General features: G+C 38.6%; 3 protein-coding genes across 3 annotated transcripts in view; 2 read left to right on the forward strand and 1 right to left on the reverse strand.

Annotated features, from left to right (window-relative positions):
• The window catches only part of cdc40 (cell division cycle 40 homolog (S. cerevisiae)), a 15,988-nt gene extending 12,799 nt beyond the window's left edge, over positions 1–3,189 (forward strand). The window contains exons 14-15 of the mRNA XM_046872844.1: positions 1,980–2,124; positions 2,681–3,189. Of these exons, the coding sequence (XP_046728800.1) occupies positions 1,980–2,124; positions 2,681–2,858 (323 nt within the window). The 3' untranslated portion in view covers positions 2,859–3,189. The remainder of the gene's footprint in view (positions 1–1,979; positions 2,125–2,680) is intronic.
• A 5,162-nt stretch (positions 3,190–8,351) lies between these two features.
• Positions 8,352–27,909, reverse strand: mettl24 (methyltransferase like 24). The gene is made up of 5 exons (XM_046874338.1): positions 27,436–27,909; positions 19,871–19,969; positions 17,231–17,352; positions 15,270–15,495; positions 8,352–9,413 (listed from the first exon to the last, which is right to left on the reverse strand). Exons 1-5 carry the CDS (start codon positions 27,658–27,660, stop codon positions 9,093–9,095), a joined length of 993 nt encoding a protein of 330 aa, XP_046730294.1. The 5' UTR covers positions 27,661–27,909; the 3' UTR covers positions 8,352–9,092.
• A 9,441-nt stretch (positions 27,910–37,350) lies between these two features.
• Positions 37,351–57,297, forward strand: slc22a16 (solute carrier family 22 member 16). The gene is made up of 9 exons (XM_046872530.1): positions 37,351–37,441; positions 39,323–39,796; positions 40,118–40,235; positions 43,292–43,606; positions 45,754–45,988; positions 48,490–48,617; positions 51,472–51,581; positions 52,512–52,611; positions 52,909–57,297. Exons 1-9 carry the CDS (start codon positions 37,392–37,394, stop codon positions 53,083–53,085), a joined length of 1,707 nt encoding a protein of 568 aa, XP_046728486.1. The 5' UTR covers positions 37,351–37,391; the 3' UTR covers positions 53,086–57,297.
• Positions 57,298–60,948: the final 3,651 nt, after the last annotated feature.

The following is a 60,948-nucleotide window of genomic DNA, read 5'->3' on the forward strand; positions in this document are numbered from 1 at the left end:
TCTCGAGTGCACGTCCTCTCCTTTAAATAGCAGCGCTGTATGACTGCGTCGGTGTAAACAGCTTCTGTTCTCGACCTGGTTGGTGTTCGACAGCAGCAGCAGCGACAGACATCACCGCCGCTATAACGGGAACTAGTAGGAAATGAGCCGCGGGTTCTTTTCGCCCCACTTTCTTTCTCCATAAGCACTGTTTTCAGTGCACGTCGAAAGCGTCGTGCCTGAATGCCGAGTGATTCTCAGAGGGGGGGATTGAGAGCTTCCACTTCGAGTTATTTTTATTTATTTATTTTTTTGAATACGAGCGCTCGGTGGAATCACACACTTCAAACGCGCTCTTCTAATTAAAAGCATTCGCTGTTTTGTTTTTTTTCTAGACGTAATAAGATTTTGGATATGCTTTTGCTGGGGATCATTCCTCAGGATTTGCATATAATAATTGGAAAAAGCAAAAATAGCTTGTCTGGGTGTTTTTATTTTTTATTATTTATTTTTTTGATTATTATTAACATTTTGAACATCAAGAGTTTTTGAAACGATTTTAAATGAATTGGTTAAATGATATCTAAAGTTATTTTAATACTTTTATAAAAAAAAAACAAATAAAAATATTTTAAATAAATAAATAAATCAATCAAATGAATGCGCTACATTTTATTATATTGATCGAATTGAATCATCACTTAATGTTAAACTGATTTAAATAAAATTCTATTAAGTTTCTTAGACCTCGTTTGAGTAATACATTCTTGTATTACTCAATACAAATTCCTAAAGCTGTACACCAGGGGTGTCAAACTCAGGGCCTATAAAGTGTATATATAGTATATAAAGATTTGGCCCGCGAGATCATATCAAATGTGTATTAGATCTGGCCCGTTTCCATGTTTCCTCCCCGACACACTGCTCCAACTCCGTGTCCAAGCTGCTCAAACGCTCTCCATGTTCCCCAGCACATATCTGTGTGTGTAACTGTTCTCTTTAACGAAGATGAACAAAACACCACTCAGGAGTCTCACTGATGAACATCTTCACTCAGTCCTCAGCTCAGAGCCTAAACCCAGACATTGATGCACTTGTATCTAAGAAGAGATGTAGGTATCTGACTTCAACCAATCAGAGTAAATCAGAGTGTAGAAACTGAGCTTGAATGAATGTTGTCTTTATGCACTTTTTCTATTACAAGGCATTGAGTGTTAATAGTTGAATGATTTTTTTTAATTGAAGGAAATTATTATTATTATTATTTTTGGTTATTTTGTTGTTGCCCTGTGAAAAAAGTTTTACATTAAAAAGGAATGAGAGAGAGAGAGAGAGAAACGAATACCACACTGATGTGTGTTTTATTTCTAATGTAATTTCTCATGTGTTTATAATATTATACTTTGGTTGTTCCAGATTCAATGTTTATGCAAAACTAAAGTTTGTTTCCATATGAAAAGGTTCAACATTACACATCTGGAGAGACGGAAAACATGCACAATTGCAGTCATTTTTTCAATAAATATTGAGATTGGCCCGTGACGTCGTCCTAGTTTTTAATTTTGGCCGACTGTGAATTTGAGTTTGACGCCCCTGCTGTACACGTAATCCGCAGTGACTGTTAGACTGTGGTATAAACAATATCTGCGCACTACAAATCGTATTTCTGGTACGTGAGCGAGCAGCCACAGTGACACTGCGCTAACTCTAGTTTCCTGTTAATACCCCTGACATTGGAGTGTATGTTTTCAAGTTTAATATTAATAATAATAATGGGGACAAACCCACACCTGTGCTCAAAGTGCAAGGCAGAGACTAAACAAACTTGCGGTTCGCTACTTGATACGTTTTTGAGGGAACTCCAAAACCCTGCACCGAAATATGTGTGCGTCAAAAATACACTTTCACACTGCTAACAAATCAATCTCTCTCTCTCTCTCTCTCTCTCTCTCTCTCTCTCTCTCTCTCCCTCCTCCCTCCCTCCCTCCCTCCCTCCACAGGGAAGTGGCTAGCTTGCCAGTCCATGGATAATCAGATCCTTATCTTCGGCGCTCAGAACCGATTCAGGCTGAACAAGAAGAAGATCTTTAAAGGTCACATGGTGGCTGGATATGCTTGTCAGGTGGACTTTTCTCCAGATATGAGGTAAATGTGCTTCGGGTGGAGCGAGTTTATTTGATTTACACATTCACACACACAGAAAACGCGATCCGGATAAGATTCATATAGGTGTTAAACAAATCCGTCTTCTTTTTTCTGTGTGCTTTTCTTTCTTTCTTTTTGTCTTATGTTTGTGCTTTTCTTTCTTTCTTTTTGTCTTATGTTTGTACTGTCTTTCCTTCTTTTTTCTATGTGCTTTTCTTTTTCTTTTTGTCCTTTCTTTCTTTCTTCCTTTTTTTCTTTTTGTCTTATGTTTGTACTGTCTTTCCTTCTTTTTCCTGTGTTTTTTTTTCTTTCTTTGCAGGGGGGGTGTGTGACTTCACGTCCACATCTGGGTGACACCGAATGTCCATTCATTCATGTCCTTAATATAAATTTGTGTAATTCTTTTAAAAGGCATTCAGTTGAAAACATTTCTCCGTTTTTAAATCCCAGTAACCCAGTTTTCTGTCCCAGTTATTTAATATGGCTTTTATAACAGTGTATTGCACATGTCCTATATACTGACACCTCTATATATAAACTATACTTCTCTCTTTAGTTACGTGGTGTCTGGCGATGCAGATGGAAAGCTGAACATCTGGGACTGGAAGACCACCAAGCTGTACCATCGGATTAAAGCGCACGACAAAGTGTGTATCAGCGCTATCTGGCATCCACACGAGACCTCGAAGGTCATCACCTGCGGCTGGGATGGTCAGATCAAACTCTGGGACTAATTTGGTCACCGGAAAAACACGGAATCTTAATTTTTTTTGCCATTTTGTATTTCGCTGAGGTCGGTATTTCTGGGTTCGTGATTATGGAATATGGAGATGCGTATAGGTTTTTGTACGGACTGGTATCCAGCCCTGATTTTCTAGTTTGTTTTCTATCTTTCCCTCCCATTACAGAGACTCCGGGCACTTGCCCTTTTATGTGCTTGTTATTTCATGGTCGTGTTCCTGCCATGTGGCGCTGTATTCCCAAAATCACGCTTCCGTGAGGACGGCTTTATAGCGCAGCTACTCAGCGTCTCTCTGTGAACATAATAAAACATTTTGTACCTTTTTTTTTTTTTTCCTCCTTATGGTTCACTATACCACTGTTTAGACTCAGATGTTTATGTTTGTGCTCTTTAAGGTTGAGCTGCAATGATGCCAGTTTTATTCCCAGCTCCGAGTTGCTTTGTGTTTGAACCAGTTCAGTCAGTTTGGGACGAGTTTCAACGTTTTAATAAAATTCATAACACCTGCCTATTAATGGGAAACTTTTGAGGAGCTGAATGTAATTCTGTATGTGATTTGGGGACGTGTGTGGTTAAGATGCTACTTTTGGGCCCTTGAGCAAGGATCTTTAACCCTCTGTGCTCCAGGAGCGCTGTACCATCGCAGACCCTGCACCATGACTCCGTGTAAGTCCTGTAAGTCATTCAGAATAGGTTGAATTGATTAAACACACCAGCTGGCAGGTATTTTTTTAAATGATTGAGAAAATATGTTTCAGTAATGGAAATGTCACAAATCAGTATTTAGATTTACATCATTTTCTGAGCCCAAAACCCTGAACATCATTACGTGTACTCAGATTTATGGCAGTGTTTATAAAGATTAATGAGCTGGTGCATTTCAAAATGACACGCACACAAATAACGTTTTTCATTTATACAGCTAATTGAATGCATAAACAGGGTCGATTAATGAAATGCTGCAAATTCTTTAACCATCACAGGCCTTAAGGTTCACACAGAACAGGACCTCAGTTTATTTTTGTCTTTGTGGCTTTTGGTCTTATGACTGCACCAGTCAGCAAAACAACCTGGAGCTTAATATACTCAAAACAGTGGAGATGATTGTAGATCTCAGGAGAAACCAACCTGCTCTCCCCCCACTCGCCATCAAGAACAGCACTGTGGCAGCAGTGGAGTCATTCATGTTCCTGGGAACCACAATCTCTCAGGGCCTGGAGTGGGACAATCACATCAACTCCATTGTTAAAAAGGCCCAACAGAGTATGTAGTTCCTTCGTCAGCTGAGGAAGTTGAACCTACCACAGAAGCTGCTCACACGGTTCTATTCAGCTATCATTGAGTCTGTTTAGTGCACTTCGATAACTGTCTGGTTTGAACTCAGCTACACAATCAGACATCAGAAGACTACAGAGGACGGTTTGAACGGCTGAAAGAATTATTGATGTTCCCCTGCCCACACTTTAAGAACTGTATATATCCAGAGTGAGAAAAATAACCCTGAAAATCACCCTGGATCCCTCACCTACAAGCCATATGCTTTTTGAATTTTTGCCTTCTGGCCAATGATACAGAGCACCAAGACAGCCAGGCACAGAACAAGTTTCTTCCCCCAGGCAATCTACCTCATGAACACTTAACCGCTATGCCCATTGTTTTTGCTCATTCTTTTTTATTTTCTTTTTTACATCAGAAAATGTGCAACTGGAAGCTTCTGTCACTAAAACAAATTCCTTGTCAGAATCAGAATCAAAATCAGAGTTTATTGACCAAGTGTGTTGGCACACTCAAGAAATTTGGTTCCAGCTGTTGGTCACTCTCAAAAGTACAGACATAAATACAGTAAACATTTAGCTTGGACTATACAAGACAATACAGACAATGTGATACAATATGGACAGTACAAGTATTACATAGGACACAATATACAGATTATATGACCAGATCAGTAATGTACATAAAGTGTGAGAGTGCATGGTAGTGCAAAAATTGTGCATCAGGTACAGAGTAATGATAGTTTACTTTAGAACTTTGTACAATATACAGCAGCGAAAGTGTGTAACATATACACTATTTAGCACTACAGTGCAAACATACTTGCCAATGAATCTATTTCTGTTTTTGATTCTGACTTGTTTAGATATTTTCATCATCTAATCCAAAACCATTGTTCCACATATTCCTCCATTATTCCTAGCATAGGAATTAATACAGTTTTAAACATTCCCTTATATTTAAAGGGAGTAATGTCTGAGGCATATATTAAGGATATTAAGCCTTGTTTTGAAATGGCAGTTTTTGGAGTACCTGAGCAAGGTACTTGATGTCCAAGAAATGTCAAGACGCTTGTGCCATTGCATGTCTTTTGGTTCGGAGACGAATAGTACTTGATTGGACATCAAGCAAACCACTCTTAGTTTCACTCTGGCTTTGAGATCCGATGTTGTCTTTAAAATTGAAGAAAATCCAACTCCAATGATCATACATGCATGGCCATCATCCAAGAAGGATGCTTCTTTTGAAGCTGGATCACAAAAAAGCCCTCAAACGGTTTGCAAAGACGACCTGTCCAAGAGCATTAATTATTGGAACCATGTCCTGTGGTCTGATGAGACTAAGATAAAATTGTTTGGCTCAGATTGTGTCCAGCATGTGTGGCAACGCCCTGGTGAGGAGAACCAAGAAAAGTGCTGCTGGTACTGGGGAGCTGCGGTTCATTGAGGGAAACATGGATTCCAACATGTACGGTGACGTTCTGAAACCAAACATGATGATCTCACTTCATAAACTGTTTTCCAACGTGAAAACAAACCCAAACACACCACCAAGATGACAACTGCCTGGCTGAGGAAGCTGAAGATGATGAAAAGGCCAAGTATATCTCCTGCCCTGAACCAAACCTCTACACTACAACCGCAACTGTGCACCTACATCATCTGGAGCAGTTCAGAATCAATATTTGTCTAATAACATGACAAAAATTTGAATAAAATACAATCTACTCACCAGAGATGCAGACTTATAATGTGCACCGCTCCTCAAAAGCTGTAATCCAGAGGTACCGCTCGTATTCACTGGTCTGGAAGTGGAGAACAAACCCTTTCCCGGGCTGAGACATGCTAGCTAGCTTCGTGGTTGGCCGACTTATTTTTAAGTATGTCTGAGACCAAATCAAAAAAAGTTAAAAAGTAAAAAAGCCAGCAGTACTGATTGTGAAGGTCCTGGGCAGATTAGATTGACATGGCAGCACATAGAGGCTGAAATCTGATTGGACAAAAAATCTAACATCCACATACACATACTGGAAGCAGTGCAGCCAAAAGAAACGCTACGAAATGAAGAGAATAAACTGTTGGGAATAAATTAGTACAATTTCATGGAACAAATATAAGAAATTAGGTTGTAAATGTAGGTCAGTGCTTCTGATAGTGTTTAGGCCAGCAGAGAAGGCTTTGCTGGCGCTGACCACCCACCACTGTGCAGTTCTAACCAGAAGTGCATAAGTGGCGTATTTACAATAAAAGCAAAAACAAAAAGATATGCTATATAGATTAATATAAAGTATAACTGTGCAAGAACAGTGCAGAGGATAATTATAGTTATTACCACCTCCGAGTGGTTTGGAAGTGCCTTACAATAGTGTACTAAAATACTACTTCCTGTTGCTCTATGATACACCAAAGTTTGATGACAAATTTCAGAGCCAAACATTTATCTGCCAGAGCCTTTAGCACAGGGTAAATACAACCTTGGGCTTGGCATCTGGTGCTAGCTACACTTGCTAGTATCTATGCAACACTAACAAACTAAAACACCAAGACCCTTTGAGGAAACATGCTATTGGTCCTGCAATTAAGGTGCCAGGAAACAATATTGAACCACCACCAGCTGCTGTCTATTTTTTTATTTTACAAAAATAACACTATGGATTCTGATTACTATGGATTCTGAGTACCTCAGCATCACTTTCTGTAGATTCCTGTTCCGTATTCTGTCTTCAGTGACTTGCAGCTGAAGTATCATTGGACTAGCAAATCTGATGAGCTGCTGGTGATTCTACCAAATCATTTTACTGGCTTTAAATGAGACATTGAATTTTTCTTGTGATGAGTCTTACGTTAATAGAAAGCTTGACTCTGCAACCACTTATGAGAATGTTATCTTTCTTAGTGTTCCTTGTGACATTTTCCTGCACCATGGCAAGCAGCTCACTCTGTGGGAAAGAAACTACTTTTAAATGCCTTAGGCAACTAATATTTTCTGCTTCAACTAGCTGTCAGTCCTACTCTTGACACCAAGATAGTGAACAGATCCAGGTCTATTCATACTGAGCTTTTTATTCAACAAAGAGAAACAATTATGCCAGACTTCATAAAATGATGAGCTAGCACATCGCAATAAGAGCTACACTCCTAACACACACACACACACATGCTACTGAGGAAAGCAGCACTGTGAAATAATACAGTAAACACGAAATAGTTAAACAAAAGTCTTTATTATTTAATCTTTTTTAGAGCTTTCCACACAAATCATTTACACAAGCATTCGATATTTACATTTAAAAAAATAATGACAAAGATGCGATTCGTCTCTGGATGCATAGCCAATGACACGATACATTATGCGATGCAGTTTGATCCGATTTCGATTTGATTCAACACAATGCGATTCAAAGCAATATGATGCAATGTCAAAAATATGATGCTCTGCAATTCACTATGGTGCAGATTGTTCGCTTTTATTTCTTTGGTTCATACCGACAGCAAATCACAAATAAACTTAACGCACTTTTGTATGTCGGTCTAAACAAGGCCCTCTGCTAAATGCCACAAATGTAAAAGTAAACTTAACTAAAACCAGTCGTCCTTTTTCTGTTCTGTCTACAGGAAGATGCAGCTCTACCTCTGCCATGTTAATCTCTATTCTATATGACTCTCAGGACACGAAGTGTTGTGAACACACTTGAGAAAATTTTAAGGAGGAGAAATCAATCTACGTATAAAATTTTGGTCACAAATTATTGGTGGATTATTATCTAAATTATTAATAATCTAATAATCTAAATCTATAATCTATAATCAAATTATCTAATTATATAAATTATTAATAATCACTGGGAGTGACGACGATGGACAGGATTAGAAATGAGTTTATTAGAGGGACAGTGCATGTAGGACGTTTTGGAGACAAGGTGAGGGAGGTGAGATTGAGATGGTTTGGACATGTACAGAGGAGGGACATGGGGTATATCAGTAGGAGAATGCTGAGGATGGAGACACCAGGAAGGAGGAAAAGAAGAAGACCAAAGAGGTTTATGGATGTGGTGAGGAAGACATGCAGGTAGTTGGTGTGAAAGAGGCAGATGTAGAGGACCGGGTGGGGGTGATGGGGGATGGGGGATCGGGGGTATGGAGACGGATGATCTGATGTGGCGCTCCCTAAAGGGAGAAGCCAAAAGAAGAAGAAGAAGATTATCTAAATTATTATTTTATTTAAAATAATAAAAGTATAGCGCATCTACTAATAATTATATTTAAATAAATCTTTTTTTTTTTACCAATGCACACGCTTTTTTATATATGTACACACAAATTTGCTAGTTTGCTAACATCTTCCCTCCGGGTCTCCATCCTACATAAGTTCTTTTATCAAAATGATGAATTTGGACTCACCAAACTTTCTTCCAATCATTTACTGTCCAATTCTTGTGCGCTTTTTACATTGTTTTTTTGCAGGAACATTGATGATTCAAAAACCCTAGAAGACCAGGTGTTTCCAAACTTTTAACAGGTATATGTGATAAAATAATCATATTAAAGTCCATTTCAGTTTTAGATTACAAGACACAAAATGTAGAATATTTCAACATACTGTGGAAAAGTATAGCATGTCTGAATTGAGCATTTTGAGCAGCGTCTTAAAAAGATTTTTAAAAAGATTTTAAAGGTTTTGGCTAAACTAGTTTACAAACATAACTGAAGCATCAAATTCCCTCAGTTGTGCTGATAAATTACAGAGACTCATCCTGAACATTGCAGGAATTCCTATCAAAATCATATCAAATGAATTCCATGTTGTTGTTGCCTGCCTCTTGAATTTATCATTCATTCATACTTTCTTTTACTTTACTTCATTACTTGAATTTGTATTGGTCTTGCAATAAGGGAAATATTTTCCCCTGCAGATCTCATCTTAATAGTCAATCTCCAAATCAGGACAAGTCTCACAGTGCTGAGTAGCACCTGTTGACCCAGCCCAGTATGTAAGTGCTGCTTGCGTTGTGTAGGTTCTTCTGAAGGAAGAGCTGTGGCTTCATTGGGTCCCTGTAACTGTGGTACAGGCGGAAGTGTGTATTCTCCAGCTCCTTTAGCAGACTGAACCAGTAGCGCACTACAGAGGGCTCGTCACCGCTCACTTCGAACCCGGCCCAGTGCAGGTGAACCTCGAGGAGCAAGAGACCCACAGAGTGTAACACATTTTCCAGTATCAGGTTCTCTAAGATTTTCCATTCAGCACTCTCCATGTCCACTTTCAGCACTTCTAGCTGTGAAAATGATTGAAAGACCAGGAGAGAGAGAGAGAGAGAGAGAGAGAGAGAGAGAGAGAGAGATAAGAATCTGCTAGTAAATAAACCAACAAACTCAATAATAAGTTTAAGAGTGCCAATGAATCAAACATCTGAATGGGGAAAATCTGAGTGACTTTGACTTTGGCCTGTTTGTGGTTGCCAGATAGACGGGTTTGAGTATTTTAGAAATGGCTGATGATACCACATTGAAGTGGTCAGCTACGATGAGGGATTTCCAATTGGAAGGTTGTGAGTTCAAGTCCCAACACTACCAAGCTGCTGCTCCTGGTGAGCTACCATGAGCAAGGCCCTTAACCCTAATTTGCTCAGTTACATAAATGTTAAGGCAATCTGGATAAGGATATCTGCCAAAAACAAATATTTGGTGGTAGCTTGGAGGTGGTTAATGCATTAAACTTTGGATCAGCAAGTCTCTCAACCCTATAGCTGCTCAGTTGTATAAATGAGAATAAAATCTAGGTTGATCTGGATATCTGCCAAATTCCATTAATGTAAATAAACTGTACCCGTATTCATACTGAAATTTTTCCGTACAGGGCTTCCGGGTTCGGTACACATGTATACCAAATGCAATCCTTTTTGCGTGCGGAACATAGTTACTATCAGAGATTCCTTGGGAATGTATTAAGTGGAGGACCGCAAGTTTGTTTAGTCTCTGCCTCACACTTTGCATGCATTTTTTAAAAAATATTACTAAACTTGAAACCATACACAACAATGCTGGTGGTATATAAAAGAAAGAAAAGAAAGAAACTAGAGTTAGCGCAGTGTCACTGTGGCTACTCACTCTGTACCGGAAATAAGACTTAGGCTAAAGAATTCAAAGGGTTAACGCTAGCGCTATGGATATACCATTTTTAAAATTGTTACAAACATAGTTATATACAGGATACAACTTTCAGTAAAAATGTAGAGTTTAACAAAGTAAAAAAATCCTGAATCTCGTTAGCACTTCCTGGTTGGTGGCTATCGTTAGCGCTATGTATTCTTTAGCGTTTTATGTCCAAGATTGACGAATGTTTGCATCATGTCATTTTTTTTGCTTGGTTTGAGACTTGGGGCATCAGGAAAACAAATGTTTAGTGATAAAAAAATTTCAGTGAAGTAAAATATTTTAAAATCGGACTAAAGAAAGGACGTCATGAATAAATGTGTGTTGCGTGGAAGATTTGGCTTTTTATTTATTTATATTTTTATTAAAAACGGTTAAACAGACATGCGTGCTGAATGAATAGCGCATTAATAAAACTAGTGCAGTTAAAATGAATTATATTTTTATATATATATAAAGTAAAGTATATAATAATAATAAAATAACGAAATGTAATGATGTACTGAGATCCTTCTCACATGCAACACTTTACACAATAATTGAGCGAAAAGAAAACGCCCATTGAGCAGCCATTCTGCAGGTGGAAAGGAGGCAGCAGTAACTCTTTACAACTGTGGTGAGCGAAAAACGCATTTCATGACACACAACACACAAAGCATACACTGAAGCAGATAAGCTACAACCTTTGACCTTCAAATCCTGCTACATTTTCACATAAATGCCTAAAGTACACTGCACAGTGCATCCAACTTTTGTAATGTTCTGGGACCGGCTTGTGGTCACATTTGAAATGAGGCACATTAGACACGTATTTGTAAAATTACTGACCTCCAAAAAATTCTGTCATCAAAAAATAATCTCATTAATGTTTTGTGGTGGTATTTTGAAAGCATTTGTTTCATATTCTCAAGTTACTAATCAACATACACACACATGTGTGTGTGTGTGTGTGTGTGTGTGTGTGTGTCTGGGAATTCCTGATTGAATCACTGAACTCATCACCCTGCAGCACCCTGGTTCTCCAGTCATTCATCACTAGATCATTGCATCTGCCTGTGTGGCTCTCTCTCTCTCTCTCTCTCTCTCTCTCTCTCTGTCTCTCTGTCTCTCTCTCTCTCTCTCTCTCTCTCTCTCTCTCTCTCTCTCTCTCTCTCTCTCTCTCTCTCTCTCTCTCTCTCTCTCTCTCTCTCTCTCTCTCTCTCTCTCTCTCTCTCTCTCTCTCTCTCTCTCTCTTTAAGTCTGTTGGTTAACCCATTTTTCTTTTCTGCATAAACCCACAAGTTTTGTCTTGAAAATATAAAATAAATATATTGTTTATTTACTAATGTTTTCTTTCATTTCTTTGTCTGCATGCACAAAAATACATATGAAGGAGAGACTACATATAAAAGGCTATTTAAAATTAATATACTGTATATACATACATATATATATATATATATACAGTACAGACCAAAAGTTTGGACACACCTTCTCATTCAAAGAGTTTTCTTTATTTTCATGACTATGAAAATTGTAGAGTCACACTGAAGGCATCAAGGGCTATTTGACCAAGAAGGAGAGTGATGGGGTGCTGCGCCAGATGACCTGGCCTCCACAGTCACCGGACCTGAACCCAATCGAGATGGTTTAGGGGTGAGCTGGACCGCAGAGTGAAGGCAAAAGGGCCAACAAGTGCCAAGCATCTCTCGGGGAACTCCTTCAAGACTGTTGGAAGACCATTTCAGGTGACTACCTCTTGAAGCTCATCAAGAGAATGCCAAGAGTGTGCAAAGCAGTAATCAAAGCAAAAGGTGGCTACTTTGAAGAACCTAGAATGTGACATTTTTCAGTTGTTTCACACTTTTTTGTTATGTATATAATTCCATATATAATTCCACATGTGTTCATTCATAGTTTTGATGCCTTCAGTGTGAATCTACAATTTTCATAGTCATGAAAATAAAGAAAACTCTTTGAATGAGAAGGTGTGTCCAAACTTTTGGTCTGTACTGTATGTATATATATATACATACAGTATATATATACACACACCCACACCAACCTGGCAGAACTTTAAAATGATAACATTATGACTGGTGAAGTGAAGAACACTGATGATCTTCATCATGGCACCAGTTAGTGGGTGGATTTATTATTAGGCAGCAAGTAAACATTTTGTCCTCAAAGTTGACGTGTAAGAAGCAGGAAAAATGGGCAAACATAAGGATTGGAGTGAGACAAATTGTGAAGTAGACGACTGGGTCAGAGCATCTCTAGAACTGAGGCTCTTGTGGTCAGAATCTATCAAAAGTGGTCCAAGGAAGAAACAGTGGTGAACCGGCGATGGGGTCATGGGCTCATTGATGCATGTTGGGAGGAAAGGCAAGCTCCTGTAGCTCTATTGCTAAAGAAGTTATTGCAGGTTCTAATAGAAAGGTGTTAAAATACACAGTCCATCGCAGCCACAGACCAGTCAATATTGGGCAGGTGGTCATAAAGTTATGCCTGATTGATGTGTATGTATGTATATATATATATATATATATATATATATATATATATATATATATATATATATACTAGACAGATCTGAGGCATACAGAACAAACAGAACAAACACTGTAATTACTGGAACATCACTTAGCCTGAGAAGCATTTTTTTATTTCCTTTTTAAAATTTTTTTATTAGAATAAGCTAATAAGCTTCCCAGCATTCATCTGCATGCATTCCTCATCCTTCACCTGCCCGAGAACGATCAATCAATCATCCCAGCTTACGAGACACCGACTCGGTAACGCTCCACACCGATGCATATCCTGCAGGCTCTTTAGTTCGAGTAGTTGAATTTAATTTGCGGGGATTACACTCCTCCTCCTAATGCAGTGAGGAACAGATGCAGAGGGACGAGGCTGAGTGATATATGAAAGCGTTCGAAAAAAATGCCATTTAAAGATACGGTGAGTAAATCACTGCAGGAGGTATCATTTTGATAAAAGCGAGCGCAACATCTTTCTTTGTGTCAAGAACAGTTTGGGAAAGATGCACACTGATCATTCCCTGGGGTCACAGCCAGAAAATAGGTTGAGATGTTACAGTATATCCTGTTTCTGGTTCAAACGCTGATACGGGAAGAGAACCGTGTTTTGGTATTGCATCATTTAATATGTGTTTCAGCAGAGTTCACACACTATATGGACTTTTCCAAGCCATACTGTTTACTGTTCCTCCCCAAACTGCTACTATGAGGTTTAAATCAAATTCAATTTAATTCAATTCAATTCATTTTTATTTCTGTCGCGCTTTTAACAATGAACATTGTCTCAGAGCAGCTTTACACAGATAATGTGGTGATAAAAATGAATATGTTCTTTATAAGTGTGAGTTTGTCCCTGATAAGTGAACCGCTGGCGACTGTGGTGAAGGAAAAACTCCCTGAGACGGCATAAAGAGGAACCTTGAGAGGAACCAGACTCAAGAGGGAAACCCATCCTCATCTGGGTTGCACCGAATGTCCATTTATTGCAGATATACGATGTTGCAGGGTGCTAAATAACATTATTTATTTATACACTTCTTTAGTGTACGCTGACTAAATGCAGCCACTAAATCAGTGTCACGTAACTGCTTTTAATTCACTCCTTTGATTCACTGAAATGAATAAAGGCATTAAGAAAAGGAGCAAAGGATAAGTTGAGCAAGCTGAGCACTCATCCGTTTCGCTTTCAGCTTTCAGCGCATCTGCTTTGCTTTCACTGTTATATAATAAATCTAAATCATAATGTGAATAAAAAATGCAGTCCTTGATATAAGCAACGCCTGCTTCTAAAGTGCTCTGAAATGTTCTCATTTTCAGTGTTTACTTTGCAACATGCAATCATAACTCAACAAAGAATTCTTTATGAATACTCACAATATAAATATAAAATTAGGGTTCCACCTTTATTAGCTTTTTTTATTTCAAATCAGATGCCTGCCAGAGCACATAGTTATTGGTTTTAAAGTTTTCCATACAACCCAGTAACGAAATCATGTATAACGCTGCAACATCTTGCAAATGAGGGTGACATTTAAAAAACTTGCAACATATAATAATTTTGCTGTGCCTCTATATTAAATTTGTGAGAAGGTTTTGTATAGAAATAGACTCATGTATATACACTATATTTTCAAAAGTATTGGGTCACCTGACCTTTCCTATATCCCGATTCATGGTTCTTTTCCAAACTGTTACCACAAATCTGGAGACATACAATTCTACAGGACGTCTTTAGATGGCGCTATAATAAAATTTTGCCTTCAATGAACTTGGAAACCCAAAACCTGTTCCAGCATGGCGATGCACAAAGTGAGCTCCTTGAAGATCTGGTTTACATGCTTTGGAGAGGAAGATCTTGCTGCTATAGAGCTCTGATCTCATCCCTACTAAACATCTTTGGGATGAATGTGAATTCTGACTGCACCCCAGGTCTCCTCACCTACATCAGTACCTGCTTTTCATATCACCCTTGTGGCTGATGAACACAAATATCCATAAGCACACTCCAAAATCTAGTGGAACATCTTCCCAGAAGAGTGGAGGGAATTTCCCGTTAAGATTAATAAAGTACTCGAAACATATATCTAAGAAATACATGCATATCATAGAAATTGATTTGTGCATCATAGTTACTCATCAGATATTCTGCAATTACATATTACTTTTGTAAATGGAAAAATATTTTTTTGTTGCAGTTCCCATTTTGTCCACTAGGGAGTAATAACTGTATGGTACAAGAAATAGGAGAAAGAGCCCTGCCCCATGATTACACCAAAGTTGACAAATTAACAGTATTTAATCTGATCATAATTGCAAATGAAAAAAAAAAATAGTCACTCAAAGTGATTTTAGTGGAATTGAAAATCTTCAGAGTAATAAATAAGTTCTAAAATGGACGTAATGATAAATGACTTCACCATGATATTCTGTCTATATTGTCGCCCCTGTGTTCTCTATTACCTGTCTATGGCCGTAATGGTTGAGGACAGCAGAAAGCTTCATGGTGCTGCTGTGCTGCCTCAGTGAAGTGATAGCAGGGTTCGGATCCCTCCAGTCGATGGAGAGCCGGTGAAGCCACATGTGTGAGTCTTGCAGATGAGCCTCTTTGATACTGGGGTCAAAACAGTGAACCTCACACCCTGCCTTGGCTAACACTCTCTCCAACTGCTTGTCTTCTCCTCCCAACCTGCAATGAGAGAGAGAGAGAGAAGTAGAGAATAAATGATGTCTATAATGTTTTCTTAAGTGTAATTGTAAAAAACATATTACATAACCTAAAGAAAACCTAAGGATCCTAAGGAAAAAAACGTGACTGAAAGTACTAGAATACGTCTTTCAAATTCAAGACAATGTCATAGCCATTTGTGGTTGCGACCCAAGTGAGTGAAATTGGGTTTGAGATGGGAGGGATTGGACTCCTTACTCGTGAGCTCATGACATGCTGAAGAGCACAGAAACCATCTCATGCCATATTACAATGCAGGTGTAATGTGGCACCAGTTGGCATTGGACATTTGAATTTAAAGAGGGTGGGGGGGGTCTAATGTTATTTAATACATTACTGAGTTATTTACACTGTTAAAGAGTTAAAGAGTTTCATGCTCATCATGGCCAAAGTCAAAAAAGTATTTGGACGTAGGGGAGAGTATTTCTGCTGCAAATGTGGCCATTCTTGACGTCATGAAGGGCGGAATTCCTTGTATGGGCAATTTTTGGGCACCCATCACCATGCTTCATTTGGTTAAGAAAGATGTCAGCAGCGATACACAGGACTTCGAGAAAAATGTCTCCAAAGAAGTGTGTTTTGGGATGCTGTTGCTCTTGATGTTTAGTTTTAGACTCGGGATCCGATTCGGGATCAATACGTAGGGTTGGATCAGATTGTTAGCCATAGTTTATTTAAGTCTTTGTTCCTGATTTATTTACAGTGATGTTGCAGCTCACAGACGATAAAAAAAAATGTGCACAACTTTAGCCCCGCCCACAGCACACCTCCAGGAACTCGGCTATTTTCGGAGAAAAGTTGTATCTTTCTTTTATAACTCGTATCAAACTAAAGACTATTTAGAGATCTGAAGGACGCACTACTACTCTGTAGGTACTCAAGATTAACATGGTGTGTTTTTCAGTTCACCAGAGTTCCCCAGCAGCAAAATTGCAACACAAAAAGTTCAAAGCCACTGAACTCGCACACAAGAGCAGAACGTTGCCCTAAAAGCTTTCTTGGCTGCATTTTAAAGAAGCAGAGAAGACCAAGTGATTCACCTTGGTAGATAAGAAAAGTAAGATAACAACACAATTAAGCAACAGGGAAACAATGTGAGGACACGCAGCTGAGCTTTGGCAAAAACACGACCGAACGCCATCCAACCTGCTCCACCTTCACGTCAAGAAGTTTGCGAGTCGTTTGAATGCAGAACAGTGCTGAAGGGTAACTTTGTTTGCCTGTGCAGATAAGATCTGGATGTGTACTTGCCCTGAGATGCTTTCAGTATGAATTAAACATTGAGTGCAACGATTAAAAGAAATTAATTTCCTCTTTGCTGTTTTACGAGCTGTCTCAGTGTGACTTCAGTGGAATGTCTTGCATTCCAAACTGAAAATGTAGTGATCAGCGCCAAAGTCATTAAATGTCATTCAAATACAACTACAAAAATGTATCATTTTTCTGGTGTGTACTTCATGAAAAAGCTGATCACTGAATTTTCTGCAAACCTACTTTGGGACAGTGTCAGCATTCTGACACATTTATGTATCGTAACCTGACCAACTACTGAAATTTCGGACAGCTTTTATCTTCGAGGAGGAGAAAAGTAAACAAGGCAATATATAAAATTCCAGTAACATCGCTTCTTACTTGAAAAAGTGCCAGTGTTCATTTGATTTGACCGTGTGTGAGAGAAAATGAGAATGAAACTCACCCAAGTGAGTAGACTCGACAGTGTTTAGTGTTGATGCTCTGGGCCAAGTTGAATCTGTTATCCAAACATAGCGCCCATGATCCGTGAGCTGGCAAACTGTTGGCAGGATTTTTACAGGACACCTGTACATCACAATGTGCACACACACACACGCACACACACACACACACACACACACACACACACACACACACACACACACACACACACACACATATATTCAAAGATTCACATTCACACTTAAGTGCATTTTTTAAAAACCTCAATCCTTTGTAGCGAGTTGGAGGAAACCAGCGAATCCTGAGGAAACACACACAGGGCATGTCCTACCAAGCTAAGGAATAAACCATGACTTCCTCATGCACTACTGCACTATCCAAAAAGAGGCATTTAAACTCATCCAACTGCCCAGGATGTATGTCTTTATTTTGGTACTAATTTGTGTTTAATTCAATTCAATTCATGTATCTTTTAACAATGGACAAAAAACAGTTTTGCAGAAATAAAGAGGTTATAAAGTTGCATAAAGTTTATTGTCTATAAGTGTGTTTCTCACATTTGTAAGTTTGTCCCTAATGCGTGAACCAGTGCCGATTGCGGTGAGGAAAAGCTCCCTGAGATGGCATGAGGAAGAAACCGTGAGACTTAAAAATGAACCCGTCCTCATCTGAGTGTCACCGAATGTCCATTCATTACAGTTCCATCGTTGTTCAGGTTTAATGAATCATGCAGAAACTGTGATCCTGAGCCATTGTAGTAGACTGTTGATATTAATTACAGTCCAAATCCATATTCAAAGTTCTTGAGGTGCTCGTGCACATAAGTCCAGCTATTTAAGTGCATGAAAACAATTCATTCTATTCATTTGCACGATCTGTTTCGCTTTGTTTGACGATTATTGAATTATGCTACACGTTAAAGCAGGTATAAGATGTTGCCGTAGAGAAAGGAGAGGTTTTGAGCCGATACTGGATTCTGAGAAGAGAAAGAGATAAGAGTGTTCATTTATCACCTGCAGCTGCAGTGCACAACATTCACTGCCAAGTTATTTTAGCCAACAGTGAGCGTTTGCGAGAGAGGGAGTGGGAAGGTGAAAGAGAGAAAGAGAGAGAGAGAGAGAGAGAGAGAGAGAGAGAGGGTGAGGGAATGGGTAGAGGTGAGGTAGTCAGCAATTTATAGGCATGTCATGACTCTTTATAGGCCTGTCATGACACTGTGGTAGCTATTCTGTTAATACCTTTAGGGGGTGGTAGAGAGCATGTTTCTATATCATAATAAACGCTAAATTGCCCCGAATGGGAGCGAAATCTTACAGTTTTGATGTTATTAGAAAATATTTTCCTTTACGTTAATTAGCTTCATCAATAATGATGTCAATGGAGGGTCCCTACAAGTCTGATTGTACATTCATGCCTCAATCCCATTATAATAAATTACACTTAATATCATTTTACAACCGGGATTTTTACAACCGAAATAAGATTAGCCTGAGATTCGAACGTAAGGTCATGTCCAGGATGCTGGGTGACAATGAGGCCATCAGCTTTTTCTACACTACATCGAGCTCTAATCACACATCAGAGAGGTTTATTACTCCTGCCGAATTAACGCATTACATCTCCCTCATGTTCATTTAGTTTTATTGACAGTGCCACGACTCCTTTGCTACGTCCCCGACCCGCTGCCTCTGGTGATTTTGAACACCTGCTGATTGTTTCACAGCTCATTTTTAGGACAGTTTACACACCTCTATCTCTTGATTATTGCCTCTGGGTTTCACAATTCCTTTTTCCTCTGCCTTTCACAGTCTAGAATGTCGCCTACCTCATGCTAATTAATGTTTTAATGAAAAAATGTAAGAAATTGGGAAAAGAATTACATTCGTTTTGAGAGCTTGGCCTGTTCAAGTTAGAATAACATGAATGCTTTTAGCAACAATAAGCATTGTTATTGTTTGTATTTGAAATTTAGTAGAATTATATTGTGAACCTCAGTAAGGCAGTGGTTCAGTCGGGTTTTTAGAGCTACCTCGCTTTTTAAACTTGGTATGTGTGCTGTGAGCAGTGCTGATAGGTTTTGTGCTAAATCTTCAATTATTGCAGATAAACACTGAAAAATCATCTGAGAAAATCTGCATTGAAGAAAGGTGCTTTATACTTGTCACGTGTACTTTTTAGCACAGTTTAGCAATGTTAGCATGCTGGGTAAGAGTGCAAGGTCAGCTATGGTACAGCGCCCCTGGAGCACAGAAATCTAAGGGCCTTGCTTGAACGTGCACCCAATATGTGGTAGCTTGGCGATACCAGGGCTTGAACCCCTGACCTTCCAATCAGAAAACTCAGAGACCTACAAATTGAGTGAACTACAAATTCCCCTGTATTTGTTTATATATATTTAGTACATGATCTGTTAAATCTGAAACTTATAATTCTATTCAGTTCTATAATAACGACCTGCACGTTCAAGTCCCTTCAGAATTTTCTGCCTCACTTCCACTTCTCTCATTAATGCCACCTTTGCCACCTCAATTGAATCCTTGAAATCAATTGTCCCACTATTTCAATGTTCACAAGTTGGGAAAGATTCGAAAAAAGGATGTTTTTATGCCAATATTTTTATAATAAAAGAAGGTGTGTTTACCTGTGGTGTAGTGATATACTTGATAAATCTGAATGCCTCATCCTCCAGGCTGTGACTCTCACTGGCCCATGGCTCCAGCACTATCTTCCACCTGAGAGACTGCAAACACACACTAGGAAGATTAGAAGAAAGCCAGTGAAATAGACATGTTATGGTCAAGAAGGGTGGTGTTTCAATAACACAGATCCAGCAGACTGACCTCTTTCTGTTATATTCAACAGTAACTTTCTTTGCAATCTGTTTAGTAGCATGTGAGATCAGACCAGACGAGGCTTTGCTCCCTGTTGTTTTGGACATGCTCTGATCCATAAAAATTAATAATTGTCAAAGTCAGAAGATCCTTATGCAAACTTAATGTTCTCTTACTATCTTATATCCCACCTCTTGATGGGAACCATTGTTATAAGATCTTCCACTTCTTCTTCCGGGTGCTCTGGTTAGGGGTCACCACAAAGGCTCATCCATCTCCATTCCACCCTGTTCTACATCTGCCTCTTTCAACCACCTGCATGTCTTTTCCCCTTTTACCACATCCATGAACCTCCTCCTTGACCTTCCTCTTTTCCTCCTGCCTGGCAGCTCCATCCTCAGCATTCTCCTACTGATATACCCCATGTCCAAACCACATTTCTAATCTTGTCATCACTCCCAATGAAAATCTCAGCATTTTTAACTCCGCCTCCTGTCTTTTAGTCAATGCCACTGTCTATAAAACATACAACATCGCAGGTCTCACCACAGTCCTATAAACCTGGTCTTTCACTCTTCCAGATACTCTTCTATCCCAAATCACTCCTGCTCTCACTCTTCTCCACCCTGCCTGCACTCTTTCTTCTAACAAACTCTCCATTATAAAGGGGTACAAAGATTTACAAACAATATGATTAATCATTGTTTATTGATCTTCTGCTTGCATATGAATGTGATTATGTTTATAAATAAAATGCTGTTATATTATATTTATAGATGATGTAATGATTATGATCTTACTTTAATATTACATACATAAAACAAGCAGAATATAAGTTTTATGACAGATTTTACATATATATTTTGGAAATGTTTGTCAATTTGATTATTCGATCATTTTAATATATTTGTTTCATTATAAAAATAAAGTATTTAGAAATTTGTAGGTAAAAGATCATGCAGATGCACTGGGATACATCATCAGTGATGCATCCTGGGGTCATTGGGTGTTTCAGGTCTTTCAACATCAGACCCCAGCCTATGTCCCAGGAGCAATTGCCCACAAATCCTCTGCAGTCCACCTCACAACAAGTTTCCAGCACTGCCTCCTCCACATTTTCATCTAGCTCTTGCTACTTTGGGACACTTCTTCTCATTGGCCTCATCCCTGCACTCTTCCCAAAGCACAGTGATCTCCAATAAGATCAGTGTCAGCCTCAAAGGTGGTGAGTAAAAACTTCCTGAGATGATATGTGCAAGAAATCTTGACAGAATCCAGACTCAAGAAAGAACCCATCCTCATCTGTGTGTCAAGGAATATCTATTCATTATAGTTCCATCATTGTTAAGATTAAATGTGAAACTGTTCATGGCAACCGCAGCCACAAAACACTGTAACAAACAGTGTTTATATAAATTACAACCCAAATCCATCTTCATGGTTCTTGAGTTTAATCTTTACACCCTTAAATATTAACTAGGCATACAAAACGCTGAAGCCAGTCTGTGCAGGTCCTTGTGTGTGGTTTTTGGTGTGTGTGTGTGTGTGTGTGTGTATATATATATATTTATATATATTATTTTCCACTTCTGATCGTTGCACAGATAAAGATCACGAACAGATCAAACCCTTTCTCCTGTTCATCTTGCCCATGCTTGCCCCTGCTGCCTTTCTTTCTGAAGGCACGATTACAGCATTAAGCTCATGAACAAAATGATCGCTGTTGCATTCGTGCCATAATCCATCATCTCAATGTTGTGTGCCAGGGAGAAAATCAAGGAAATCTGGCAGTGCTTTAGCCAAAGGAACTGAGTGAACTGAGATGTATTATCCCCTTAAATTCTGCACTATTATATATAACAACACTTCATGATTAATATAATGAAATGAAAAAAGCATCATTATTAATACCACAGATAAAGTTATAAGAAAAATATAGAAATTTTTTTGACAGAACTACATGCATATTAAACGGGGAATAGGTTTTTTTCCTCATGCCGTACGAACAACCGTGAGGATGACTTTTAATAATATTAAGAGATTTATTTCTTATAAACCGAAGTGTAAAATCCTCAAAAGCTCAGCATCTCACTCTCAGCAGCACAGTAACAGAATTAACATGGGCTGATGTTTTAATAAAATAGTAAATCTGACATACATTTAGAACTAATTTATTCTCCTAAGCTATACTTCATGTACATTTGGAGATGATTTGGCATGCACGATTTTACATGGATCACATTTATAATGATTTAACAGCAGTGAGTTTCAGTATAAAGCTGTCTGTAGTGTAGTAGGTTGACTAGTGAAGATGCGTGTAGTAGGAATTGAGTGTTTGCACAAGTGGTTTTAATTCAGGTCTAAACGTTACAAGATCTACAGTTTCAGTGGACATCCAGAAGCAATTTGCCCACCAGATCTTCCTGGAGAAGTGTTCATAAATAGCTTAGCCAAGACGGGGTCAAGATCAGTGGTGTCTAAGTATGAGAGTAGGTGAGACCAAGATAAGAAAGCTGCTTTAAACTTGTCACATGTACAATATAGTACACTGAAGCTCTTTCTCTACAGAGTGATGTCAGAGCACAAGGTGAACTATGTTACAGCACCACTAGAGCACAGAGGCTTGAGGGCCTTGCGTAAGGGCCCCAAGAGTAACAGCTTGGCAATACCAAGGCTTGAAAACCCCTTACCTGTACCCCAGAGCATTAACAACTGACTAACACCTCCACATAAACAGCACTGTATATGCCAGAGTCGATGTCAAGACTGAGATCAGACTCTTAGATCTGTTACTGTCAGTTATTATATGTGTAATGAGAGAATTACAGTAAGACGGTAATTACAAATCTTTATAACAGCATGCCAAATGTGTGATCTCATGAGCGTTCTCAAATCCTGTACCACCAGTCATGTGTAGTGGGAGAGTCTTCATGATTATAAAAGTTCTTAATACTAACCCAATAATGGCTAATAAAGACATTTGCAACATGATTAGCAAGAAGAAGAATTCTTTTAAAATACCTATTTCGAAAACCTGAAACAATCCGTTTTTTCAGAGAATCAAACCAGAACGTTTGACACGATATGGGATTCTTTAATAATGTATGTCGGGAAGAATGTACTCTTTTGCATGAACACTTTTTAAAATGTAAACTTTTGCACTGAAACATTTACAACGTCTTTGCACTTTGTGCCACGTCTACATACACTGAGATTTCTTGCCCTGTTGTTCTTATTGTACTGGGCCTTTTTTTTACTTTGCACAAAAAGTTTAAACAAGTTTTCACACGTGCACATTATGCACTCCTGTGTTGTCTCGTGTAACTCTGGGTTGTCTGGAGCACCTTGACCCTGGGGAATGTTGTTCTATGACACTTTGTACTGCATTAGCGATATAGTATTTGTTTGGAATGACAATAAACTTGATCTTCAGGTTGGATGTTGAGGTGGAATTGAGTCAAAAAATGGCCTTTTTAAAATTGTTTTGAAAAAAAATTTATTCACTCTTTCAGTTTCTGTTTCTCCACCAATCAGAGATCTATATAAGAGATTTAAGTCAGACTCATGTTTAAATGCTATGAGTGAATTTTTACCTCAGGTGATGAGACAGACTGAAGACTTATTTCACCTTAATGTCTCAAATGTCTCAAATTTGATCAGGGGTGTCACTTTTCCCATGCTTTCCCACATAGGTTCATAGCATTATGCTAATATATTTAAATAAAGAGTCCCAGCTGTCTCGGAGATGATGCTCTGTAACCGGATGTATGTCGCTGTGTGTTTGTATGTGATATTTAATGTTTGTTTGGCTTTTCCACTGACAGATAGCCTTTATCTTTGTGTATCTTAGTGGATATTTATTCCAGCTTCGTGTCTGACAACAAAGTAAAGTAAAGTGAAAAAATACACTCGCTCTTTCACACACACTCTGTCCTATGGCATGCCATTGATATTGAGTTTGTGGCACCTTTGAATTAACAAGATCAGTTCAGTGAAGGTAAGGTCAGGGTTCTGTGCAGGACACTCGAGTTCTTCTCCTCCATCTTTAAAAGTCATATCTTTAAGAAGCTCACTTTGTGGACAGGGATATTGGTTCTCTTTCTGCCTGAAATTCCAGTGATTCTCGGCCAATTGTTTGCTTCCAGCAATATTTCAATGAATTTAAAAAACTTTAGGATGTGATTTTTAGGGCGTCCACATACTTTTGACATACTCTGCATTCGTTCTCATAAAGTCTTTCATTAAGAGGAAGTGAACATGTAGTTAAAAAAAATACCAGCAATGATATTGTGGGTCTGTAAGTGGTCAAAGTCACGCACTTATAATGACGGTACTTTGTGCTACACACACACACACACACACACACACACACACCGCACACACAAGGTCATTCTCTCAGCCGGCGGAATGTAACCCATGAATACAGTCTTATCTTTGTGTTACTCCACCCGTTTAGCTCTTTTTTGTTTATAGTCTGCATATTTTATATTGGAATTGAACAGTGTTTGTGAGAAACTAATTACACACTATTTTACGCTGTTACACTATTGTGTGTGTCTATGTGTACGAGTGTGTGTGTGGTCCAGCTGGATAATGTCAGCATTCAACATTCAAGATTCAGGAGTTTATTCTGATATGTTCAGCAAACATTCCTTCAAGTAGCCTACGATATACATCAGGGAAATATATATAAATATATATATATAAAAAAAAAACATAAATGACAAATTTACAAGTAAATCTTGGATGTAGAATCATCTCAACTCTGTAACATTTCTGCTTATACATTTGTGTTTATATTTCAGCTTAAATGAACATTATAAGGTTGATTAATATACAGTATATTATTATATATTGTATATAATGATGTGTTTTATATGTATTTTATATATAAAACACCATCATTATATACAATATAATTATAATTAGGGGAAATTAAGTAATAGGGGAATTAATAAAGATGTTAATAGAGATGAAAAAAAGATGATAAAAAGTGGAAGGGAAATAAATAAAGATGATTTTTACATTAAAAGAATGAGTTCAGCTAGCATTAGCATTCTCACTCGGCTCAGTTTAAATTCAGTTCTAACGTTGAACTCAGTAATAAAAACTAATTGTGAGTGTCTCTGGTGTTATTTTTCTTTGTATTACAAAACTCAGAAGGTTTGGGTTCTGGTTTCGGCTTCATTAGCATTAGAAATCGCATCATAAGCCGCCTAAGCTGCTTAACAACCAAGTCGTAACTTCGTAAACACATAAGAAATTGTTTTGTGAAAATGGTCCCGAGTGCATTCGTTGTCCTGTAATAAGCTCTTATCGTTTTAAGCTGCTGTATTAGCGCTGTATTAGCGCTGTATTAGCAATTTGAGCTACTTGATAGGTCACTTAGCTGCATGAATGTCAGTTATTGACACAATAAAGGTAAGTTTCACTGAATACGAGTCTGACAAATAATGTAAATGTATTCAGGCTCAAATTTTTCACTTATAATTAATGGCTCTATTTTGCAAATTTTTTTTAAAAAACATTGTGTTTCTTGGTATATACAGTAAAGAATGATCTGTTCATCCTGGGCCAATTTTATTCATATTTAGTTTCTCTCTGAACTAAAACTTTACAGAAAGGCAAGTGTATCTTGAGCGCAATTGGCTAAATACATATATATATATATATATATATATATATATATATATATATATATATATATATATATATATATATATATATATATATATATATATATGGAATGTTCTCTGTGGGTTTTTTGTTGTTGTGTGTATGACTTTTATGTAGTTTAGGACGTTGCTGAATGTCTGGTAAAAATCTGTCTTGAAAGAGCAAATCGTGGTAACAGTATATTCAGTGATATGACAAACTATCTTGTGTTCTGTCAAAAACGAGAGAATTAGAGTCTGTATCCATTGCATTCATTTGTGAGTGGTTAAAAGAATGTATGAGATAAAAGAGCAGAAAAGGGGAATGTGATGTGTGTATGTGAGTGGGTGCGAGAGAGAGAGAGAGAGGGAGAGAGAGAGAGAGAGAGAGAGAGAGAGAGAGAGAGACATGTAACATTGTACACAATTCAAACGCTGTGTTAGGAAAAATATGTCGAAGCTACTCTGTTTTTTTTTCACAGCTGTTGCCAGATCCTCTCAACAAGCAATGAGTAGCGAGCGTCTTTCCTGTGTCACATGACAGGAAAGAGAGCAGAAAAGCTTACTAGGGTGTGTAGCTTCATCTCTGTGGACTGAGTTGATGTTTTTGATGGTTGAAATGCATATACACACTGGGACAGCATTCAAGTATTTAAATCACATCTCATATCACTTACATTAATAATAGTTGCTTGATATCTGACAAAATCCAATTCAGTGATCCAACTGTTTTCTGAACAAATCAAAGTCATTTATATCCAAAGCAGACGTTTCCACTTAGGGTTATATATAAACACAGACCAGGCATAACATTATGATCACTTGCCTAATATTGTGTTGGTCCTATTGTGCTAAAACAGTCCTGACCAGTCAACAATTAACACCATGAACTTCTTCAGCAGTTTGGGCTACAGGAGCTCGTCTGTTGGATCGGACCACACGGACCAGCATTCGCTCCCCACATGCATCAATGAGCCTCGGCCGCCCACGACCCTATCGCCGGTTCACCACTGTTCCTTCCTTGGAGCACTTTTAATAGATACTGACCACTGCAGACCAGGAACATACCACAAGAGCTGCAGTTTTGGAGATGCTCTGACCCAGACGTCTAGACGTCACTATTTGTCTCCTTTTGATGGTTCCTTTTTCAAGGGGAATTGTACATGTACTGTAAACTCAACAAAAATTGTGAATTACTTGTCCTAAAAGTTTTATTTACTACTTTAAATGAATATAATTGCAATAATAAAATAGTTTTTCCAAACATTTTTATGTAATTTATTAGTGCAAAACTGAAATGTTCTTGTATTGTCTGTTTTTGTCTTGTTGTGTCTGTTTTGTCATGTTTAGGTTTTATTTATGTCTATACTTTTGAGAGTCACTAACAGCTGGAACCAAATTCCTTGTGTGTGTGTCAACACACTTGGCCAATAAACCTGATTCTGATGTTACTCCGAACTTTATTTACTAGATATGTTGCATTTTGTTCATCTGCAGTACCACTTTATTGTGTGAATTTCCCCTATTTGGGACACAAGATTTTGTGGGTGGGAGGAAACTGTAAAACCCAGAGGAAACCCACCCACATAAACAATAGAACCTGGAGCTGAGAGGCTTTGATGCTATTCACGTTTCACTGTACAATCAGTTTGTAGCTTTTTAACCTGAAAGTGAAGATAAAAATTAAGCAAATAAGCACAGGAATGCAAACTCACACTCACCTTTCTGTATCTCCTTCCTGTCGGGTAGCACGTGTTCACCGAACTGCTCAATCCTCTGCTTTCCTCTGAAACTGTCTGAGTCTTGATGTGCTTTTGAGGTTCCTTTGTGGGACTAAGTGTCCTCCAGCTCTTCACATAATACCCCTTGAACTCCACATAGACATGAACAGCAAGACACAGAACAGTTAGGAGGACACACACACGTGCCAACACACACCTGTTCATCTTCTATGCTTCTATGTAGTTTGGTCTTTCATGCCACTCAGGCACTCGTTAGTTAGATGGTTTCTCCATGCTTCTCCTTTTCCACCTCAGACTTTTAGATGCAGTGGGATGCTAAATTTTTTTTGGTTTTTGGTCTGGGTAATCGTTCTTCAACCCATTTTCTTTCTTCACAGCCCCAAAGCTCTCTGGTTACACAATGTAAACATCTAAGTCCATGCTGGTGGGTGGGAATGAGCTTGTGAGCTTGTGTGTGCGTATGTAGGTAGATTTAGCACACATTATTTCAGGAACTCCCTCTCTCTTTTTCTCCCTCCCACTCTCTTTCTCCTTCTTCCTCCCTCCCTCTCTCTCTTGCTCAAATCTTGAAAACTCCCCCCTCCCCAGTCAGCTGTCATCTGGTTTGTGTTCTGTATCAGTCGCCTCTGCACTGTTGGCACAATCAGATTTGGAACAGATGGCAGTAGATATTTCCTTTGTCTTCCTCAGTCAGTTCATTAGCCATTTTCTACAACCAAATGCAGCATAAAAAGTTCATAACTTTAAAAAAAGATTAATTATATCATATTATATATAAGACATGGATTCAATTCAAAGTTGTACAGAAGGAATCTAGTGTCTAAGGCTCTTCCTTCAATATAGAACACACCTTTACCTTATAACAGTCATTAAATGAGACAACCATAAAAGAAAGGCTGTTGATCTCATATAGTCTTATCCATCTCTCGAACCCTGGAGTGATATAGGAAAATGCACTGTCAGCTTTTTTTTTTTTCATTTTCACCATATCTACGTGTCATCAGGAAGTGCTTTACTCTGAGCATTGGTAAGAATTCAGAAGAGCATTGAGCACCTCACCCATTCAATTCAGTTCATTTTTATTCGTAGAGCACTTTTAACAATGGACATTGTCCCAAAGCAGCTTTATAGAGACAAAGAGGTTATGAAGTTGGAATGTATAAGTTTAGTGTCTACAACTTTGTCTTTTATATAAGTCGATCCCTCATGGGCAAACCAGTGGCAACTGTGGAAAGAAAAAAACTCCTTGAGATGGCATGAGGAAGAAACCTTGAAAGGAACCAGACTCAAAAGGGAACCTACCTTTATTTTCGTGGCACCGAGTGTCTGTTCATTACAGTTCCATCATTGCTGAGGTGAGCTGTTTAATGATGGATGCTTAAATTCAGAAGTGTTCATGCAAACTTCGGTCCTGAGGTGTTTTAGTAAACTCTTGATGTATTAATTACACCCAAAATCCATCCTCAAAGTTCTTCGAGTTGCTCAGTATCTTACCGAAACTCACCTTATTACAAGCTTACATATCCATCCATCCATCTATCCATCCATCCATCCATCCATCCATCCATCCATCTATCCATCCATCCATCTATCCATCCATTCATCCATCCATCCACCAATCCATCCATCCATCCATCCATCTATCCATCCATCCATCCATCCATCCATCTATCCATCCATCCATTCATCCATCCATCCATCCATTCATCCATCCATCCATCCATCCATCCATCCATCCATCTATCCATCCATCCATCCATCCATCCATCCACCAATCCATTCATCCACCCATTCATCCATCCAATAAAGAAATAATAATTTTCAACAAAAACATCAGTCTGTGTTTTGCTATTAATTCCTTGTACTGACTATGCCAAGTTTTGTGCCCTAACTTTTGTGAGCAGTTGCAGTGATTTATATGCAATGCTTAATGTAAAACTTTCATTCACAGCTCAATGCTGCCCCCTTTTGACTGCTATTTTTATAGACGTTTTGCATGACATCCATCACACAGTAACAGCCCAAAAAACCTCAGAACATTTACTTAGCTGTAATAAACTATTAATCTTCAATCTAAAATACTCTGCGTTCTGCAATAACTATTGACAGGATTCAGATTCAGACTAAATAAACCACCGAAAAATGAAAAAAAAAATTGTAAACAAGATTGATCAAATGAATCAAGTAAATAAAACGTACACTACACTACACTGAACACTTCCACCACTGCCACCATCAAGCTTCACTTTTGCGATGGTTTTGTGGAGGTGATAAACAGTACCTGATTTCCTCCAGACATAATGTTTAGAATTGTGGCCAAACAGTTCAATTTGGGTTTCATTTATTCATCGCTCCTTAATGACGCTTCTTTTTTCTGAGTGTATGAGTGAGGGAACTTCTCAGGGCGATGGTTGTGCACTTCGGGTCCTGAACAGGTTCAGTCACTGTGACATGATATAATATTCGATGCGACCGTGCAAAAAAAGACTCGTGCAGTCCCCAGGCAAGATGGCGCTCTGGGTGCACCGCATGTCTCCTACGCCTGAATCCACCACAGACAAAACAAGTTGTAAACCTGATTGTTGGATTGCTGTGTGTTTGACCGGTTATGTTTTTATTCGCTCATAAATAAAAGGAACGACTGATTTTGTGAAATGTAGTTGAGTAAAAGTTTCCCCAAACGGAAATACAGCAACTTAGGAATCACATTTACTTCGTTACTGTCCACCACTGATCCGATCAGAGAATATTGTTCCACACTCTCATGTGAGAGGTTTCTCTGCCATAAATCCTAGTTCGGTGGAGCCTGCAGTGATTTTGTCCTTCTGGAACTTTGTCCCATCTTCAGGAAGGATCTTTGGAGCTTTAGAGGTGACCAAGAACCCAGATTGACCATTGGGTTCTTGGTCACATCTCTTACTAAGGCAGTTCTCCGTCATTGCTCAGTTCTAGAAAAGGTTCTGGCTGTGCCACACTTCTTTCATTTGAGAATTATGGAGGCCACTGTGTTCTTGAGAATCTTCAGTGCAGTAGCAGTCGGTAGCCTTCCCCAGATCTGTGCCTTGCAACAATCCAGACATGATTGTTGCTCTACAAAAAAAATATATATATATTGTTTTCTCCTTGCTAACATGGAGACCTGGCTAACAGCTCCCTGACTATCACACCTCTCCCTGTTATCAGAGTTTAATATAACACACAAACTCACAAATCTCACGCCCCTGATTTAAAAGTTTCATCCTGAACTCTGGAGGGAGGTGTCTTCAGCTGGAGAACACTGTGCAGTTGGGGATGGTTCCACTTCAACAGCCTAATGATCCATGAAGTTTTTATGCTGGATTTTTCTGCTACAACGACTCAAGACCACATGTTGCACAAACAGTTTGTGCCCAACACTGCACACCTCAACAATTATGAACTCCAGATGAAATTCCCTTTTGATTGTGGTTCCTCCAAAGGTTTCTTCCTCATGCCATCTCAGGAAGTTTTTCCTCGCCATACTCGATTATTAGGGATAGACATTTATAACAATTATACTTAACTAACTTATAGTCATCAAACTTATATATTAAAATAAAGTAAAGCTGCATTGAGACAATGTTCTGAACATTTTCTGAAAGCTTTATAAAAAAATGAATTGAATTGATTCTTCTAATCATGTAGCCTTGTTTCTGCTTTCCTGTTTAGTCTTGCTGACTTTACTCAAATTTCCCTATGAACTGTGTTTTACTCCTTTTTGGATTGTGTATTTTGGATCATGGACTTTGATCTGTTTTAACAAATGTAGTCTCAACCCCCTCCTATGTCCCAATGTGTTGGTTATCTGGATACCTAGAATCACTCTGGTCCCCAGGTGGCACAAAAGTTTACCGTAACACCAGTAGATTACAAATTTAAAGCCAGTGGCAGCTCAGATGCCACATGCCCCGAGAACATGTCCTCGCATTATGCCATAATTTACCTTTCACAGTTTACCTCACAATTCACTCGATACAAACTGACCATATAATCTATTATCATGGTAGCATTACGCATCATATTGTTTTAATATAAGTTATTATATGCATTTGATGCTGTAATGCTATTATTGCATTATGTAATTATATTGGGATTTTTTATTATTATCATAATTTAGGTTTATATACAGTCTACAGGAATGCATGATAATTTATAAGAGCCGTGCAGGAATAAATTCACTGTAGCCTCAGGCTTTCGCTTTTTAAATTCTTTTTCTGTCTGAGCAAAAACATTTAATGATATAATGAACAAAAACAGATGTTAGTATTAAAAAAAAGATGGAGGCCGGCTGCTGGGTTGGGGTCAGGATTCAGGATAGAAAATATGATGGGGTGAGGGCGATAAAATAATGTGTGTGCGGGATGCGGGAGAAAAAAATAAAAAATAAAATAAAATAAAACAAAAAATAAAATAAATATATAAATATATATATATATTGTTTTCTCCTTGCTAACATGGAGACCTGGCTAACAGCTCCCTGACTATCACACCTCTCCCTGTTATCAGAGTTTAATATAACACACAAACTCACAAATCTCACGCCCCTGATTTAAAAGTTTCATCCTGAACTCTGGAGGGAGGTGTCTTCAGCTGGAGAACACTGTGCAGTTGGGGATGGTTCCACTTCAACAGCCTAATGATCCATGAAGTTTTTATGCTGGATTTTTCTGCTACAACGACTCAAGACCACATGTTGCACAAACAGTTTGTGCCCAACACTGCACACCTCAACAATTATGAACTCCAGATGAAATTCCCTTTTGATTGTGGTTCCTCCAAAGGTTTCTTCCTCATGCCATCTCAGGAAGTTTTTCCTCGCCATACTCGATTATTAGGGATAGACATTTATAACAATTATACTTAACTAACTTATAGTCATCAAACTTATATATTAAAATAAAGTAAAGCTGCATTGAGACAATGTTCTGAACATTTTCTGAAAGCTTTATAAAAAAATGAATTGAATTGATTCTTCTAATCATGTAGCCTTGTTTCTGCTTTCCTGTTTAGTCTTGCTGACTTTACTCAAATTTCCCTATGAACTGTGTTTTTACTCCTTTTTTGGATTGTGTATTTTGGATCATGGACTTTGATCTGTTTTAACAAATGTAGTCTCAACCCCCTCCTATGTCCCAATGTGTTGGTTATCTGGATACCTAGAATCACTCTGGTCCCCAGGTGGCACAAAAGTTTACCGTAACACCAGTAGATTACAAATTTAAAGCCAGTGGCAGCTCAGATGCCACATGACCCGAGAACATGTCCTCGCATTATGCCATAATTTACCTTTCACAGTTTACCTCACAATTCACTCGATACAAACTGACCATATAATCTATTATCATGGTAGCATTACGCATCATATTGTTTTAATATAAGTTATTATATGCATTTGATGCTGTAATGCTATTATTGCATTATGTAATTATATTGGGATTTTTTATTATTATCATAATTTAGGTTTATATACAGTCTACAGGAATGCATGATAATTTATAAGAGCCGTGCAGGAATAAATTCACTGTAGCCTCAGGCTTTCGCTTTTTAAATTCTTTTTCTGTCTGAGCAAAAACATTTAATGATATAATGAACAAAAACAGATGTTAGTATTAAAAAAAAGATGGAGGCCGGCTGCTGGGTTGGGGTCAGGATTCAGGATAGAAAATATGATGGGGTGAGGCGATAAAATAATGTGTGCGGGATGCGGAGAAAAAATAAAATAAAATAAAATAAAATAAAAACAAAAAAAATAAAATAAATATATAAATATATATATATACATGGTAAAAAAAAATCTGAAAAAAAAAATAAAAATTGTTACGGTTATATACGGTTAAACTGGTATTTTTACAAAAAGAAATCTACAAAAATTTCCAAAAGTCCAGATATTATCAGTCCGGTATTAAAGTGACAGTTGTGCAATTTATGTAAAATAATTGCACAACGGATGAAACCTCTTAATAACCTCTTTATCTTTGTTAAACTGCTTTAGGATGATGTCCTTTGTTAAATACGTCATACAAATAAAACTGAATTTGTTGGTACTTAAACCTTGAGTCTCCAAGACAGAGGAACTTGTCTGGATGTTGTGTAAATGATAATATGTGCCAGAAAACACTTTTACAAAGTGCTGGCACTTGAGATAATGTCCATAAATGTTAAATAAACAGGTATACGACCATATTATTGACTGTACACTTAGGCAAGGCTAGTTAGCAAAATCAGTCTTGTTTGTCATTGCACACTCCAAATGCATGTGGTTTAAAATTTCAGCACCTCCAGTGTAAAACGTTTTCCTCTGGCCTTGCATTCATCTGCCAAGTTCCCACTCATCAAGGTTTCCTGATAGAGGTGATCAGAGTACACCATGTGTATGTGCAAACAAGGGACCAGAGAAAAAGTGTTGTGGGTGAAACCGGTTCAAAACCCTTTGTTGTCATTATACATTAAGCTTCTGGTTAAGACTTTCTCACTATTCGCTGGGGTGCAATCAAACATCCAAAACCCGACACTAAAGAATTACTGAACAGTGTAGATGTAACATTAGGAACTGCAAAAGTTGATACACATTACAGTAGTGGGTGTAAAGCAGTCTAGCTGTCTGCTATTACTATTAGTAATGGTTGTGGTGCAAATGATAAATTTCAAATGCCCATTAAATCTAACAAAGCAAGGAAATTGGATTGCTGGATAATGTAGTGAAATGTCACATAATGATGTGACATCATGTGGCCCCATCCTTCAGAAAATACTTGCAAACATGTGACACGTCAAAACACTCTTACAGACGCATACAGTTGCACTGCAGGTCTTTCCTTCACCACATCCATAAACCTCCTCCTTGGTCTTCCTCTTTTTCTCCTTCCTGGTGGCCCTATTATCAGCATTATTCTACTGATATACCCCATGTCCCTCCTCTACACATGTCCAAACCATCTCAACCGCACCTTCCTCACTTTGTCTCCAAAATGTCTTACAAGCACTGTCCCTCTCATAAACTCATTTCTGATCCTGTCCATCATCGTCACTCCCAACGAAAATCTCAACATCTTCAGCTCTGCTACCTCCAGCTCCACCTCCTGTCTTTTACTCAATGCCACTGTCTCTAATCCATACAACATCTCAGGTCTCACCACAGTCCTACAAACTTTCCCTTTTTTCCCTTACACTTGCAGATACTCTTCTATCACAAATCACTCCTGCTATCACTCTTCTCCACCCACTCCACCCTGCCTGCACTCTTTTTTTCACTTCTCTAACACACTCTCCATTACTTTGCACTGTTGACCCCAGGTACCTGAACTCCTCCACCTTCTCCACCTCTTCTCCCTGCAACCACACCCCTCCACTGCCCTCCCTCTCATTCACACACATGTACTCTGTCTTACTCCTACTGACTTTTATTCCCCTTCTCTCCAGTGTGTACCTCCACCTCTCCAGGCTCTTCTTCACCTGCTCCCTACTCTCACCACAAATCACAATATCATCCGCAAACATGGTCCACAGACACTCCTGTCTGACCTCGTCCTTCAACCTGTCCTTCACCACTGCAAACAGGAAAGGGCTCAGAGACGATCCTTGATGCAGTCCCACCTCCACCTTGAACCAGTCTGTCATTCCTATTACACACTTCACTGCTGTCACACTGCCCTCATACATGTCCTGCACCACTCTCACTTACATCTCTGGCACACGACTACCTCATACATCACTACAACTCCTCTCTCCACAATGTTGTATGCTTTCACTAGATCTACAAACACACAATGCAACTCCTTCTGACCTTCTCTATATTTCTTAAAGCAATAATGGGTCTGTGGTGCTCTTCCTCGGCATGAAACCATACTTTTGCTCACAGATGGGCACCTCTTCTCTCAGCCTGGCTTCCACTACTCTTTCCAATAACTTCATGGTGTGACTGATCAACTTTATTCCCCTGTAGTTACTGCAGGTCTGCACATCTCCCTTGTTCTTGAAGATCAGTACCAGCACACTCCTTCTCCATTCCTCAGGCATCCTCTCACCTTCCAGAATCTTGAACAACCCGGTTAAAAACTCAACTGCAATCTCTCCTAAACATCTTCATGCTTCTACTGGTATGTCATCTGGTCAAACCAACTTTCCACTTTTCATCCTCTTAATCGCTGCTTTCACTTCATCCTTACTAATCCTATCTACTTCCTGCTTCACCATCTCCACACCATCCAACCTTCTCTCTCTCTCTCTCTCTCTCTCTCTCTCTCTCTCTCTCATTTTGCTAATTTTTAGCTGCTCAAATTACTCTCTTCACCTTCTCAACACACTCTCCTCACTCGTCAACACATTTCCATCTCCATCCTTTATTGCTCTAACTTGCAGTACATCCTTCCCAGCTCAGTCCCCCTGGCCAAGCGGTATAAATCCTTTTCTCCTTCTTTAGTGTCCACCCTCTCATACAGCTCCTCATATTCCTTTTCCTTTGCTTTTACTACATCCCTCTTCACCTGCTGCTGCATCTCCTTCTACTTCTACCTGCTACCTACTTCCCAATTCTGTTTCGCCAACCTATTTCTCCTTATGCTTTCCTGCACTTCCTCATTCCACCACCATGTCTCTTTGTCTTTCTTTCTCTTTCCAGATTTCTCTTGCTTTTGCTTTTTTTTTTGTCGTTCGTAACCAGGGTCTCGAACCGACCTGGTTTAGTGATTCTTTTGTTACAATGTAAGCAGCTGCAGTCTTTTGGGCCAAATCACTCCAAATGTACAGTACATGAATTCATTTCTGACCAGGCCTCATTCACCACAATTTTTATTACAGATTCTTTTACACTATAGTAACATTTAATTAAGTCTTCTTACGTCTTTATAAAATGTATAAATTATTAAGTCAAAGACAGAGACATAAATAAATTTGGTAAATAGAAAAATTATTTGCACTGATTTATCAGTCTAGTATCTATTGTGTTGCTTTAAGAAATGGATCCCTGATTCAACAATTATTCATACACTCCTTACTAATTAAACAGAAGATTCATTAGGCCTTTTTAAAAAAATGTTCTGTCATTATCGATATTGCTTTTACAAGTTGTGTTTCGAATCTATAAAATCCAGAAGGCTGGTAATAATAAATGGACATTATGTGCCACCCAGATGAGGATCGGTTCCCTCCTGAGTCCCTCTCAAGGTTTCTTCTTTACAGCATATAAAAGTTTTTTCTTGCCATAGTCACCACTGGCTCACTCACGAGGGATAAACGTATTAGGAACTTATAAGGCACTAAACTTATACATTACAGTTTCATAAAATATCTATAACGCTGCTTTGGGACAATGTTCATTTTTAAAATTGTTATGTAATAAATGAATCGAATTTAATTGAAATACATGAAGGCATTTTTAAAATCCGACCACTAATTATACTCAATAATGATCTACAATAGTGCATAAGTCTGTACACAATATTAGTTTGTATCACAGAGTTAGAAGCAAAGGAACATTTTTATTGCTAGTCAGGAGCTAATTAACTATAATCTGTTAGTTCAACAATTAAAGAAAAAAACAGAATTAATGAAACACAGGGTAGTGACCCCACGGTTTACAAAAACATTTTGTAAGAGACGCACATGGATTGACCCTGAGGTAAAGGAATCATGAAACCCTCAGCACCCCCTCCACCTACATCCCTGTTCTATAGAAAAATTCCTGATCCCATTACTCTAGATTAGATCATATGAAAAAAGTTAATCATTAATCATAACACACTCACACTCGAGCATGGCAATGTGAGGTGGTGTCCTCTCCAATTTCATTTGGTGACCAGAGTGGAAATTTCCCTGCAGTAACCGCCCCCTCTGAGCTGGGCTGGACTCTGGTAGGCAACATTGACAGACAAGTAGTGACTGCATGGGCACAAGCTCCAAGAACCCCACACAACATCAACATGAAAACCGGTGTGGAGCGCCTGTTTGACGAACTCGGCCACTTTAAAAGGTAGATTTGGTTTGAGTCGTTTGTTTATTTGTCATATATATATATATATATATATATATATATATATATATATATATATATATATATATATATAGTTAGTATTATTGTGTGTGTCATTGTGCATTGTTGTGCAGTGTTGTGACACTCAAAGGAGTCCTTTATTCAGCATGGAAAAAAACAACAAACCTGACACATCCAATGTAGACACATTTGAGCAAATTCAACTCTTATGCTTAAAATGAAGTGTTAGACATTCTAGACATCAGAACATAAATTCAGAAATATAATAAATCCATAGTAAGTAAGCAGTGATCTATATTAAGATATTTTTTAAAAGCATTGTCATCTGATACATGTTGACCATATTTAAGACATGTTAATGTCCAGGATGTGCACTATATATCCTCGAGTTTGTGGACACCTGTCTATCACACCCATATGTGGTTCTTCCACAAAAAACACACAGTCGTTTAGAATGTCTCGGAATACTGCAGCATTAAAACTTCCTTTCACTTGTTCAGACGTGTTTCAGCATTACGGTGTACTAAACAAGCTTCACGAGGACATGGTGATATGAGGCTATTGATGAATCTTGGGTTTGGAAGAACTTCAATGTCCTGCTCTAAACCATGACATCTTTAAACTTAACTGGAACACCCCGATTGCACTTCAGATCTCCTCGGATGAGCTGAATCATCACAAATCCTCACAGCTACACTCCAAACCCTGATGGAAATCCATCCCAGGAGATTATTATTAGTGAAGAGGTAACAAAATCTCTAATGAGATGTTCATCAAGCACATGTGTGTGTGATGGTCAGCTGTCCACCAATGTTATGCAGTGTTCCTCCTAGTGCCAAGTTCAATTGTGCAATCTTACATCCTTTTGAGGAAAAGTTTTAGACTTTAGAATTGTTTCTTATCAGCAAGAGTTCAGAAAATAAACTGTAAACTGGCAATAAATGTGCAATAAAGAACTTTCAGTAGGGCGTTTTGGGTTGATGTTTACTATGGAAAGATGAAAATGCTGTGCTGCTGTGATGAGTGGGCATACATACAGAAATCTCATTCAGACTGTGGTCACATCAACTCATATCAGTATGTGCAGTGCTGCTTCACATTTCCGGGAGTCATGGTTTAATCCTGAGCTCAGGTGTTCCTCCAAGTTCTCCTGTTTCCTTCTGTCAATACCATGTCAGTGGGTGGCCTGACTAAGATTAATTGCCCCTGGTGGATCCTAGCCCACCTCATGCTTAGTGTTTTTGGGAGAGGCACAAGATCCACCAGTACCCTGGTCAAGATAAAGATCTTGCATTGCATTGTACTTAATAAAAGTAAGTAAGAGTTCTACAGTACTATATAGAAAATGTTAAATTCAGTTTGATTGTTTTGAATAAAACACATCTGTGCCACATGAAGAAAACAGTCATATGGGCTACTTGCCCTGAAGTGTGAATGCAGCCTTAGAGTTATTTTTATAGTTGCTTGATGTGGCCTTGAGTGCTGTCATTCAAATGAATTTGCTATTGTGCAAATAGCAGCACTGGAGAGAACCTTGTTCTTACGTCATTGCCATTGCTGTGTCAGGAGGCCATATCTTAGAGGCCATATCTGTAGCATTTTTTAACCTTGCTCCTCCTCCATCCATTTCTGTAGGGTCTATATTTTTACCAGTCATGCTACTGTAAATTTCGCTGGAAATTCCATATTAGTTGTACAGTCATTTTCAGAACGTGTATTGTGTTTATATAAATAACCATATTATCGTTGTTCAAAATATAGTGGATTTTCCAATATCATAAAATGGATTTTCAGTACTTTTTAGGTCCAACTGCATTTTTGTTGAAGTGAGATTACCTGATTTCCTTCCTCTTTCTTTAGGTTTCAGGCCTGTCTCTACTTTGCTGCAGTTTTCCAAGCCATTTCTTGTGGAATTCACTACCTGGCCTCTGTTTTCTTAGTGGACACACCAAAGTTTCTTTGCAATGCTCCATTGAACATCACCAATGTCCTCTACAAGAACCACTCAGCAAACTCACTGGAGGAGATCTGGCCATTTTACACTCCTGGACACGGGCCAGTGGTGGTCCGGACAGTTAACGGAGAGCAGTGGGAACTTGGACCGTGTCGCAAAATGCTGCGCCACTTTACCCAAGACTTTCAGTATGAGTTTGTTGGCAATAAATCTGTGGAGTCATGCAGGGGATATGTGTTTGATCATAGCCAGGTAGAGCAGAGCATTGTCACAGAATGGGACCTGGTGTGTGAGAAGGAATGGCTTGCCAAGATTACACAGCCCACCTTTATGATGGGAGTCTTGATCGGGGCACTGCTGTTTGGAGACATGGCTGATAGGTACGCACAAATATGTCCATTCATATAAACATATATCTGTGGTGTTTCAGGTAATAATTATTAAACAAATACTACATACACTACGTTTTGGGTGATGGCAATACAATTGGTAGCATCGCCACCTGACAGCTCCAGGAACCATGATTCAAACCTCTTGTTACCAACTAGAGTAGGTGCATTGCACCGAGAGTGTGTATGTTTCATCCAGGGTGTATATCCAATATTCCGAGAATACAATGTAATGTTGTCAGCAGGGTCATTATGTGCAGGATATAATACCATAATATAACATAAGTCTCTTCTTTCTTCATCTTTCTCCAGAATCGGCAGACGCCCCATTCTGATGGCTACGAGTGTGTGCCAGTTTGTATTTGGCATCACTGTGGCATTTACAGGAAACTATTACATTTTCATATTGATGCGCTTTCTGCTTGCTATGGTAAGATTCTTACAGTGCTAATCAAAAATGTGGAAATGCTTAGTCTTTTATCGTATATGAGACGTGTTTGGGGGGACACTTGGGCTCATTGTCTTGTTGTACGGTGAAGTCGGTTTTAATTAGCCGCACCGCAGACTGAATTGCATGCTGTCTTCTGAATTGCATGGTAGACATGTTGGTTCAGTATTCCAACCTTCTCTGCTTTAAAACAACCCCAAGCCATTAAGAGTCAAGAGTCCAAAAGCTTTAATGGTCATTTCAACCATATATAGCTGACGCAGTACACAGTGAAGTGCGACAACGTTCCTCCAGAACCCAGAAGCGCTAAGGATTAGTAAGTGTCCTCGCCACATCCTGGTGCAAACAGTGTAAGACAAGACAGTGCAAAAGACAATACAAAACAGTGGATACAGGAGTGCACGTGTAAAAAAGCCTGATGGCTTGAGGAGAAAAACTGTTGCACAGTCTGGTTCTGCTTCGGAACCTCTTTCCTGATGGTAGAAGAGAGTGTGTGAGGGGTGTGTGGGGTCGTCCACAATGTTGTCGGCTTTGCGTATGCAGCGTGTGGTGTAAATGTCCGTGATAGAGTGGAGAGAGACGGCGATGATCTTCTCAGCTGTCCTCACAATCCTCTGTAGGGTCTTGCGATTCGAGACGGTCCCTCTATAGAACATAGTTAGAATGGGGGGAGGGAGATGAGCTTTCCTCAGCCTTCTCAATGAGTAGAGGCTCAGTGCTCAGTGTGGTGGTGCCGGAGATGCGGTTCCCGATCCGGACTGACTGAGGTCCCGCAGTCAGGATGTCCAGGATCCAGCCATTAACCTATTAAGCTTCCACCTTCATGTTTGACTGTGGGGGTGAAGCAGTATGCTAACATCTTCTCTCCTGTACTCCATCATCAAGTTTTTCTAGAGCCAGAAATGTCACATTTGGACTCAATATTGTTAAAAAAAATACGTTTTTGAGTCATCCACTGTTCAGTTTTCTTTTTTTTTGCCTTTTGCCTGATGCACAAAAGAAACACGCATGTCTCAAAAATCACCAAATACTAGACCATGTTTTTCCTTGAAGTGAAAGTACAAACAATATCACTTTAAAGGCCAATATTCAAATCTTTTTCTTATTGGAAAAAAGCCCATTTTCTGTATCCTTATCTAAAATTGAAAAACATGGAAGCGTCTGATAGCAGTCAGTGCAGCCAGAACTGTTAAGACAAAAAACATGCTGTGCTTCACCACAAAACCCCAGGACAAGACCTATAGTAAAACTAGAAGAGCTAGAATAAGTACAGCCTAAATATCCATGAAATTACTGACAAAACATTAAACACGGATTTGGATTGTAATTAACATCAACAGTCTACTAGCATGGTTCAGGGCCTCAGGGTGCATTTAATTGCTTTTCCTGCTCATCTTAAAAATAATGGAACTGTAATGATGGACATTCGGCGTCACCCAGATGAGGATGGGTTCCTTTTTGAGTCTGGTTCTTCTCAAGCTTTCTTCCTTATGCAGTCTCAGCGAGTTTTTCCTCATGCCACATTCAAATCTGGCTCAGTCATTAGGGATAAACTTACAATTATATGGAACTTATACTTTTATAAACACTTTATCTCTATAAAGCTGCTTTGAGACAATGTCCATTGTTAAAAGTGCTCTACAAATAATTTTTTTTTAATTAAATTAAATTGAACAAAGAAGACATGGATGTTTGCTTCCTGTCTATTAGAATTAACAGGTGCAGTAAATGCTACTAGAAGAGCAACACTGCATTAAGGTTCATCTTCATGCTAGATTTCTGAATGCAAACACAAGCGCTCTCATAACAAGTAACCTAACTACCTATATACTGTTATCTACATGTGTAATTGTTGTGTTAACTATGAAACAGCTTTACAGATGTTATCCGAACAGCAGAGGTGTAATGTGTACCTGAAAATCATACTTGAATAATAGTATGCAAAACTGCTAAGTATCTGAAGATCTGATTAAAACAGCGTATTGAATAATGACCATAGGCATAAACCAACAACCTCTTCAACATGCCAGAATGAAAGATTAAATAAATTGGTCAAAAAAATAGTAAAAAGTAGTAAAGCAATCTGTCGAAAAATGATTTTTAATTAACAAATACATTTGTAGTATTATGTCCCAAAGCAGATGAAGAATAATTTGTATTCAATGGACAAATCAAATTAATGTAAATAATTTTAGATAAAGTAAAACCACATTTTGAGAACTGACTGTGATTTGATGCAGCTCTCTGTCTCAAAGAGGACAATATTTTTATTCAACTTTAAAAAATGTATTTGAGTATTATTTTTGACTGAAAATGAGGCCATCAGTGCTAAAAAAATCAGGCAGCAGATGTGTTTAGGGGAGTGTTGAACCTTAACGACGTCCCCAACAGAGGTGCAAAATGTAATTGGTAACATTCATTGTCAATGAAAATATAGTGAAGTAAAAAGTAAATGTATTGCATTATTTGAGTTGAGTAGAAAGTAATTGTTGCTTAAATCTTTGATTCTCAGTAAAACTAGAATGTAGCCAAAAAAATTACTTAAAAACAGTAATGAAGTACATTTGCTCAAATACTTTATATCACTTCTGAACAGCACCTGAATGAACCTGAATATCTATAATGATCTAAACCAATTTTGATTGAGATTCAATTATGTTATCAACCCAATATTCACTTCAGTTTTATGACTGGTTCATTGAGCAACATAAAAATTCCACATTCTGGATTTGTTAAGCCATTTCTTTTGATGATTGTGTGTGAATGCTGTCACTAGGCATGTTCTGTATATGTGCATGCATTGTTCACTTCATTATCTGGATAGTTTTAGTTCTATTTACCTCTACAGAGTCATCATTTTTCTCAAACATCGCTACTATTAAACTCAATATCACTCCAATGGAGTTTTGAACTGAAGTCTACATGCAAACAGTTTCACCAAAATCAAAAAAAGATTGTTTTACTTATGTACTTTATCACATTTAAAGATTTTCCATTGTCATCATCTTTCCCACTCCTATTTCCCCCTCTGTTGGCAGGTGTCAAGCGGATATCTTGTCGTGGTGTTTGTGTACGTTACCGAGTTCACAGGCAGCAAAGTTCGGACGTGGACATCCATGCACGTGCATGCAGCATTCGCGATCGGCGTAATGGTAGTAGCCCTGGTGGGTTACCTCGTCCGAGTCTGGTGGCTTTACCAGATCATCCTAACCCTCAGCACCTCACCTTTTCTGCTGTATTGCTGGACGTTTCCCGAGACACCATTCTTTCTGATGGCCAAAGGACGACACCAGGAAATGCAGGAGCTCCTGAATACCATGGCTCAATGGAACGGAGTGGAGCCCCGACTGAAGGTACTGATACAGCTGCATAATTCCCTTAAACTCTAATTAATATCTGCATATAAACCCCAGACCTCAGTCTGTGTGTGTTTGTGCAATGCCGAGTAGTTGTTTGACATCTTAGTGTTTGTTAAAGCCTCATGCTCCCAGTATAAAATTAACCTAAACTCCTTTGCAGAGTAGATGCATTGTCACATATACATTATACCACACTGACAAATTCTTTCTTCACATATCTCAGCAATGTTAGGAAAGCTGGGGTCAGACCGCAGGTCAGCATTATACAGCACCCTGGAGCACAAAGGGTTAAGGGTATTGCTCAAGGGCCCCAAGTGTGGCAGCTTGGTGATACTGGGGCTCGAACCCCTAAACTTCCGATCAGTAACTCCTCTCTTCACATGGTAACTTAATCAGCTGTGAGATCAGCTGGTAAATTATATGAATATGAGGATGTTGCCTCACTGGATCACTCAAAGCTAAAAGTGATAACAGTGAGGTAAACCTCTTGAAGTAGAGCCAGCACTATCACTTTACCACAGACTGGTGGCAGTATTCAGTGCCCTCTGAGTCTGACAGATGTTTTTTCACTTGTTTACTAGATAGCGTGAATGTTTTTATTCTGACATCTAGGGTTCCTGTTTATGGACTTACTTACTAAAATGATCGATTTTAGATATATATTATTTATTATAATTATTATATATTATTATCATATACTATATTTTTGATTTGTGATAAAAGAGTATCTGCAAGAATGAAAGGGAGAGTTTATAGTACTGTGGTGAGACCTGAGATGTTGTATGGTTTAGAGACAGTGGCATTGAGTAAAAGACAGGAGGTGGAGCTGGAGGTAGCAGAGCTGAAGATGTTGAGATGTTTGTTGGGAGTGACGACGATGGACAGGATTAGAAATGAGTTTATTAGAGGGACAGCGCATGTAGGATGTTTTGGAGACAAGGTGAGGGAGGCGAGATTGAGATGGTTTGGACATGTGCAGAGGAGGGACATGGGGTATATCAGTAGAAGAATGAGGACTGAGGATGGAGCCACCAGGAAGGAGGAAAAGAGGAAGACCAAGGAGGAGGTTTATGGATGTGGTGAGGGAAGACATGCAGGGAGTTGGTGTGAAAGAGGCAGATGTAGAGGACAGGGTGGGGTATGGAGACGGATGATCCGCTGTGGCGCCCCCTAATGGAAGAAGCCAAGAGAAGAAGAGGAAGATTATATACTATATTTTTATTATTTAGAAAGTGACCAATAATTTGTGACCTATATTTGATACGTAGATCGATTTCTCCTCACTAAACTGTCTCTCGACTACGTTGTCTCATCACCGCAGCTGCTACGTGAATGACGTATAACAACACTACGGAGAAGGAGGCGTGTCAATACAAAGACAACACAAGACAGTGGGGGACAAATTCACAAAACACAAAATAGCACTGACCAGTAAACCTACTGTGTTGAGAAGCCTGATGGCTTGAGGAGAAAAACCTTTGCACAGTCTGGATGTGACGGCCCGAATGCTTGAAGAGTGAAGAGTGTTTGGCTTTGTAAATACAGCATGTGGTGTAAATGTCCGTGATAGAGGAGAGAGAGACTCCACTGATCTTCTCGGCCGTATTCACAATCCTCTGTAGGGTCTTGTGATCTGAGACGGTACAGTTCCCAAAACCAGGCAGTGATGCTGCTGCTCAGGATGATCTTGATGGTCTCTCTGTAGAACATAATTAGGATGGGGGAGGGAGATGAGCTTTCCTCAGCCTTCTCAGGAAGTAGAAGGTGCTGCGGGGGAGATCCTTTGATGCTCAGTGGCGATTGGCCCATCTGTGCTCTCCTAAAGTCAATAACCATCTGTTTAGTTGCATCGTATCGTTGGCTCAGTTATGCCGCATCCTTAGTTATTAATGTGCACACCCCTAATACATTTACATATACAATGAATACACTGTTATATGCCGAAATAAATGTCCAGTAAGTATATAGAACATACAGAGTGGAGCAAAACTGCAGGATGATTAAAGCATCAGTGAGCTATCAGTGTCCTAGCAATGTAGAGTAGAGTTCAGTAGGGTGATGGTGGATTGGAAAATGGCCCTGAACCTGCTGGTGCATATGTTCCTGTATTTCCTTCATGATGCATTCTCCCTGTGTTGCAGGTGTTAGAGCTAATAGAGGAAAATGCACTTTTGAAGGACAGGCAGCAAAATGACAGCAAGCTGACGGAACCAGAGAAGAAGCTGAGCATCCTGAACATGTTTGGTAGCTGGAAGATGGCAGGACGCAGCGCCACATGTTGGGCAATCTGGTTCATCGGCTCGCTGGGTTACTATGTGTTCAGTCTGGGCTCTGTCAACCTGGGAGGAAACCAGTACATCAACCTCTTCGTGGCTGGTAATTTGTGTGTGTGTCTGTGTGTGTGTGTGTGTGCGTGTGGCATATAGGAATGTACTTACTCGTATATGCATTTTACAGTAGGATTTTATATATTTTTATTTATATACTAAAATGAATTTATTCGAACATTTATTTTTATATAAAGGAAATACAATTCATGTGAGTTAGAAAACAACAAGAGCAAAGGGAGAGACACAGATTTTATATTTTAAGCTTCTCAAACTAACATTTGTGTGATTGTTCAATAAAATGAACAATATATTTCTTTCCCAAACGCAACACAAAGTTAGAGAGACACGACTGTTTCGGAGGTCTTTGAATGCGGTTGCATGAAATTTTCCCTTCACTTGAACTAGGAGACCCAAATCTGTTCCAGCATTATAATACCCCTGAATGAATATGAATATGTTCTTTATAAGTTTAAGTTTGTCCCTGATGGCATAAGGAAAAAACCTTGAGAGGAACCAGACTCAAGAGGGAACCCATCCTCATCTGGGTTCCCCCGAATGTCTATTCATTACAGATAAACGATGTTGCGGGGTACAGTGATGATGATCAGAGCAAACTGTAGTCCTGAGTCAGTGTAGCAGACTGTTGACATTAACTACAGTCCAAATCCATCCTCAAAGCTCCTGTTCTTACTTCAGAATTTCATTGAACCACCCAAGGCGTTGATGAGAAACCGTCCCCAGCTGCACAGAGTGGCCCCCAGTCGAAGAGAACACTATCCAGAGGCAGACCTGAACAAAGTGGGAAGATCTGCAGAGGGATGAGGGGCAGGAACAGTGGTCACTAGAACCTCAGGAGCATGATTAACTCAGCTGAGAGAGAGAGAGAGAGAGAGAGAGAGAGAGAGAGAGAGAGAGAGAGAGAGTTGGGGACTCCGGCAAGACTCGCTATGGCAGCATACCTACAAGGGAGAACCAGAAGTTAATGAGGGCTCATGACCAACATGAGCGATCTCTGGGATAAGAGACGACCCACCACACCACCGTCAACAAACATGGTGTGAGAGTGAGGGGACGACAGCATACAAATATCCCAGTTCACCAAACACTCCATATCCATGATCCCTCCAGATCCCCTCCTTTACCTAAGAAAAATCTCCTGATAAAAGACTTGAACACTGAGACTGTGTCTGAGTCCCGAACACTGATTGGAAGGCTATGCTTGACATGACAAGATATGCTTTACATAGTTTGGAGTGGAAGATCTCCTGCTATAGAGCTCTGACCTCAACCCTATTGAACACCTTTGGGATGAATTCAAACACTGACTGCTGACTCCTCACTTCCTCACATTCATCAGCACCTGACATTACTAACACCCTTGTAAGTGAATGAGCACAAATCTCCACAAGCACCCTCCAACATCTTTTGGAACATCTTCCCAGAAGAGTGAATGTTATTATAAGTGCAAATGGGGACTAAATATGGAATGGGATGTTTAAAAGGCATATAGGAACCTTATGCTCAGGTCTCCACAAACTTTAGTCCTTTCAGTGTATCTCAATTCTCAAAATGACAAAGTTTCATTCATTTTTTGCAACTCGCAGGTAGAATGTATTATAAATGCATCCATAATCAAATGTTAGTGTTTCTATAGTAACAGCTAATTCCCAGGGGTTTGTGTTTGACAGACGCTGCATAAGACTAATAAAAAATGAATGTTTGCGCTTTTAATTACTGAGTCACTGCACAGAGCACTTTACACTTTCCAGTTTCTGGGTAACATGACAAGCTGTGCTTCTCTACAGGGAAGGAAAGTTAGTATAGGTTCTATAAATAATGTACTGGGTCCGTGATTCAACGACTGTGATTTATTTATTATAGATACGTATCAGCTGACGCCGGAGATTGAAATTGATACACATTGTTTTTCTCCCATAGGCTGAATAACTTCATAGTCCCTAAAAGTGAACAATCTAAGAACCTTGAGAATCCCTGCATTCAAATCAGTAACAAAGTACATGTATTCTAGTTGCTCAACTGTCTTAGGTCTTCCTTGTCTCGTCTTCCTCTTTATGATGCGCCAAATGTTTTCTATGGGTAAAAGATCTGGACTGCAGGCTGGCCATTTCAGTACCCGGATCCTTCTTCTACACAACTATGATGTTGTAATTGATGCAGTATGTAGTCTGGCATTGTCATGTTGGAAAATGCAACAACTTCCTCCAGCTGTTCCTTATATGTACATTCAACTTTTCCGGCCTCTTATTGCTACCTGTCCCAACTTTTTTGGAATGTGTAACTCTCATGAAATCCAAAATGAGCCAATATTTGGAATAACATTTCAAAATGTCTCCCTTTCAACATTTGATATGTTATCTATATTCTATTGTGAATAAAATATACGTTTATGAGATTCGTAAATTATTGCATTGCTTTTTTATTCACAATTTGTACAGTGTCCCAACTTTTTTGGAATCGGGTTTATAGCTCTACATGGATTGTGTACTTTGTTCACCATTGATTAAAACTGACACTGGTGTTTGGCAGGTGCTGTTGAACTGCCATCCTATTTAATTGGCTGCTATGCAATGGACCGGGTCGGGAGGAAGATGACATGTGCTCCATCGCTGATGCTGAGTGGAGTTGCCTGTATGCTCATCATTGCAGTGCCTCAGGTACAGATATTTCAATTACTAAAAACAGAGTAGAGGAAATAATGGTTTAAGAGTTTTGGATAGTTGTGTGAAACATAGGTGAATGAACAACTCAAGTTTCATTTACCTGTACACGTATGAGTTGTACCACACAATCATCAGGTGAGGGTTATGAAAAGTCTCTTTTTGTTATTGTTCACAAACAAAATCATCAAAATGTTTAGTTGTGTTGTCAGTATGATGCTGCACAGTTACAGTATTGCTTGATATTAACTATGGTTTGAATCACATTGACTAAAAATGCACAAAATTTGACTACCTTCTGTTTGGCATCTATAAATTTCTGCAGCACAAATTCATTTATTTGATTGAATATTTGATTAATATCGATTGCAAGAGACCAGACAGGATTCACACTTTTACTGTACTGTAAATGTTTGTTTGTTTCTTTAGTTGTTCATCCATTTTTAGAATTTATAATCCTGAGTTTTGCTCTGTCTGTATTCACTCTCCAATTGAAGGTTCACAAGATTCACCTTTGACCTGTTTTAGAGAACTAGTTGATTATTGGTTGATCTGATGTCGTACACTCGCCTTCATTAGTGACATTCAAGAAATTCATCAATTCAACACATTTACAAAATAAAAAGTTTAATAGAAATTTACACTTGACAGAATCTGACAACTGGTTTAACCATTTTGCATTCAATGACATAAATGAACTGATGCTGAGATGTTTTGTGGGTTAAAACTATTCAGGTGAAACCAGTATAATATATTTTGATCAACATAAACATAAACAACTGATCATGTAGGAAACAGCAGACACTTGTACACAATCGATTTAATTAATGTACAAAAGCATTCGCAGTTTGATCAAAGCAACAATAAATGTTTTTATGATGTGCACACTTTTATACTCTTAGTTGAACAAATGAAGTTTGTTATTTATTATACTGAAGTAAATTATTACTGAAGGTAATTATAGCAAATTTTGCCTCAACAGTAGCTGGTTGTTCTTGGGCGGACAGGCAGGCAGGCAGATTAGATAGCTAGATAGCTAGCTAGCTAGCTAGCTAGATAGATAGATACATACATACATACATACATACATACATACCGTATTTTTCGGACTATAAGCCGCTACTTTTTTCCCACGTTTTGAACCCCGAGGCTTAAACAATGAAGCGGCTAATTTATGGATTTTTCCTGGGTTTTTCCCGGTTTCACAAACTTCAACCTAAAAAACTGAACCCCATAACATTAGACCAACGAAAAAACGCACCTCACCTGTGTTCTGAGCTGCACGGCTTTAGGAGAAAAAACTTCCACCGGTGGTGATTTTTAAACGCATGACGATGCAAAAAGAAATAGTTGTGAAAGGAAGGAGGAAGACAGTGAACAATGACTTTCTTGGTCTGCTACTGTTTAGATACAAGCCGTGGTAGCGCGTTGAGTCTGGGTTAAGGGAGAGCTCGCTAACTCCAGTTGCAACAGAAATCATATAAGCACAGACAGGTTTCCAAAACTCGTGCTTTTTTATTTTTCTTGGCAACAGCATTACGGGTTAGTCAAAGAAACTTAGAAATGAGCATCAGAAAATAATAAGGACATATTCCTCGCTCTTGCACACACGCAGTAATAGTGGAAAAATGCGGCGGCAGGCTTTTCCCAAAATACCGCTCTGCTCTTAAAGGAGCCACAACATATTTCACCCGTTACACCGTGTAACAGACACTGTCTTGAGTACATTAGTTTCAGTGTAGACACTTCAGTGTGGGTGCGGCTTATATATGGGTGCGCTTTATAGTCCGGAAATTACAGTACATACATACATAAATACATAGTACAGGTATACAGCAACAAAATAGACTTTAGCATCTACAGAAAGTACAAATAGTAGCAATCGAATTCAGTTTCCAGCTTAAACACTAGCTGTCAGGTGCAAAAAATGACTCAGTAATATTCCATAAGAAGTACAGATCCCTGATCAAGTGAGTGATTGGAGTGTGTGTATTCAGTGTGTGTCAAAAACATGTTCGGTTAAAACACATTTGTCGGCATCTGTATTGTGGATCAATCTTATAAAATGCTATAGATATACTAAAATGATTTCTATTTTTAATTATAGGTACACTAAAATATTACGATAATTATAAATTGAATTAAAATATTTTTAAGCAGTTTTACCATTACCGCTGCTGTATATATGAATTATTAGACCGTTTTCCATAAACACATTTAACCCAGTGCCTAAAACTTTATATAAACTGTGGGCTACTGCATGTCTGCTGCCGAGTCACACTTATAAATAGACGTGTTTTTGGTGGGTGTATGGTAGCGGATTTGTACATTAGGGGGTGGGGACGGTCGAGTTAAATCTAGTGTTGTGGAGTGTCATGTATCCGTGCTGATGAAAATGTGCACTATAGCACAACTGGTTACTACTTTCAGTCATTGTCAGGTTATGAGTTTGAATATTGAGTACTTAAGGCTATTTAACGATCACTTGGTAAAACTATCTGCAAGTGTGCACAGAATCTGTGCTCTGAAATGTCCTCTTTATTTTGGATACATGCAGAAAACGCACACACACAAAGGTGTAAAACGTCCTTATACTGTAAAATTACGACTTACAGGTCCAGGACAAGCTGTTCTTTAATCATTTGGGGTTCTGAAGCCCATATATTTTCCAGCACATATAACAACTGTGCACATCACATGGTCTCTAAACACTTTATTCTACTCAAGGCCGTGGTAGAACTTCAGTCCTGATTCAGGAATACTCTCGCATAAACTGGGAGTCATTCACGAGTTGTTCTTAACCACTGTGCACTGAAATTCATTTTCTTTTCTTTGTTACTTTTGTCTGTAGGACTTTGAGATTTTGGCTGTCATCTTGAGCATGACGGGGAAGTTTGCCATCGCCATCGCATTTGGCCTCATTTACCTGTACACGTGTGAGCTCTATCCAACAATCATCAGGTGAGGAAAGTTCCTTGTATGTCCAAAGGTATTCAGATATTAGCCCTAGTGAATTTAGCAATAAATGGCACATTTCTGGCACACGTTTTATTGAATTGAATATATTTTTATTTGCTTAGCGCTTTTAAAAAGTGGACTATATCTACATCTAACCTCAGAATAAAAGCAGGTTAGCATAGCACAGAACTTCACATATAGGTTGCCACATATCTAACAATTCTTCTGATAGAACATATCTATCAGTTGCCCTCGTCAAATGTAAATGCGATGTAAAAAAGAAAAAACTAGGACGGGGATGACAAAGTCCCCAAGAACATTTTCTCTATAATCTAGACAATATTAAGTTCCAGATGCCCAGGACCAGCATGCGCAATGCCAGTTGAAAACTTGAGCAATGTAGGAATGTTAAAAAGTTAAAGAGAACCCCTGGTCTTGTTGTAAAGCTTCATAAACTCATGAATTGACCTTTCCTGCCATATGTGGTTCTTCTCCAAACTGTTATCACAAAGCTGGAGACACATAATTGTACATTGTGCTCAGTTGAATAATGTGGAAACCCAAACCTTTTGTTTGTCCCTGTGTACAAAGTGAGCTCCATAGTTTACATATTTTGGAGAGGAAGATCTTGAGTGGCCTGCTATAGAGCTCTAAATTCAACCCAACCAAACACCTTTGGGATAGTATCTGACATTACTAACACTCTTGTGGCTGATGAACACAAATATCCACAAACACACTCCAAAATCTAGTGGAACATCTTCCCAGGAGGGTGGAGCGAAATATAAGAGCAAATTTGGACTAAATATGAAATACAATGCTCAATATATACACACACACACACACACACACACACACACACACACACACACACACACACACATATATATTTATGTGATTATAAATACAAAAGGAGTATTTATGTGTCTGCAGGTCACTTGCAGTTGGAAGTGGTAGTATGTCATGTCGTATTGGAAGTGTGGTGGCTCCATTCTGTGTTTACCTTGCAGATGTCTGGACCTACCTGCCTCAGGTAAACACAAGGCTGACCTGTTACCAATTATCATCTATCTATCTATCTATCTATCTATCTATCTATCTATCTATCTATCTATCTATCTATCTATCTATCTATCTATGTATCTATCTATCTATCTATCTATCTGGCTGGCTGTCTGGCTGGCTGTCTGGCTGGCTGGCTGGCTGGCTGGCTGGCTAATATCAAAAATCCTATTTGTTAGAAATAGCAAAATTAAAGACCGAATAAACTGATGTTTTTTGGTTAAAAAACTTTTTACGTCACATTTGTTTCTATTCTTCTGCCATGTAGCTCATCGTGGGTATCCTGTCTTTCATTATTGGAGTTTTGTGCCTCTTCCTGCCAGAGACACTGGGGGAACCACTCACCTCCACATTGGAGGATGCAGAAGCTCTGGGCACAAAGACAAGCAAGAAAACAACAAGCGAGAATGACATACACATGAACCCGGCTGACAACAAAGCCTGAGTCAGAAGAGGCAGAATGAATCTCTACAGCTTGTGATCACTTGCTGCACAATTCTTCATAACTCCATATAGACTTGGGGATTTTTTTTTTAGCAATAGATGACAAAAACGCATCAAAAGCATCAACGGTGGTAACAAAAGTATAAATGGAGGACTTGTTGACTGGAGTGTGAAGCACGTTAATGCTTCATGTTCTGAAGTTTAAACTTCAAGACTGGTCTGTCATGAAGAATCTGATATTTTTGTCATTTTTTATGGGTCCAGGTTCTTTTTTCCGTTCTTCTTTGTCTTCAGTACTAAAAGAAACAGGTGGCCAAGGATGTAAGAAAACTGTAATCTGTAGAGTTCGGTAAGATGATCTGCTGCTCAGTTTTATTTAGTTTTTTTTTACAATTGAACAACGTGTGTTTTTGTTGTATTTATTGTAGGTGCTACAAGAGAAAGTGGGAAGTAACCCCATTGTTTAAGATACAAGTGAAGTGTATAACGTATATTTTATATTAGACTACGCACAACACTGTTCCAGTTTCATACACTGGAGCTGAAAAGTCTACAGTCAACTGACCGTGTGAGAGATGAGTGATATTTTGTAAAGTCATGTATTTATGTGACTAAGACTGTACGTGAAATAGGTTTTTTATTTTGAATGTGTATAGAGTGCAATCAAATAAGCGATTTCTTTCTGCAAACAAACTTAACTTCACTGCCTTGCACATGCCCTGGATGGACCAAAGAGTCTGTGACTGGACTAAGGTGCATAAAGGTTTGCACATCCTTCAGTTTTCATACCAGCCGTTGTTTAAAGAATATCACTGGCATTTTTGTTCAATTTAAACACCATGTAGTATTGATGCACATGTATTTTAGTACTGCTGGCTTTTCCAGGTGTTTCCTCGATACAATGATATAATTACAGGAATTGTAGGATTGTTTATTGTTTGTCTTTTATTATATGGTTATGTAATATGACAACGGTGATACATTTAGCTAGGAAATGCTATACAAGGATGAGAAAACAGGGTTATTTCACTGCTCTTGCTCAGGCCTGCTCACAGCTTTGCTGATAGAGGGAATGTGTGCTTGTCTTTGTGGTATCAATGCAGATGCAATGGCAATAGTAGTAGTGTTAATAGCATGGGGAAGTGGTTGCTCAAGTAGTTAAGGCTCTGGATTACTGATCAGAAGGTCGGGGTTCAAGGCCCAGAATTGCAAAGCTGCTGCTCTTGGGCCCTTGAGTAAGGCCCTAAACCCTCTGTACTCAAAGGGTGCTATATCATGGCTGACCACAGCTTCCTAACATCACTGGGATCAGCCAAGACATAATTGCACTGTACTTATTTTCTTACCTGCTCCAATTTAAATGAGCGTGACTATTGCTTATAATATAACAATTGTACAGGTTGCATGATTTTTTCCCCCTTCAATTGAACTAGGAGACCCAAGCATGTGCACCTGGGCCCCTGTGCCCTATGTGGAAGATCTCGAGTGGCCTGCTATAGAACTCAAACCCTACTCTACACCTTAGCGATGAATTGGAAAGCCACTCTCCTCACTTTACACACATACATAATCTTAAAATCATATATTCTCAATGATAAAAATCAGCACAATTTATTTTTCCATATACTGTTTATGTCTCTGTGGTTGCCAGATATCTTCACTACTGTATCTGGACCACATGTTTAAGTTACTCTGTGACCAGAAAGCTTTGAGCTGTTTTTGGTCCCTTTTTTCTTATTTCAGCGTAATTTGAACATCCAGCATGATCTGTCTAACATTTTAGTGCCAGACTCCATGTTGGCAGCTAACATATGATGACACACAGCATCCAAATATTTGTTTTCTTTCCTTTTAGATATATCTTTTAGTTTTAGTCATTAAAGAGTACTTTGTTGTGATTGGAACACTTTTTATGGAAGTCCTCCAGTATTAGAAGCCACAGCTATTTGTGTGTATACTCAAGATTATGGAATCTTAATTATACACACCAAACTGGAAGCTGTTATACTAGCCAGTTTGAGGACAGAAGTACTCCTTAATGGAATTTAACCACTAAAAAAGCCAACCTTTTTTGGAAACTCGTTTTTTTCCTGGGTCAATAACATCATTGGTATCTGAAATTTCGCCTGTTAAGTACTCCTAGCTTTGTACTGATTCCCCTTGAAATCCCAAGGAAGCCATCTTGCTTTCTGAGCAGTTTTTCATGTCCTTGTGGTAAATAGAGCATTCATTTAATAACCTGCCCAACAACATTTCCACAGCTGTCTCCTGGCTGTCTACCAGAACTGACCTAATTCTCTTCACATACTCAAGGAATCCCTTTCCAAGCCATTTGGGCAACAAAGTAACATTTTCCAAACAGGTCTGAAAGTCTGAATGTGTGGCTGAATGTTGATTTGTAGCTCTCAGGATATTTCTAAAAAATGTAAGATCCCTGCTGCTTGCCTGGTGGATCTTGTAAAATTGCACGAGTTTGATTGGCTGATTGCTGATAGCTGTGCGACAGAATAGCAAAACTATACAAATGGCTACTGAGCACAACAAATCATGAAAACGTCCTGACAGCTTGATCGCACCATTTACAAATCAGGTTTAAGCTGTTATTAGCTCTTCATTTGGGAAAACAGCATGTGGTTACTACCCTGAGGTTAAACAATGGTTTAAACAATCAAGATACAATGTTAAATGCTAAAATGAACCACATCAAAGCTTTAAAACTATACATCTAAAATCTTGAGGATTCATAATCTAAGCACTTACATCCATTGTCTTTAGAATTATAAAAGGTGGACTGGAAGCAATAAAAGTGTTGAAGGATACTAATTTCCAGACTAAATGCCAGAGGTAATGACGAAAGCCATCATATCAGAATTCACATATGCATAGGAGAGAATGCGGATCAAGTCTTGTCTCTAATAGGTCAATAGTCGGGGGCAAATTTTTTATGGCAAGTATTCTCTTGCTTGGTTGGAATGAAATCTTGGAGCCGCACAAGCCCATTTTGGATAAGACTGAAGACCCATGATTGTTGGTGCACCATTCGGCAGAACAAATGTCCTGATTGCTAAGCACCTGTCTGAGTCAGTAGTACTGACAAGAACATGTGCTGTAAAGTATAGACCCAAGGAACATTTCTGTAGTCAAGCATAAGCAAGAAGACTTTATAAGATTTTATGGAAAAACCCCAAACAGTAAATGAAAGATGTAGAACTGAGACAAAAAAAAATTCAGTGTGTAGCCTATGCTCTGGGCAAATGCAATTATACAATAGAGGCACTGTGCAAGCCTGTGCCAGGGTATTGGCTAATTCTCAGGGAGGTGTGTCAGATTATTTGGAACATCATCATGCAGAGTAGAAATTGATCTGTTTGTGAAGAGATAGACTGCTCCGTGTTTAGTTCGGTTCACGGTCAGGGCAGAGACTAAGGTGTTTTGGAAGGACGCATTGATGTACCACTGGCTAGCATGCGTGTACATAGCAGTACTGCCTGGGCACCAGGAACAGATTTTTTTTTTGTTGGGTGTGAAAGTTTTTACAGTAAATCTGCCAAACATTTTCAAAGGCCAAACAGTTATGCATTAGTAAAGGTGTTGTCATTCACAAATGCAAAGAAGAAGGTATGCGTGAACATGATCCAGTAACGCTGCCAATCTCTCTGGGTCAAAGGTCATTTAAAACGTACCGAGTAATAGTGGATTCTTACGTTTTTTTTGGAGACCATAGACACCACATTCTCCAGAGTTAAGAGCAAAGTTACCATCTGGCTTGTTATCAATGCTTAGATCATAAAGCTCTGCTCTGATAGTATGGAAGTGCATATTAGTGCCTGTGGAATGGACAGCTTGCACATATGGAAAGGCTCCATTAATGCTGGGCAGTTTATACCGGTTTTAGAGCAAAAATGCTTCTATTTAGAAAAGGTTTTTCTAGGGAAGGCCTTGTATATTTGAGCAACACAATTCTAATTGCATTAATTGCAATATCATGACTTCATAGTTTAGTGTATCATGAAAAAAAAAAATACAACAAAGGACACCCAGAACTGTTGAGCAGACAGAATCCTGTATAAGACACATATGGGACAACATTCCTCTCCCAAAATCCAGAACTGGTCTCCTCAGTTTCCAGATGTATGGACAGAGGACGTGCTGCTACACCGTGGTAACATGGCCCTGCTTTAACTTTTTTGAGATGTGTTGCAGCCAAATTTAAAATGACCTTTTATCCACTTAAAATTGTATATATACTCAGTTTAGATATTTGTATTTTATTTTCTACTGTGAATAAAATGTTTATCAGATTCATAAATTATTGTATTCTGTATTAATTCACATTTTACACACTGTCCCAGCTTTTTTTGATCTGGGGTTGTATTTCTAGAGTCCCTGGTTCAACTCATGTTACTGTCTGTGAGGGGGTTTTGCATCTTCTCACCATGGTCACATGGGCAGGGACAGCCAGTAATTATGATACATGTATTTCAAATATAAAATAGGATCTTGTATTTGATAGGGTTGATGAAAATGGCTTCCTAATTTTTTACCAAAATACTTTTAGTGTTTTGTAATTTCGTAGTTTTAAAGTACTGTGTAGTTCTTAGTTTAAGAAGTTCTACCTGATGACATCATAAAAATGCGGCCTCTTATTGGGTGCATACTTAGTAGTTTGCACAGGCTTGTTGAGATCGAAACAGAAAATTGATCCATATGGAAGAAGTTGGTGAAGGAAAGGAACTTGCAGGCTGCCAGCTTTCAAAAAGGTGTCAATATTGATTGATAAATAAATATTAGATTCCCGAATATTGTACTCTAAATGAAGTAGATGTTTAGTTGAATCATGATTGTGCAAAATATTGCATGAATGACTGCATAACACATTATATATGATTATACTAATGATTAACAATCATTGAATCATTTGAATGCAGGTGTCAGCAGTCGTCTCCTGATTAATTACATCTTTGTCATTGAGTCAGTGTTGCTGATGCAAAGTAGCCCTTCGGTACCCCACACAAATGATCTAAATTATAATTATGAGTCATTCGCAAACATCTGTCTTGTTAGCCCTTTCTAAAAGCTTCTCAGATTGAGATGCAGAAGACATCAGCTTCTTCAAGCCTATTACAGATTACAGATCTTTGCCTTTTTAGAAAAAAAGGACAAATTATAGATTTTTGAGCAAACAAAACTCCAATCCAACAAATGAAACAATTTGAATCTTATTGACCTGCACATCGAATAAAACTTCAGGAAAGGAAATAAGACACTAATATTTATTCTTTCATTCATTTCCTATAACCACTTTATCCTGGATATGGAGACAATTCTTTTAACACTGGGTTTAATCTTAAATAATTCACCTCATTGGACTATAAAGACACACTTTGTCGCAATCTGATTGGTTAAAGCAAGAACCTCGATCAACATTACAATGTTGACCTGGCCATGGCAATACGTCATGTGGCAGCTATGAAATGGAAAAAATAGACTTTTAGAAATAATTACATACATTTTCATATACAAAAACATATGAAAAATTAAAGCCCCCCCATGTGTTCCGGAGGACCACTGTATTCACCTGACAAATAAAATTAAATATCGCCTCTTCTGCAAAATAAATACGCTTGCCGTGAAAAATGCAATTGGTAACGATCATTGTCAAATATAGTGAATCTTTAATACTCAGTAAAAACTAGAAAGTAGCCAAACAATTACTGTGTTAAGTACAGTAACGAAGTACATTTACTCAAATACTTTGCACCACTGATGAACAGAATTTGTGATTTGCTAATCAGGGACATAATATATTGCTCCTTTAAAGTTCATGTTCTATACCCACAAGTGGAAACACATACAGTAGTGTATGAAGGCTGATCCACACATGGCTGACAGTTGACCCAGGGACAGACTGACAGCAACCTGAGTCGAGACTATAACCATCAGAGACACATGATTTAAACCTGCTAACACAAACCACAGACCATGATTGGACTAACTGTAAGTATGCGAGCAAGAGAGACGTCTCTGTTACACTACAGAAAGCCTACAGACTAAAATAGAGCACAGTTGCTTGGGCAGCATGAACACAACAGTGTTTATATCCTTGCAGTTCATTTGAGGCATGAGGAGAAACACCGGTTTTTATTGAGTTTTATGTCTTTCATTATTCTATTTACACACTATAAAAGTTAAGAGTTGTGCTCTTAAAAACAATGCCTACAAAAGAACTTTCCTCAAGTGACCACAGAGTTTCATTGTACAACAGCGCCCTCAAATGTTCTTTTGATTAACGTGTAAGATTGAAGCAAACCTCAACAAGCAGATTACCATTTCCTGGAACATACAAACTTGTTATTTAAAAAGTGTACCTAGTGTAATATCATAACGCATTATAACCTAGATTAGCCCGCATGCATATAGATTATGTACGCGCTGAAGTTCTCTCCCTGCATTATTCCTGTTTCCACATAACTGTTTTCACTTCTGTTAAAAAAACCTGATGCTAACTAATCCTACAAATTACGCTTAAATATACACTATATAGAAGAATGAAGATGATTATGAAGATTGTGGTCCTTTAAAGAAGTAGATGCCGACCCCGTAAACATCCCGAACCATCTAGAGACGTACCAGTGCCAAATGGATCCCACTTCATGTGTGGAGTTTGGACACTGGACCTCCTTGAGTGTTTAAAGGCTCTGGCATGGAGAAGCTGGTGTTGGATCTGTGATGATGATGATGATGATTTGCAAATGTTGAGCTGTTTTATGAGTTGCTCAGTAGTTCCCAGTTTTATAACCATAATGACTGTATAAGACTGTAGAAAAAACATTACTCATAATCACACACTCCAGTACTCATGTTAGTTCTCACTCTCCAGTGTTCTGTATTGTTTAAAGGCTATAATCACACTCTTGATGTCACCCAAATGAGGATGGGTTACCCTTTTGAGTCTGGTTCCTCTCAAGGTTTCTTCCTCATAACATCTAAGGGAGTTTTTCCTTGCCACAGTCGCCACGGCTGCTCATTAGGGATAAATACACATCGTTCACCTTCACTGTTAAAATCTGTTGCCATAAAGTTTTAAGCACAAACTTGTAGAGAACGTCTCTTCAATTTAATTGATTTTTACATGTATACAGCTTTAATCAATGGACATTGTCTCAAAGCAGCTTTACACAGGTAAAGCGGTAAGGATTTTCTACACTTGTTCATTATAATTGCACGTTTGAGACATAGTTTGACAAATTTCAAGAAGAACATGGGAGCCCTGACTTCAAATGTCAGTGAACACCTTTGGGCAGTGGTGAACAGTAACGAAGTAATTTGTTTCAGTACTTAAGTAGCTTTTTTTGTGTATCGGTACGTTACTAAAGTGTTTCCATTTGGGAAAAAAATTACCTGAATTTCATTACATTTCTAAATCAAATAATTTACTTAATACTTAACTACATTTTGTGTCGTTCCTTTTTCTTTATGAGGATAAAAACTTAACTGGTCAAACACACATCAAGCCACCAATCAGGTTCGAGCATGCGCTCTGTTTTGAATTTGTTTTGATTGGCGCTTAGTGTATCTACTTATCGCCAACATATAGTTCAGCGTCAGTTCAACGGCAAGCAGAACATTTTGAGAGGAATAAATGATGGAAGAAACTCCAGACTCCAGAACATTAGAGTCTTTTCACATAGACTGAGATGATTAAGCAAAAGTTTGGTGACAAAAATGATAACAGGAACATTAGTCGTAATATATCATAGTACTTTGTATTGTACTCTTAAACCTTGGTGAGTGGGACTTTGAATTTTTCAACAGACGGTTGAGTTTGAATCAAAGTCCTGCCAAGCTACCAAATTCAGATTTT

The sequence above is a fragment of the Silurus meridionalis genome, chromosome 18, assembly GCF_014805685.1.
Source record: "Silurus meridionalis isolate SWU-2019-XX chromosome 18, ASM1480568v1, whole genome shotgun sequence".
Taxonomy (NCBI): domain Eukaryota; kingdom Metazoa; phylum Chordata; class Actinopteri; order Siluriformes; family Siluridae; genus Silurus; species Silurus meridionalis.

Coding starts and splice junctions, on each gene's coding strand:
- mettl24 (XM_046874338.1), bottom strand. CDS start 27,660: ATGAACAGGTGTGTGTTGGCACGTGTGTGTGTCCTCCTAACTGTTCTG. Junction 19,970..27,435: donor CAGGAAGGAGATACAGAAAG/GTGAGTGTGAGT, acceptor GTGTGTTTGCAG/TCTCTCAGGTGGAAGATAGT. Junction 15,496..17,230: donor TGTCGAGTCTACTCACTTGG/GTGAGTTTCATT, acceptor CTCTCATTGCAG/GTTGGGAGGAGAAGACAAGC.
- slc22a16 (XM_046872530.1), top strand. CDS start 37,392: ATGAAAACCGGTGTGGAGCGCCTGTTTGACGAACTCGGCCACTTTAAA. Junction 48,618..51,471: donor TCATCATTGCAGTGCCTCAG/GTACAGATATTT, acceptor TTTTGTCTGTAG/GACTTTGAGATTTTGGCTGT. Junction 51,582..52,511: donor CTCTATCCAACAATCATCAG/GTGAGGAAAGTT, acceptor ATGTGTCTGCAG/GTCACTTGCAGTTGGAAGTG.